This window comes from Embiotoca jacksoni, unplaced genomic scaffold (genome assembly GCF_022577435.1).
Source record: "Embiotoca jacksoni isolate LCO1_2020_lvr unplaced genomic scaffold, fEmbJac1.0.p SCAF_16, whole genome shotgun sequence".
Classification (NCBI taxonomy): Eukaryota; Metazoa; Chordata; class Actinopteri; family Embiotocidae; genus Embiotoca; species Embiotoca jacksoni.
Window position 1 is genome coordinate 12,982,201 of NW_027185296.1, and position 71,186 is coordinate 13,053,386.

Here is a 71,186-nt window from a genome sequence, read left to right on the forward strand (position 1 = left end):
AGAGCCGATCAAACCGTGGAAGATTTGAAAGAACAACGTGAATTTGAGTTGTCACCTGAAAAATATAAGCACAAAGAAACTCCCTTAAAATTACAAACCAAATCCAGATTGATTTCCTCCCCAGCTGCAATGCATTGTGTTGTATGCACCCCCCCCCCCTTTCATCACGTTGGATCTTCTCCCCACTTCTCTGACTGGCCACTCCTTCCAGCCGTGTCTTCTCTCAACAGAGTCCCACATCACCTTCTGTGACCACAACAAGGTTTGATCCTGCTGCTCAGCTCCTCTTCAGGGCTTTTATTTCTGTGGCTGTGGGTCCAGATCATCTTCATCTTTCATTTGTTTTCTCCGGGTGCTCCGGTTTCTTAAGAAAAACAACCAGTGATTCAAAATGTAAAAAAAAATTAAATATTATCTGTAAATATTATTCTTGTTTGTTTGTTTGTTTGTTTAAATCCTTACACTATTGTTTAGTTAGTTTTAATTTAATATTATTCTATTTCATTGTATATATATTGTGCATTTTTACTCTTGTTTTATATCTTTTCCTGTACCTACATGCCTATAAAAAGTATTCACCCCCTTGGATGTTTCACCCTTTTGTTGCTTTTATACATGAAATCATGGTCGATATAATTTGGCTTTTTTGACAAGAATTTGCAAAAAAACCTCTAATATCAAAGAGAAAACAGATTTTTACAAAATAATGTCAATTAATTAAAAATATATAAGGTAAAGTAAATGATATCATAAATATCCCCCCTTCAGTCAGTATTTAGTAGATGCACCTTTGGCTGCGGTCACAGCAACTGAGTCTGTGTGGATGTGTCTCAATCAGGCCGCCACATCTGGACTCTGACATTTTCCTCCATTCTTCCTTGTAAAACAGCTGAAGCTCCGTCAGGTTGCTCGGGGATCGGCCGTGAACAGCTCTTTTTAAGTCCAGACACAAATTCTTGACTGGATATATTTTTAATTAATTGACATTATTTTGTAAAAATCTGTTTTCACTTTGACATGAAAGAAGCAGAAAAGCCAAATTATATTGACCATGATTTCATGTATACAAGCAACAAAAAGGTGAAACATCTGAGGGAGTGAATACTTTTTATGGGCATGTATAATGCTGCTGTAGTGAAAGAATTTCTCCTTGGGGGATTAATAAACTAACTATCTATCTATCTATCTATCGATCTATCGATCTATCTATTATCTATCTATCTATCTATTATCTATCTATCTATCTATTTATTTATTATCTATCTATCTATCTATCTATCTATCTATTTATTATCTATCTATCTATCTATCTATCTATCTATCTATCTGTCTGTCTGTCTGTCTGTCTGTCTGTCTGTCTATCTATCTATCTATCTATCTATCTATATCCAGATATTTCACAGTACTGTTCCTATACTCTGTGGCATTTCCATAACTTTTTTTTATTTATTTCCCCTCGGGGATTAATAAAGTAACTACCTAACCTAACCTAACTATATACAGTGGTGTGAAAAAGTGTTTTCCCCCTTCCAGGGCCATGTGGGTTTGGATTGTTTTTCTCCCTTAATAATAAAAACCTTCATTTAAAAACTGCATTTTGTGTTTACTTGTGTTATCTTTGACTAATATTTAAATTTGTTTGATGATCTGAAACATTTAAGTGTGACAAACGTGCAAAAAAATAAGAAATCAGGAAGGAGGCAAACACTTTTTCACACCACTGTATATATATAGCTAAACAAAAATAAAAGGAACACTTAAACAAGGAAAGAAATTATATATATATATATATATATATATATACACACACACATACATATATATATTTTTTTCTTTTTGTGTGAGAGTATTTTTTCCAACAACACATAGACTTATGTTCCACTGCTTTTGTAAATCCAAACCAAGGCTTATTTAAACCAGGATATGTGGAAAATCCCGGTTTAATACTTTGAGTCACACAGTTCATATCAATGATCACATGGTTCAACAAAGACTCCTTCAACATAAAGTAACAAACTGTTTATTTAAAAAAATAACACAGTATGGATACAGTCATACCACATCTTCTCCGTCACCAACAGGAAGTTGAAATGTTCTGACAGGAAGTGCAGGATTTAAACCTAAAGGTACACCGTGACGGGAGGATCCAGGAACAGCTGTTACAATGCTGGAGGTGACGTTGTGTTCACGGCTGTTGAAGGCACAGATTCAGGCTGTAGGGGGGGTCGTCAGTACGGGTCGTTGAAGGGGTAATGAGGATGTCCTGCATCCCGGGGAACGCGCTCTCCTCCCACCTGAAACAACCAACACAAACCTCAACACACCAGAACAAGAGCTCATCCAGTGGGACTCCCAATATATTTTTGTTATCACTTCCAATATCTGAGGTTTTGTGATATTTAAATGTGATCTTACTCTTGTTAAGATAAAGGAAACCCACCTGTATTAAAATCATGCTTCATCATACAGTGTAATGATCCCAGGCTCCCATATATAGAAGATTAGATTATTAAAGTAGAGCCTGTGAAGCACCAGAGAACATGAAGCCCACTTACGTCCATCATCGGCACGATGTAGCGCCAGCCTCTGTTCAGAGCTGTGATGCTTTTCATCTCCTCCGCTTCCAGGCTGAAGTCAAAAACCTTGACAACAACACAACAACACAACACGACACATTGTCAGCTGCAACTCCAGCACACACTGTAGAACATGTTCACAGCTTCTCCACCACGACGAGCTGTTCACACCCAGCCTGACTGAGACAGAAACACCCGTCTGTCTGAAAACTGTCCTGATGTGGACATGATTGTAGTGAGACTGAATATCTCCACCTGAAGGTTCTCTCTGATGCGAGACTCCGTCACACTCTTGGGGATCGTTACCACTCCTCGTTGTGCCTGCCACCTGCAATACAAACAATTTGTGTTGGAAAGATTTAGGCAGAGTTTCTTGAACACACCATTTTTTTTTGAGTCTCAATTATAAATAGAAGCAGACTGAAATGAGATTTTTGCAGGACTTGTAACAATATTAAAGATTTCTATTTTCTAAAATAAGTCAGTCACATCAGTCCTTTCTTTTGTTTTTATTTAACACACACTGTACCTTTTGTTTAACAAAAAATAAATTGTCACCAAACTACACAGAGGAGGACATTTCACAGTTTGCAGTACACTGCTAGTGCTCGCTCAATCAATCAATCAATCAATCAATCTGGAGCGAGAGAATTGATAAAACACACGATAGTCCTGAAATATCGTCCAGCTGTGCTGCTGTGGAGAATCCGTTTCTATTTCCTGGTTCGAGGCCTTTGGTGCTAAACAGAGCAGACGCTGGAGGGAACCAGCAGAAGTCCAATGACATGATAACATCGTGATATTTCAGTTATAAGTGCAGAACTTCTACATCTAAATCAACATGTGATGCATTCAAGTCAAACAATCCTGAATAAACCATCACTACAAATAAATCTCTCTGGATTTGACAGTATTTAGAGGTTTTAAATCTGCTTGTCTGCTGAGACATTCCTGTGCTGGCTGGATGAGTGCAGACTGAGCATGCTCTGTGGGACCCCCCAGCCTGGATATAAAAGAGGACATAGCCTCCGTGATGTCGTCCAGTCGCCCTCAGGACGCCCGAATGAAGCTCGTTTACTGAAACCGGGCAGAATCTCAAAGACTTCACATAAAATATACCAGCCAGATCCAGAATTTCACATCAATCTAAAGCTTCATAAAAAAATAATCAGGTGAGTTTTATATTGCTACACCCCCCCCCAAAAAAAAACCAAATAAAATAAAAGCGTGTCAGCATCTGTTTTCTTTCATTCCATTTTTCAGTTGTTCCTGCTGCAGAATGAAACCGTCCAGCAGACAGTGACCCACGCTGTCATCTTCACCTGTCCTCAGTGCACCTGAAACATTCTTTTAACTCCACAATATAATATTGATAGTTTGTCTGCATCCACGTTGATACGATGCTAAAATGTACCAATCTGTAAATGTCTGCTGAGAACGGGTCAGGAGTGAACTCTCACCTCAGGATGATCTGAGCCGGGGACTTCTGGTATTTCTCTGCGAGGGAGGCGACTACAGGCTCCTGAAGCAGGACGGGCTCATCCGGATGTTTCCAGGCCCGGTCCGGAGACCCCAGAGGACTGTAGGCCGTCATCACCAGGCCCCGATCCCGACAGTGGGTCAGAAGCTCCACCTGGGCCAGGTAGGGGTGGCCTTCTACCTGCCCGTCCCCCCACACACACAGATATCAGGGTCACTACAGGTGCTTTATAACCATCATCATCATCATCATCATCATCATCATCACAAACGTACTGCACCTGGAGGACAGTGGGTTTGATGCTGGCGACCGACAGGACGTCATCGATCTGCCTGCTGTTGAAGTTGGACAGGCCGATGGACCGGACCAGGCCCTTCCCCACCAGCTTCTCCATGGCGGCCCAGGTCAGCTTGTAGTCGGTGTCATCGTACAACAAGGTGCCGTCCTCCTTTTTAGGGAAGGGGACGTCTCCTCGTCTGGAAACACGAAGAAGGAGGTTTACTGATTTAGAAGTGTCAGCTGAAGGCCGACAAAGACAGAAAACAACCTGGAAGATGAATGTAGGAACTTTTTTGGACAACTTTTCTTTGTCCGAATCATTTTCAAAACGTCTCGTTACCTCCAGAAAACAAAGCTCATGTTTTCTGGAGGTAAGGAGTTGATTCCTCTGGTTATGAGACCTGGTGGAGGCTGAGCTCACTGGAAGGCGTAGGGCCAGTGGATGAGGTAAAGGTCCAGGTACTCCAGCTTCAGGTCCTTCAGCGTCTTCAACAGGGCCAGCTCCACGTCCTCCGCGTGGTGCTGCGTGTTCCACAGCTTGGACGTGACGAACACGTCCTCTCGTCTCAGGGGCTGGTGGACGGACGGTGTGGCGGACACGGCGTGAAATGATTCAGCAGGAAAAATATCAGGACAGTTGAGACAAAGACAAAATCCAGAGATCTGTCAGAGATATTAACATACAGCTGACATAATTACTGAGGCTGGTGTCCGTCCTCCTTAGAGGACAGAACTGATGAAGCGTGATGAAGCAGTTCTACCTTGTCGGGACCGAGCGTCTCCTGCAGGGCTTCTCCGACCTCGACCTCGTTGCCGTAAATGGGTGCGCAGTCGATGTGGCGATACCCCGCCTCCAGCGCCCAGATCACGGCCTGCTTCACCTGGGATGGAGGGAACAAGAGGACACCTGAGGTTGCATTGGGGCACAACCATCAACTGGAAAAAACTAGTTTCACTGAGTAAAAGTTCATCTTTAAGTTTTTGACCTGAAAATTTAGAGGAAACATTCAAATTTCAGTCATTTAACTACAAATGTTACAACCTGACTTTCATTTACACACTCGCACACGGATGCAGGCAGAAATGATCTGACATGTTGTCAGATGGATTTAAATGAGCAGTGGGTTTTTTGTCCACTGGGGGGTGCAAGGGAGCAGATGAACACAACATTGACACGTTCCAGCTTCTAAAGCTAATATTTACAGCTGTTAGCAAACACACTACTAAACACATGCTGCCAAGACGCACACACATTGTGTGTTTGTGTGTGTGTGTGTGTGTGTGTGTGTGTGTGTGTGTGTGTGTGTGTGTGTGTGTGTGTGTGTGTCCTCCTGAATCATACAGATCCAACATTTCCTCTCCTCTGACTCTGTTTTGGTCTCCTGAGGAAATATCTGCCTCTCAGCTGCTGTTCACCTGCTGACTGTGCAGTTTATTTTTAGAGTTTATTTTTAAGAGCAGTTATGCTGATGACAGACTAAATGAAAACGGTAAAAGCTGCATAATTGTAAAACCCCAAAATAATGTGCTGTAAGAAGCGAAAACACAGCAGAGCTGAGGGGACTGCTGGAGTCCAGTGATAATGCTTCTGGGTTTTGACACTACTACGTTAAGATTACTTCAATTTATTATAAAAAATATTGATCAGTGCAGCTTTAGCGTGATATTACTGATATATTTCTGTATCTAGATGGACAAGAGGAGGGGGAGTGGGCAAGGCCGAGAGGCTGAATATTGTTCAGAGTTTCATGTTATTACAAAATAAATCAAATAAAGAGATGACATGGAAGAAGCAGGATGATTAAAGTGCAGCGTTCACCTTCCCCGGCTCACTCTTCCAGGTTCCCAGACCGATGAGGGGCATCTTGCGCCCCGTGTTGAGAACCGCAAACTCATTCATGCTTCTGTGAAACACCTTAAAGGAGGACAAGCAGAGTGCGAGTCAGTCAGTGAGGGGAGCTGCTCCGTTTCTGTAGGAAAGAAGTGGAGGCAATTGCAACAAGCAAACATATGACGAACTGTGGTTAGAGGAGGAACTGACTGCACATAATTATTACTTATTTTATATTTCAACTCTATGTTTTATTTTATCCGTTTCTTTTTCATTTGATCTGTTCTTATGCATCTCATTTCTTTATTATATTTTCAAATGTTCCTTTATACTTGTTTTTATGTAACACACTGCATGTAATTCTCTTGCTGTGAAGCACTTTGAGCTGCATCTTTTGTTTACGTTTATTATTATTATTATTATTAAATACATCAGTAGGCTGAGAAAGTTCAGCTGGACTGAGTAAATACAATGTGGAGGATTGTGTGAAGGTCCTGAGGAACAGAGGGATCCTAAACACACCTCACAGTGTGATGCCTCCCTCCACCTTACACATGACCAGGGTTAAAGGTCACACAGGGAGAACCCCCCCCCCCCCCTTCCCCAAGACAAAACTGGTCTCTTATTTGAAACAGCTGATGTAATCAAGAACAAAAACTAAGTCTATACGAGTGAATTTATTAAATATAATGATTTAATATGATATTAGGGTGCATATGTTTAGCACAGTTTGCCCCAGCCTGTCGGATGGAAAAGTTCTGCAGGCTGATCTGTGACGCTGGCGGAGGGAATTCATTATTATCTCCACTTAAAGAAATACATGACAAAAATCACTATATTTGCAAACAAGAACAAAACACCCTGTTGGTACGTCCCGGAGAGCTGAAAAGGAAACCCGGTATTTCCACAGCCCTGTTTTTAGGCCCAGCTGCCAAACCAATTCCTCAACGTGCCTCAAACAGGGATTTCAGCTGTCCGATCCAAACAGGACTCGGAGGGATTCGTGCACGCCCTCATCCCGAACAAGAGGGAAACATATTTATTGTCTGATCTTTACAAAATCAGCATTACACATGCAATCTACACATTATAAAAAAAATACATGACACTGCAGATGTTTATGTATCGTCAGCAGGAGGACCGTGGATGTGTACAGACGGGTTCCTGAACAGGGCCTGGTACCACGTCTTCATTCGCTTCATAAATTGTTGTTTTAGTCCAAAAGCAGCAACGTTTCTTCAGTCATTTACAGAAGAGAGTAAAGTTCACAGCGAGCCTAAAGAAGTCAAAACCCTGTGACATGAGAACCTGCTTCTTCATTTTCTAAATCAACTTGCAGCCCCTCAGATTTATTCTATGACACCTTGTGGGGCCACGACCTTCAGTTTGAGAACCTAAAATGTGACACCCATGTTAAAAACGGTCCGATTTGATCGGTTGATTCCTACCTGCAGCAATTTGTTCAATTCACCCAGCAGGACGAGGTCATGGAGCTGCACGTGTCCCGCTCCTTTATTTCACTGCCTCCTGATGTGTTCACTGAGATGTTGTTTTTATGCAGCACTCATCTTGCCAGTAAAAACACAACAGACATGTTCCTGATCTCGACATCCAGTCAGCTGATGTCCTGGAGTCACGCGCACAGCCCCGCCCCAACGTGACTGAGCTCGCGCCTCGGGAACAAAACCTTTTCAACAACTTGCACAAAAAGTGACGTTTCAACAGCGCAGCGGATATTAACCAAACCACGTGATTCACCACGGAGACACGAGGCTTTCACTCGGGGGCTCGATAACAGTGACGTCACCGTTCAGCTCTTCTTCAGCACGTGACCGTCACAGCTAGCCAGCTTCAGCTCTCACCTGATGACGTCACTTTCCGCCTTTATTCCATGTTCAGTGATTTATCCCGAGGACATCCCGTTACAGACCGACTCACCGTCAACCAGCGTGCACCGGCCGCTTCACGACTCCTCTCGGTGCGGACATTACACAACGTTAACCGGCACGACCGGCGATTCAACGGTCACACAACTCACCACGTCTCCTCTGACTTCCGGCAGGGACATCTTCGTGTTGTCCTCCAGCTCCTCCACGAGAATGCAGGACTGCTCTTTGCTGACAAATGTTCAAAACCACCACCTCATCTTGTTGACGTTTCTTCTTCCGGTTTGATGATGCCGGTATTTCCGCTGAAAGTCCGGGTGGAATAAAAGTCACGAAAATATGTCGAAATTAGGAATTTAATAAAATAAATAAGTGAACATGTTGTTTATTTTGGGTGAACAGAATATTCATAAATTGCAATTTGTGTATATTAAATATTAACAGCGGTTTTCAGTTTTACTTTTTTAAAGGCCTGAAAGGATTCAGATTATCTGGCTATAAAAATTAACTTTTTTACTCGGCTATCTATTTTAATGTAATCTTATTCATTTGATTTCATAATTTGATTATCTTTATATTATCAACAATTTTATTTTGAAAGGTTTTAACTGAAACTGAAGTTACTTTTGGTTTTAATAAAGCGTTCCACGTTTAAATAAAGATGTGTTTTGTTAGGATAGTGACGTTATAGCAGTCTACAAAAAGCGGGAAGTATGAGTCTAAACGTACATTTAATCTGAGGATCATTTACATGCAATATTTCATAATACATACAGCTTTTACAATATATATGTAACTGGCAGATTCTTTGTTCTCTATTGAGGCACACATGTCCTCACCAAGCACCAAGCAGGGCTTGAAGTGACATCATTATTATTATTACATTTTATATACTGAATAAAAACAATGGATTTTTAACCTACAGATTTTTGTTTAAGAAAAACAAATGACTCAGCAGGAGAAAACATTTCCCTTTTCCCTTGTGATTTTAAATAATTTGGTAAATATTGCCTTGTCAACATTGGGATTAGGCTAAGATAATAATTCCATTGCCAACTGTGTCCACACAGGCAAGCTATCCCGACATCGTTCATAATGTGTTACTTTTGAAAGCAGACCACTGTAGGAACACACAAAAGCGCCCTGTTTATGATATCAAGCACGCAGCAGAGGGAGCTGAAAGACATCCGGATGTACAACAGGATGAATGTCTGCAGTCTGCTGCTTCCTCAAGGCCAGCGAGGAGACACGTTGAAGAGCCTCAGACGCACAAGGACACAACACAGAAGCATTCACTCGCTAATTATCACGGTGCAGTTTTCATTTCTTGATGACTTCTTTTTCTCTTCTATTGTTTGAGGTAATAATGTTGAAGAACTGGCAAAAAAAACCGTCAAAAATGCCCAGCATTAGTTCAGTTAATACTTTTAAAAGAAAGCTCAAAACATATCTCTTTACATTAGTCTTTAACTAGTAACTCTTGAAGCTCTCTTGCACTTTAAAATGCATGTTGCTTATTGCTCTATTTGTGTTTAATTTTATTGATTTGATCTGTTTCCTTTGCATTTGATCAGTTCTTATGAATTTGATCTGTTTTTATGCATCTCATTTCTTTTCTATATCTTCAAATGTTCCTTTATATCTGTTTGTATGTGAAACACTGCATGTAATTATCTTGCTGTGAAGCACTTTGAGCTGCATTCCTTGTATGAAAGGGGCTATATAAATAAAATGTATTATTATTAATATTATTATTATGGGTGCAGCGTCATATGACACTACTGACGTTTATAGGGAGGAGAGGATAGTGCAGGTGCACTCCTCACCGGCAGGGGGCAGACTGCAAGAAGATATGAAGCACAAACCTGCAAGAAGAAACGGAAGTAAGATTAATATCAACAACCTGAGTTTACAACTCAGGCACAACTTCAACTGCAGCCTCGGTGGATCTTTCTGGACTCCATATTCACTTCTTACGGTTTTAATATTATCCGCCGTGTTATGGGGGAAGCGTTCTCCCGTAAAGTGGTTGTTTTAGAGCTGCTCGAGTCTTTGGAGGAGCGAAGTTAAACTGTGGTCAGCTGACCGGTGAGCTGCTGTTGACGGAGCGGGCTCACCTCCGCTCACCTCCGGCCTCCGCTCACCTCCGCTCACCTCCGGTCTCCGGTGAATCCGGTGGTGGGTGAAGCCAGAGAGAGTAGCGGCTCACCGTCCCGGTGGTTTGGAGGAGGTGCTGATAACTGTCCGGTCTGCGATGCCGCTGCAGCTGCTCTCTCCTGTCGACTAGCTGCTCCTCTCCGTCCTCCGGCCTCCCTCCTCCTCCGTCCTCCGTCCTCCTCCGGCCCGATGGCTCACTGCGGCTCCTCCGAGCCGAGCGCGAAGCGCCCGAACAGCATCCCGCCGCCGCCGCCGCCGCAGGGCGGTGTGGACCAGAGCATGAAGCCGGTGCTCTTCGAGATATTCGGAGAGATATGGACCGTCCAGTCGAGGCTCGGCCAGGGAGTGTCGGCCTCGGTGTACCGGGTCAGCTCCGGTAGAGCCACCACCGCCGCCGTCAAGGAGTTTCAGGCCGACACTCAGGGGGGAGACTACGGGTTTCACAAGGAGAGGTCGGTGCTGGAGGACATCCAGGGACACAAAAACATCGGTAACAAGCAGCTTCACACGGAGAGCCGCAGACACGTTTTCACTCTGCCGCTCTTTTTCTTTTTTTAATAGAGATGATGTCATCAGAAACATGTTAGATTTCCATCTGCCATCTAAAGACGTGATATGATAACGAGCTGGTGTCTAATGTACCGACAACATCCACCTGACTGTAGTCTCTGTAGGACCTTTGAAACCTGGACTCAGAATGAAGATGCATCAGATTATTATCCTGATTCATTTCATGACTAAACATATTGTGAAAGTCTTAAAGATGTGGTGTGAAGCTGTTCCTGGTCCTCGGTGGTGCTGTCACATCGTGTCTCCACCAGGAGACCCTGAAAGAAGTTCTTTGTCTGCATTGATAGGAGTGTGAGGCGTGTTGTATGCGTGTTAACAGACGTGTTGTATGCGTGTTAACAGGCGTGTTGTATGCGTGTTAACAGGCGTGTTGTGTTGCTCCTCAGTGACGCTGTACGGGGTGTTCACCAACCACAGCTGTATGGGTGTCACCACCCGCTGTCTTCTGCTGGAGCTGCTGGATGTCAGCGTGTCTGAGCTGCTTGTGAGAGGAAACAGCAGCACTCAGGGTGACAGGTGAGTGAGTGATGTCACTCCTTCTCTTCTGATTGAAGTGCTCATGGTGCATTTCAGCCAGTATAGGGTCTTTTTTTTTCATTTCCTTGTCTGAAAATATTGATATTTCTTTGGTGTATGTCACACCACTACGAGCAGTAACGTGATAACGGGTCCCCACACGCAATCAAGACATAAACACACACAAGAGTGAAGTTTTATTGTGTTTGGAAAGCAGGAGATGTCGAGGTCTTACTGCAAAACACGGTTTAATACACACTTCCACAATTAAATGACACAAAACTATTGACTGTTTTCAAAATACAGCAGAAGTACTGGAACACTAAAGAAATCTACAACTGCAGCAGGACAGAAGGAGCAAGCGATGCAAGACAAACTAAAGATATGCACATTTCATCCACCTGCGCGTCTGTCGGTCACAACATGCACAGTTTGTACTGATACCAGCAGAACGTCCCGCCTCAGTCCGTCCGTCCCTCTTAAAACTGGACAACTGTTAAAGTCTGAGCATTGTATTCAACCCAAACTAGGCTGTTTCTGTCTGAAGTTTTCTACCATCATTCTTTGAGGCTTTTGTTATAATACTCTTGATGTTAATGTCATTTTCTTTTTGCCTTTCAAAGTTAAACGTTACTCAGTAAAGATGGTGAAATGAAGCGCTGACATGTTGAAACTTCCTTCAGACCAGCGCACACTGCCATCTACTGGTTGAACACGTGTGCTGCACGTGAAGTAACAAACACAAAGGAGGTCATTATGAATCTGAGTGAGAAGTAGAATCTGTGAATGCAATTTATTAAAATGAGTTTGAAGATGAAAATTTGTCACATTTTAGACCCTGCTGTATACAAAGAATAAATATCTTGAGTATAAACTGGGTCCAATCTATTGTATGTATATTGTATGTTGGTATTCGTACTGTAGTGTGAGCTCACGGTGTCTGATGCTCTGCTCAGACCCCAGCAGGGCCACTCCATGTGGCTCGTCCAGCACTGTGCCAGAGACATCCTGGAGGCTCTGGCCTTCCTGCACAGGGAGGGCTACGTCCACGCAGACCTCAAACCACGCAACATCCTCTGGAGCGCCGATGACCAGTGTTTCAAGCTCATCGACTTCGGCCTCAGCTTCAAGCAGGGAAACCAGGTCTGTGTGTGTGTGTGTGTGTGTGTGTCTGTGTCTGTGTGTGTGTTATTACAGTGGTGTCCCTTCTTCCAGGATGTGAAGTACATCCAGACAGATGGGTACCGTGCTCCGGAGGCGGAGCTACAGAACAGCCTGGCTCAGGCCGGGGTGGAGATGGAGGGAGACTCAGGCTGCACGGCTGCTGTGGACTCCTGGAGCCTCGGCATCATCCTGCTGGAGATGTTCTCGGGAGTTAAACTCAAAGACACGCTCCGCTCGCAGGAGTGGAAGGTAGGACGGACACCTCGTCAATGATGCTCTTTTAATGGAATCAGAAGGCCTTCCAAAAATCACAGAAAGTTTTGAGCATTAGTTCCAGTCAGATTATGATATCCTGTCTTGCAGGATAACAGCGCTGCCATCGTAGACACCATCTTCACCAGCAGCAGTGTGGTGAGCCCCGCCATCCCCGTCTACCACCTCAGAGACCTCATCAAGAGGTAAACTTCATCTCCCTGACTACATGATGACATCATCAGTCGTATTATAATGTTAACGACGTGTCCCTGTGTATCTGCAGCATGCTGCTCAACGACCCTAAACAGAGATGCTCAGCTGAAACTGCCCTGTTCAGCCCCTTCTTCAGCATCCCCTTCGGTACGTGTCTACATCTGAGACGTACACCAGGATAAACACAACTCTGTGTGTTATACTCACCTGTGTGTGTGTGTGTGTGTGTGTGTGTGTGTGTGTGTGTGTGTGTGTGTGTGTGTGTGTGTGTGCGTGCGCGTGTGTGTGTGTGTACCAGCGCCTCACATTGAGGACCTGGTCCTGCTGCCCTCTCCTGTTCTGCGTCTGCTCAACCTGATTGACGACAGCCACCTGCATAATGAAGAAGAGTACGAAGGTACAAGAACCAAATGTCGTTCTTTTTTCCAGACAGTTTATGTCGTATATATTTTGTTTGGATAGATTTCCTGCAGACAGTTTGTTCTAGAGCTCCATGCCTTTGCAGAAATATAAAACTAACCACACGTTGCTCCCAGATATTCTGGATGACATGAAAGAGGAGTGTCAGAAGTACGGCTCGGTGGTGTCTCTGCTCATCCCCAAGGAGAACCCTGGGAAAGGACAGGTAAACATTTAAAGGTGCTATTATTCATCTCCAGACACTAACTGAGGAGAATAAAACTGCACATCAGACACACGAACCGAACACTTCATCAGGAAACTGCTGGTCGTGGGTCTCAAACAGATTTACTTCTTCCTGGTCTGGACTCCAAACATGTCGGAAACCTTGATCTGAGATTGTGCTGCATGTCGACATGTTTCATCACTTCAATTGTACCGATCTGTCAGCTGCACGTTGACGCTGCTGACCTGCTGTTCTACCAGATAGAAATGCTTACGAGGAGACGGTAAGCTTTCCTGCTGCTACTAAACACACTGCAGCTAAGAGGGAACAGGGAAGCGTGGTGGTCAATCATTGATAAGACAAATTGCAGCCACTTAATGTTTCATCTAAATGAGGTGCAAACATGTCGTCAAAGTGCTCGTAAAATAGATGAATGTCAAGCAGAGCTTAATAGATGCTGGAAAATGTGTTTGTGCAAAGAAGAGACGGCTTGCAGGGACTCAGCCAATGAAACTCTTCAGTGACATCAGAACTGTGATGAAGGATCACACACACACACACACACACACACACACACACACACACACACACACACTCTCTCTCTCGCACACACACACACACACTCCCTCTAACTCCTCGTTTCACATGTCCTCCAGGTGTTTGTGGAGTACGCCAACTCCAGCGACTCCAAAGAGGCCCAGAGGCTGCTGACAGGCCGAACCTTCGATGGGAAGTTCGTGGTCGCCACCTTCTACCCTCTGAGCGCCTACAAGAGAGGTTACCTGTACCAGACTGTTCAGTGAAGCTCCCGCTACACCTCTGCATGATTTAAAGACAGCTGCACTGGGCTCCACGTCCTCTCACGGTCACGAGTGTTCGTCCCCGCAGCTGAAACCGTCTCAGTTCTAAAGTAGTTGTCAGTCCTGCATGTTATCATGGTGGTGTTCTGCAGTCAGTGCTGTGAGGAGCTTCTGCCTGCAGTCTCTTATCAGTTTCACGACAGCGGTCAGAGGACAGCAGGTCCTCCTCTAGCTTCCCTTTCACTCATTCCTTCATTAGGACCTCTGTTACATGAGAAACCCTTTATCTGATGGTAGAGCACAGTCTGACGGTCTGTGCTCTACATTAAACGGCTCTAGAGCTTCTCTCTGGATGAATGAACAGCGAGACACGTCGTCCGTGTCGGGATGTGATTAGAAACATGTCGCAGGCTGACACTGATGTGTTGGAGTTTTAGGACTCCAAAAACCTCCTGTAAAAATCACATCCCTCTGAAGTGAAGATTTAGTCTTCGTTCTGTCAGCTAACAATAATTATCATGATATAATTACTGCTCATTTCTATTTGTAATGTGAGGCTCTTAGAGGAGTTGGTCCCAGGGATGTCCTGATGTCCTCTGGCTGTTTTCAAGGAGACATGTTTTTAAACAGACCGTCCTCCAGCTGGTAGTCTTGGTTCTCTGCGTCTATCTGAGCACGCTCAGGGCTCCCAGCGCCCCCCGTCCTGTAGCCCTAATGGTTCGTAGCTTTTACAGTGCGTGAACGTGGTCCGAGGATAATTTCGTTGTCATTTGCTTCCTCTAGTAAAGACGTGCAGCTTTCACAGCAACGCTGAACAAGTCAAAATGATCCGATTCATCCAGGAACAGGTGTGTGAAGGCAATCTGAAGCAGAGGTTGAAGATGTTCTGAATCAAGAGCGTCAGGCTGGTCATGAGATGCAGATGGTACATTAGCACCCGTCGTGTAAAGTGGGTCGGGCATTGTTGTAATTTTCAGGTTTTGTTAGAAGTGGGAGCGGTCTGTGTTTCTGTCCCCACTGTGGTTAAATCCCTGCTGATGTACGGGGGAGGAACACTAGTAGTCCAACTACACAGATAAGAGATAAGGGAGCAGCGCTGTTGTCCTGTGGCGTCTGTTAGGACACAGCAGTGTCTCGTACAGTTTGAAGAAAAGCTGCTCGTTGCCTGACCAGATGTAAAATTGTGCAGCTTTAAAACAAAGATTTTAACCAGCCAGAAAAAAGATGGTTTGGTTGTTTTGTTGTCAGATTATTAATGGTAGCAGCCAGCTCGGTGAAATGTGTTTGTTGTTTGTAGAAGCAGCAGTTCTGATGTTCCCTCCTCTCCACTTTCTAACACTGGATGTTGTCGTACACGTTCAGCCCACTCTGTAAGTTCTGTCTAATGATGTTTTACACAAGTGCCCTGAGACCATCACAAGCTGCTACACCACCTGGCGGCGCTTCAGCTACGGGATGTTTATTTCTCACGTAGCTGCAGCCGCTGCAGAGGCCTTAAAACGCAACTCTCTTCCTGCAGACTCGGTCTGCACACTAACACAACCCGACTGTTACAGACGAGACGGAGCACACATTTGGTTTAGTTTCTTCGTGAAGCTGCTCGTTGCTGTTTCTTCCCTGTATTCTTGTTAAAGCAGCTACAGGAGATGGTGCTGCTGTTGCTCAAACTAAACAAAGCTAAAGTAACTGCCACCCTGTCACCATCATGTCAGGCTGCAGCTACACAACAGTGTCGCGTGTATTAAAGTGGAAAATGGTGTGCTTTATTGCTTATGCAGGCAATTTTTTGGGGTCATTTATTCAAGGTAGAATGTGTCAGCTCTTCTCTAATAGTTCTACAGCTTTGCTTTAAAGTGAGGTGTGTGAGGAGCTGCATGTTGGAGAGCTCTGCTTCTGTTTCACTGGACAAGTCATTAAGTGTGACACAAACCAGAAACTGATAGAAAACAGGAACAAGTTTGAAGCCTGCGGACGTATAAATCAACCTATTTTGACTAAGTTATGTGTTTCTTCCCATGTTAAGATTTTTATTTGAATTATATGTGACATAAAAAAAAAGAGGAAAAGGAAAAATTGCTGGTTGATCCTGTGTAAAGTTCTATAAATTATATATCTATGTATTTTTCTACATGCTTTATTTCTGTGTGCCTGAAAAGACGATTCCAAAGTTTCCACGAGAAAAATAACTTGAATTCGACTCCAACCACTTTCCCAAACAGCAGTTTTTCTATCAAGTGGTATAAAAAGAAAGATGATCCGTGTTATGAGCGACGTCTAAACAGTCCTCAAATAATAAGAAGTCTAAGAGCACAGTTTCTGTCCCAGGCTGTTCCTCATTAGTCCCAGAGTTTGTAAAGGACCTGGTGCAGAACATGAATCTGTGATGATGTCATCAAAATCCCTGAAGACATTTGAAATTTGTCTGATTTTATATTCCTGTTTTGTGGAGCTCCACAGCTTCTGTATGATCATGTGTTCCAGGTCCTCTGAAAAGGAAGAAACTCACCACAGGTCTGCTGAATCAAATCAAAGGAGAAGTATGGTCCTTAGATTCAGCAGCGTGGGGACAGGGTGGACATTGCGAAGTGAACTTTTCTTCTGTGCAGATTCTGTGTTGTTTTCAGGTGTAATAGTTTGAGTCTGAGGCCTGCTGGGCGGCCGTGTGACCCAGCGGTTGTTGCTGATTGAAGCCTTCAGTCCAAATGATTCAGAGCACGAGTTCATTCACCGGACTGAGTCCACTTTGCAGCGTGAACGGTGTGTAGCTGTACGTCTTCCTGTCCTGGAGGACGGACTCTGACTCTGTTCAGTGTCCGGTTGTTGATGAATATGAGCAGCAGGTCACCAGCTGTGGATCCAGATGTGGTTTTTACTGCTAGTTTACATGGTGAAGAGCAGAGCAGGTGTTTTCTGTGGCTGCCTCTTGAAAAGGATCACGTGATCTCATGGCCTTTCATGAGCGGATGAAAATCTGGATGAATTGATGCGGCGTTTGAAAATGTTTGTTCTCTGCAGGTCTGAATGTGCTGCTGATGTTTCATTCAGTTTTGGCAGAGCTGAGAGTCGGCAGTGAAACAGCCTTCAAATGTTGGAGTCAAATATTTCTGCAGGCTTCAGGTGACCTGAGTGTTTGCTTCAAGTCCATCCTCAACGTGGTGTGAGCTCGAATATGTAAAATCAGCTTTATTTTGTTTGTTTACACAGTTGTTGTAGTTAAGTTCTCTTAATGTTATGAAAAGATAGTTTTTTATTTTATATATTTGTATTTTTTTTCTCTGTCTGTAGATCTAATTTAACTTTGAATGGTACCAATCTGATAAAATGGTCTCAGTCCCGTCTGAGAGGATTTAAGTGTCAGACTTTTTTTTAAAATACCCTCAAAGAAAGCAGACAAAAGCAGAAAACATGACATTTAAGAAGCTGAAACCAGACAATATTTGTCTTGATAGATAGTTGACCATAAACTCTGTAGATTCAGACTCTTACTAATTGTTACAGCACTAATTTATACTTGTTTAAGTGCAGAGCAATGTGAGTCAGATTAAATGAAGGTAAAACCAATATCAGCACGTTTTTCCACTACTGATCTTGTTAACGTATGTGCCGTTTTGAAAAGATGCTGTTTGAACTCCCATGTCCTCCATGCACATAGCTGTCTTTAGAGATGCCTGTTTCTGTGTGAATCTTGCTCACTTGGCACTCGAGAGGACAGAGTGAAAGAATCCGTAAGAGCTGTGTGACCCGTGTTGGTGTTGAGCTGACAAGTTATTTCCCAGAGCTGGGAATGTATCCAAAGCTCTGTAAATCAGTGTGTATGCATGGACTTTGTTGCTTTGTTTACCTGCACACTTTTTACCTGTCTCTCCTGCCAGACCTCGGGGTCCTCCATCCTTGGACATCTTCCATCTCTGTGGCTCTGATTTAAACTTTCAGCCTTTTACGTTGTAAAAAGAGAGTTCCATCTATTTTTGACTTCAATGTTGTTATTTTTGATTGTGGTTTTTTTTTTGTCTTTGAGGCTGCATTACATAACTCCTCCGTGTTTAACCCTTTAAATGTCAAACACCTTCTCACTACCAAGGAGGTTGGAAAATGAGCTGAAGTGCTATTTTAAGCCAGTTTTTAGTCATCAAAGATGTATTTTTTTTCCAGGGTTGTTCATGGCTTTATACGTTGGAAAAGCTATTTTGCTGTGTGTGTGTGTGTGTGTGTGTGTGTGTGTGTGTGTGTGTGTGTGTGTGTGTGTGTGTGTGTGTGTGTGTGTGTTGTAAAAGGAAATGTAAAAATCAGTGAGGAAGTGAAGAGTGCTGCCGGTTGTTTGTACACTGATATCTGCAGAACCCAGTCCAGTCCTAAAGCACATCAGGTGAGGATAATCTTAAAAACTCTTTATAGCACAGCAGATAAAAGCAGAAGCGGCTTCATTCTGCTTCATCAGAAACTGACACAACCATCAGCACTAGTTTTCATTGTTTTACCTCTGTGATTGTTGATGTAACCAGTCAGCTGAAGGCGAATACAATCGTCACACTACAGCATGGGGTCCACCTGCTGCTTAGTTTTAAACTGACCTTGTATTTAATATCATGCAGGTGTTAACTGGTGGAAGAACGAACTACTATTAATGTTGAATTCTCATTTACATCTGCAACAATCATTTCACCTCCTCTCTGACCTACTGTTGTCCAGTTGGGTTTAAAGAATACATGTCAGGCAGCACAAACTCTTGAGGGCTGAGAAATTTAAATCCTGACACAACTATTAGCCAACTGAAACCAAATGATGTGGGAGGAGGGAGAAGCTGCACAGCTTTTGTTTCATTTTGAGTCTGGAAAACGCCAAAAAGTCCAATTGTCAGTGTAATCATTTAAAATATCAAAAGACAATCCTGAAAACAACTGTTGCCTTTTTTTTTCTGAGGTCTTCCTTTGGTTTCTTTTGAAGCAGTTTGGTTGAGAAGCAGTTTGTTGAATGTTAGGTAAAACTTGGATGATGTTCCAGAGAACAGGGGGATAGGTGTGGCCAAATAAATGGTCTCTTTTTTTTCCTCAATGAAACATTGTTCATCGCCATCCTGAGTGAGTTGTCCTGTTCAAAATGTCCCACAGATCAAACTGAAAGCTGCTTTTTCTTTTTGAATCTGTTTTTAAATGAAGCACAATGTGAGAAGGTCACTGTATGCAAGATATGCATGCAACACGTGAAACTGCGAGTTAATCATGCTTTACAGGCTTCCAGTTGAAAGTGAATCATGAAACTCAGGCTGCTGTGTTTGAGTACATCATAATAAAAACTAAGCTTGACTTGAACTGCTGTTTGTCTGCTGTTTTGGGGGCACAGGGAGTCATTCATGCAGGTAATGATGGACAGGACGATACAGATGCTCTTTTACATTTATGTGTAGAGGTAGAGATCTGTTAGAAATGTTAAGCTTCCTATATTGGACCAAAATGCACCACACTTTGTGTAAAAAGTTCCTCAATGTAAAACAAGAACTTATCATTATATCATTATTTATCATCTATGGTTCATAATCTGGAGAAATCTCTGAACACAAGGGACAAGGCTGGAAACCAGTATTGGACGGACATGATTTTCAAGCCTTCAGGCAGCACTGCATTAAAAACAGACACAATTCTGAAGTGGAAATCACTGCATGGGCTCAGGAACAGTTGTGAAAACCATTGTCTGTGAACACAGTGCATCGCTGCGTCCACAAATGCAGGTTAAAACTCTCCAAAGAAGAAACCCAGATGGACTGAGCCGGCGTGGAAAGCTGTCCTGTGGTCCAAAGAATCAAAATTTGAAAATCTTTTTGAAAATCATCAATCCTGCATCATTCAGGCTGAAGAGGAGAGGGACCATCCAGCTTGTTATCAGCGCTCAGTTGAAAAGCCAGCATCTGTGATGGTACAGGGATGCATTAGTGCCTTACTTATTTCAGGACAAAAAAAAACACTTCCCACACACATTACAACAGCTTGGCTCCGTAGTAGAAGAGTCCGCTGATAAACTGGCCTCCTGCAGTCCAGACTTGTCAATCATTGAAAACATCTGGAGCATCAGGACATGAACAATACAACAAAGGAGACCCTGAACTGTTGAGCAGCTGAAATCCTATATCAGGCAAGAATGGGACCACATTTCACTTTAATGACTCCAGAAACTGGTCTCCTCAGTTCCCAAAGGTTTACAGAGTGTTGTTAAAAGAAGAGGTGATGCAGCTCAGTGGTGAACATGCCCGTCCCAACTTTTTTGAAACGTATTGCTGCCATAAAATTCTAAAACACATTTTTTATAAACATAAAAATTTCAACATTTGATATATTGTCTTTAGTCAATTCAAGTTCAATTCAATATGGGTTTACATGATTTCTAAATCATTGCATTCTGTTTTTCTGTACATTTTACACAGCATCCCAACTTTTTTGGAAACTGGGTTGTACTATACAGAACTGCAAAGACAACACAGTTCATCTCGATGTCTAAGAAGAAAGTAACATTGAAACCCAGGAGTCTAAATTTTGTCAAATTGTGATTCTCTTGGTGGCCCCTTATGATGGTGTAGTTGTAAGTTTAAAATGAAAATGTGCTAATTCTATTCACTGATGCAGACTCACTTAATTTGGAAATATCATGAAATGAATTCTCCTTTCAGGTCACCCTAAACATTTTAGGACAAGTCCTCAGGAAGTCCTTTTTTTTTTTCTTTCTTTTTTTCTCATTTCACTGTTAATTCAAGTTGTTTTTTCTATAAAAGCAGTCTCAGTGTGGGACTAAGCTCTTCAACGCTAAAGTAAACTGGGTCAAAAAGTTACTGAGAAGAAGGTTGCAGAATGTTTGTGAAGATGACTTTCACAGCCATTAATAAGCATTCTGCTTAAATACCCCCAAACCCACCAGCTTCCACATGGTTAATGATCCTGGTAAAGAACCACATCACTGGCTGGTGATGAAGTTGGAATTTAAGGAACAAAGGATTTGAAGACATATTCTGTCGGAAATGTTTATTTCTTACACCTACAGTCCAGCTTGCAGTCAGTGACCATCTGACTAAATAGTTGTGGAAATCATTAAAGCTCTACAAGTGTCTCTGTGCTCTGGTCATTGTTGAGTTTTCCTTTAATTGGCCATCAGGCAGTAGAGAAAGGAGATGGTAGGTCTTTGGTTGGGGGCTCCTGCAATGAAAGAGAGACATTAACTTCTGATTCTTGTCTTGTTATTCTTTAGAATCATTCGTAAGCCGTGTTCAGACCAAATGCAAAGCAAATTACTCTCGCAGAGCGATTACATACCAAGTCAATGCAAAAGCGTGAAAGGACGCAAATACGCATCCGCCTAAGTTGAAAATATTTAACTTCAGCGGCCGTATTCGGGCGAGTAACGCGAGGCGAACATTCGCTTCGCATTTGGTCTGAACACAACAGTACAGAAGAACACGGCTAATTATTTACAGTCACTCCAGATATGTCCTGTATGATCACCACCTCGGCTCTCTCCTGCATTCTCCTCCTCTTCCTGACCCTCCAGGCTTTCCCCACAGTCAGCATGGAAACCACCAACATGGCTGCTGCCACACATGCTGCCACAGCTGTGACTGCTGTGGAGTTGTTAGCAGCTCCCTGTGGAGCCGGTTGGTCTGCCCCCTTCATCAGACTGGCAACAGGATGGACTGCAGAGTGGGGCAGAGGCTGGGGACCCAGCAGGTCCCCGTTATCTGAGGAGAGACAGAAAATCACAGAAACATTCCAGAGACAGGATGATCTTTGATATACACAAATGAGCGAAAACGTTTTGACCTCCTAAATGGCAAGATTGAGCGGTGGCCCCCCTTCAGCCGTGGTAAGTACCTACTTACGGTGGTCCGAAGAGGAACACACCATGAACCTTTGAGTACCGATTGACTCGGTCCGAAGAAGAGCGAACCATTTACCGATGACAGGGTGTTAGGGAATTCACTGGAACAAGTCCAATCTGTGGCAGCTCCAAATCAGGATCTACTGCTAATGTCTTACCTGTCTTACCTGTCTGCTAAAGTCCACATAACACAACACCCCCGACAGACCTCGGCGGTTCTGAGCACATTTATTGGCATGCAAAGGACTTACTGCAAATTAAGCACAGGTGGTCACAATGTTTTGGTTCATCGGCGTAAGCAGACGTATGAGTAATATCCTGGTTGCCTCTAATTGTCTGGTGTCTGAAAGACTTCCTACCTTCCAGACTGAAGAGGAAGTAGGCATCGTCTCCTTTGATGAAGTTTCTGCTCTTCAGTCTGCTGTTGGTGATGAAGGTACTTGTTCCGTAGCCCGAGCCTCGATAGTAATAGCTGCCATCAGACGCTGTGACTTTGGAGCCCACCTTCCTGGGATTATCCCAGTAGTACTCAGTGCCTGAGAGAAAACAGGTGAACAACTCAATGTAAATCCATTCAGGCTATAAAAGCAGGGGTTCAGGAAGCTGGCGGATAAATGGGCAGTCAAGCTTTCAACACTACACTCTCCACCCATCTCTTACCATCAGAGGACATCTTATCGGGGTCAGTTGTGACCATTCGGTGCATGTTCATTTGCTGTCTGATGTCAGACTGCTGATCCATTAACGTCATGGTTACCTGCTGCCATGGACACGGCCACTTGAGGCTGTGGTCGTTGGGGCCTGATGTTAGGTGGAAGTAGGTGGCCATGTACCCTGGACGGTCGCTTCGTCCATTCAGGTACACACCTACCTAAAGAGCACAGAGCAGTGTCAGCACATCCTGCTTTGCTTTGGATTATTTACAAAATTGTTTCCACAGAGCTCAGTCAAAAACAACTCCTGGGTCAAATCTGTGCAAACACGTGGTGGTGAGTACGTTCACGATTTCCCAAACAGCAGTTCTCCATTCAGGCTGGCAGCCGCATAACTTTTTCCAAAATCAAAAACAGGAGAGCAAATCTGCCACGCTTCTGACCAACACATCCACAGTCTAGTGTGAGCAGTGTTAAAGTAGGTGCTGGATTCTATCAGTGTTTAGGGTTTTGCCTGCAACGTCCAGTGTTTGTTTGTTATCACAATATTTAACCATTAAATGGAAATGGGTGGGGGGTTGTTTAGTCAATTATGAAATCCACATTTGCATATATATCAGGTGTAATATCATCAATATAGAAATGGGCATCAATTTAAAAATTCCTGACCAAGTACACTGGAGACTTTACAGGCCAAGTCCCGGTACGGAGGTGTTGTGGTTACTACAGGTATTACACCTTCCACATTCATCACATGATAAGATCATGTTTATAATCAAATAAAATAATCATAAAAAAATCTACACTTTTAAGCATCACAGGCTCACTCATTTAAAACTGAGTTAAATAAAGAAAAATAAACAGCTGAAGGCTGAGGAATGGTGCTCCCATTCGTCCCACCATGTCTGAACAGAGGATCCACTTCTCTTCCATACATTAAAACTTTAAAGGCACCCTGTGGTGTTTTTGACCTTCCACTGCTGTGGAACAGTTTCCTGTGACTAAATCCCCGTTTGCTTTGTTTTCACGCACACGTTGCTTCACTTTGATGAGTTCTGGTTGGTTGTATCAAGAAATAACACCACTGCAACAGATTCTATGAAATGATACAGTTGAAGTTGTTTGATTTAGTTTATATGCATATGTAAGTTACAGACCTTGATGATTGAATGTCCTGCTTTTCTTTTTATTTATCAAGAATGAGAGAATGAGTTGTTTAAAAAGGCATTTACCTGAAAGGAGTAACCTGCAGGTGACAGGAAGCGAGGGCTGTACAGTTTCCTTCCTGCCGGTGTGGAGGCCAGCAGACCGGTGATTTGGTGGATATGCCAGATGTGCTGAGGACACTTTGCGGAGGACAGGTTAATGTCGTCCACAGAGAAACCTCCCTTTGATGGACTCTTTCCCTTCACCCCCTCAAACACCACACGGGCCTTCTGGGTCACATTCAGGTTGACATTGTAAAGTTCCCAGGAGCCCATGTTACCTCCTGTGAAGAGCAGAACGAATTTTCAACAAATAACAACCTTCATTTATTTACTATGTTTAAAGTTGTACAGCAGATTTAAAGCATCTGTGTGCAGTGTTTGATTATAACTTGATGGTATTTATTTGTTTAAAACTTTTAGAATTTTTTTTAAATCCATGAGTCAAGAAGTCAGACACTTCCAAATCTTACACATTTAATTAGGATTTAATTATAACTTACACAATCGTTCAAATATTTCACTCATTACCTGAAATGCTCTTGAAAAGCTTCAGTTTACCGCTGGAGTTGACCTCGTCGTACTCTCTAACCCAGATATTGAGAACATCATCAGGGGCCCCGGTGTTATGGAGGAAGAACTGCAGACATTGGGCTCCGGGTTGCGGGTAAAGCCAACGACTCTCCAGGGAAGCCCGGTCCCCGGGATCAGCAGAGGCTGTGCTGAAGTGCATGAAGTAGCCTTTCCCTGGAACAACAGCCAAGAAGCAGCTGATGTTGCAAAAACTCCTCCACAGTGAAGAACCTCCCAGGTCTGTTCATGTTAAGACCTACAACAATTCTTGAGTATTTTCTTGATGTAACAGAAGCACACATGAAGCCTTTGGGGGCTCTTCGCAGACATTGATGTGTTTGCTTTCTAGCTATATCCCTGGTTCAATTATTGTGAGATTAAAACTAAAATAATTGTTATTAACATTGTTCACATGCAGTTTGTAGTGTTTTTGCCAGCAGAGGAGTTTAGCTTTATGGAAAGAAAATAAAAAAAATCATGAGCAAGCTTTATAGAGATCAGTGAAACAACACGTTATCCGACTCATTACATCATATCAATGATTGACAAAGTTAATCAGCAGTCATTTTTCTAACAGACAGATTTTAAATCCCTTTTATCTGCACTTCAATAAATCACTTTATCTAGAAACATCCAACGATATGTTCATGGGCCTAAAGTCAGGTACTTTGTACACAATGCTGCTGTAAATCACAGCTCTTTGTTTTTCAGATACACAACAGCAAAGCAGCACCTGAGGTCAGACAGGAGAACGTGTGTTTTTCTTTTAAACCCTGGTATCTACTTTATATTCCTGCTTCATCTTCACTCCTTGGATGACGCTTTTTGGGACCGCACCAAAATATTTGTGTGTTATATAGTTTACTTCTGAAAGCGCAGCACCACAACACACACGTGTAATGACTGACCGTTGCATTGTCCCATGTTGGTGAAGTCGGTCTGAGGCCCTCCTGTCACAGAACTGAGCTGCTCCCACTGGCCCTCACCGGCCTGTTGAACCATCCCGCACATGTTGTCCTCCTCAAACATGCAGCTGTCCACGAAAGTAGAAGACGTGGCTGTGGAGAGGAAACAGTCACAGCTTCATTCAGTGCAGTAGAAATAAATGACCAAGACTTTGATCTCATCTCATTATTCTGACAGGAAATTTCTTTCACATTCTTATCATAATCCTGAAATGCTCTATTACTATACGATAATATAAAGCACATCTATTCAACTGTTTGAAAGCCTCTGAGAGAAATAAGCAGGAGGAGGGTCAGCCTTTTGACCCGATCAGGTCAATTATGTTCACCTGTGTTATTATGTCAATAATCAATAAATATTTGATGGAAACTTTTTATGTAAGCGCTTTGGATTAGGAAACCTTTGATCCACTGTCTTATCACATATCCACCTCTTTTTATGGCCTGCATGGAGGGTGTGATGAAGAACCTGATATGATGCTGGGGCTCAATAACTAGGGGATAGTACTGCAGACATCAGTGTGTACATGTTACACTGTTAACATTACACTGCCTTTGGGCTACTAAACATGTCACATGCACGAGTACATGCTAATGTGCAGCAGCAAAGTCAACTGCTGACTTGCTGCAAAAAGATTTTCTCTCTTGGATGGATGGATGGGTAATTATTGCATAAATATATTTGTGTCTCCATCCATCCATCCATCCAACCTAACATCCATCCATCCATCTATCTATCTATCTATCTATCTATCTATCTATCTATCTATCTATCTATCTATCTATCTATCTATCTATCTATCTATCTATCTATCTATCTATCTATCTATCTATCTATCTATCTATCTATCTACAGTATATTAGCATCATGGTATGTGAGGTAGACTGTGTAACTTTATTATGAAACAAAGTAATTCCTTTTTAATTATGTGCTTTGGTTTATTGATTGTTCAAACTGTAAACTTCCAGTGCAGGTTCCTCGATCCCTTCTACAAATCATGCATACATATATATATATATATATATATATATATATATATATATATATATATATATATATATATATATTGTGTGCTACTGTCTTATAATTTTCTGCATTTTTCCTATGTTTTTAATCAGTGTTTTAAACAGTTCACGAAAACTGCAGTAATTACAATATAGATATCATGTGGTAGGTGTTCCCTCCTTCAGACTTGCTTATGGTATGTACAATGAAGGTAGGCTGTGTCATTTAGAGATTACAGGTTACAACGACTCACTGCAGTTGTAGAGGCGGTTGAGCTTGGTCAGGTCACTCGCACTGAAGCCCATCCTCTGACCAATCACATCCATGAAGTGGGGGATCTTGGTGATGATGCTGGGCTCCGAGCCGATGTTGAAGGACGTCTTACTGTAGTGCATCAGAGAGCCGTAGTCGTAGGGAAGCCCCAAAGCGCTGGACACCGTGTCATCATATGGTTTAAAGTTGTGCTCTTTACCTGAGGAGGAAAAAAAAGAATACCAGGAAGACTTTTATAAGGATTGAACAGCATTGCAAACTACTGTACATCATCCTGCGTCCTTTAGCTAAAAAGAGCTTTTCTTCTGTACGTCTTGTCATTGGTTGAGTTACTATGTGAAAACATTAATTAATTAACTGAGCTGTAATTCAGTGTTTTTCTTTGTTGATTGTTACCAGGTTCAATGTGGTCCCAAATGATGTTGACATAGTCGTCACGGTCAGCTCTGGACTGCTCGTGCCAGAAGCCCAGAGCGTGCAGGAACTCGTGCACAACGGTTCCTAGACGATCACAGTTTTTACCAATGGACAGCCGCTGCTTCCCCACACGCCGGTTTCCTACAGAGGAGTAGCATCTGAAGAAAAAAACCAAGATGCACTCAGGCAAACAGTACATGAACACAACCTGGTCTGGACCTGAACAGTAAAGCTTGACTCACCCACTGCCTTTGAACACAGAGATGTAGTTCTCCTCCCCTTTCCATGGTGTGAAGTCGATGCAGCTCTTCAGTCTGTACTGGTCAAAAGCCTTCAGGACCACTCCCTTGGCATTCATGTCTACATGTTTCACAGTGCAGTACAAAGAAACATATGAAGCATCCTGGTGCATTTACAGAGATGTGAAGGTGAGTTTCTATACTGTCTCACCCAGACTGTCCTCCAGGTAGTAGGGGATGGTTGTTGGCCAGCGATACTCTTCTCCAATGATGGAGTTTCTGTTGAGAGTCTGATGGGAAGAAGGAATACAGGTGTGTTGTAGAGTCATCATCATTGTGATGTATTAAAAATGACAAATGTATGTTATCTCATTATAATATTTTTCAGTTTTAATAACACAACCTTGAAAATATACAGCTGTTCTTTAGGTTAGGTTAGGTTAGGTTAGGTAGTTTCTTTATTAATCCCCGAGGGGAAATTTTTTTCTCGCTACAGCAGCATACAGGAAGCAATAAGATATTAATAGAATAATAGAAAGCAATAAAATAGCAGTAAAATTTATTATCAACATCATTTGCCATTATTTGCAAGAAAAATGAATCACTTTTGTAGCATTGAAGGACTTATGTACTAAATTCAAGTTGTAAAGTGCTTAAAGCCTTGCAAATTTCTTTATTATTAAAATTTAAAGGTAAATTTAATTATTTAATTGTTTTTTTTTTTTTTTTAAAAAAACAAAAATATAATAATGATGTAGAAGCGAAAACGTTTTTTTTCAGGTTCATAATTCTAAAGTGGTGAAAGTTTAATGATGCTTGACACTATTTAAATAAACACCAAATCCATGTAATATGGTGTGAAATATTACACAGTATTCCCCCTCCTCCCCCCTCCTTTCCTTCTCTGTGTTTCTCTGATTGTCTGCAGGTGTGTTGGAGTTGGGGGCAGAGCCACCAGCTGCACACAGAATCACATGTCCAGAATCACATGTGGTCATGGAGTTCCATGTGTTTTTACACATTGGAAACTATTGTGTTTTTTCTGTACGGGAGGTTACAGGATTCACTTATTTTCAAAGTTTGAAAATGCACATAAAACCAAGTAATTGAAAACGCACATATAATGAATGGGACAAAAAAACTATATTTGCATAAATTTGACTTAAAAAAAACAACAACAACAACATTAATTTTGTCCCATAAGCACACACACACACACACACACACACACACACACACACACACGCACGCACACACACACACACACACACACACACACACACACACACACACACACACACAAATGACATTTCTGGTTGGTAATTTGCATGCACAAACACTAGTGTATTTGCAATTTTTTGTTCTCACCTCAAAATGTCCCGCTGGAGACTCAGAATTTAATCACAAATGTAATTCCACAACCAAATAAGCCTTAATATACAGGCTCCAAATAATATCAGGAATATGGCTGGTGTCTCGGCTCAATAACTTACATCGTCCTGTTCAATATCTCCTTCCAGCAGGTCCAGCTCTGCAGCTGCAGAGGAAAACATAATTTATTAATGAAAATCCTCAGAGACAGACACAGCACAACGAAACAAAAATAATGAGTCAGCATACCTTCATTGATGTCAAGGATGTCCCAGTCATGGCTGTCATCAACATCAGTTTCTGCAGATGAAGATTCAATGATACTGACATTACATTACCATAACCTGTAACAACCTGAACACTGTGTCAGCATCTGAGGTAGAAATGATCTTTGTAAGAAGTTTCTGTTTCTGCATGGCAGCCCTGTTCAAACTGAACAAACTTACAGCTTCTGCTTTCTTGTTTGTACAATTGAAGGTGCATGAAGAGTGCAACAGGGAAACTAATATTCAGTCCAGTAAAATATAAAAAATGTTTCTTTGAAACCTTAAGGAAGACAGGGCCTTCGACTAAACAATAGAATCTGAAAGATGTTTACATTGACTTGACAGTAATTTAACATCCAAATTAGAACACTTTGTCCCACTTTTGAGCATAGATGTAACACCAGCCACAAAAGTCATCATGTGATTCGACTGACTCACCTGTTTCACCTGTTAGCTTGGCTGCTGCCTGTAAAGTAAATCAAGAAGCACAAATTAATCAATTGTTTTTTAATTTCCATATAAAACTCAGTGGACTATAATCCTGTCCAGTCCTGGAGCATCACACGGTATTAAAGCCTTTTGCTCTGGACATATAATGTAGATGGTTCTGTTATGTCCACATGGGGTTACCCTCACCAGTCCCAGGCCCAACAGCAGAACGATCCACCTGAGAGTCATGACTCCAGCTGCAGACCAATGCTCCCTGCAGCCCTGCTGTGGCTCAAGTACAGCTGCTGCTTTGGTTTAGTACAGAAATTCATTTTTATGACTCTGACTGGGAGGTTTAATTATAAATGCGCTGTTAATGATTAGCTTATCTAAGTTTTGTAACCACACTAATAAACATAAACTTTTGCAAAGGGGTTTATACAGGAAGGTTCAACTTTACAAACTCACAGATACAGCTGTGACCTCATCTGAAGGAGCTTGTGGCACAGGTTTAATCAGGGAATTCAATTTAAATTAAATTGTATTAATGCAGTGAAAAATCACAACATTAAAATGTTTCTGTTGTTGTTTCTCAAGAGCAAAAAAACCTCCATATTCTGTCTTTTTGTGCAATACAGGTGTAAATATAACACCTTTTACCCCGCTCAAGTTCAATACAGTTTAATTCAGTTCAATTACGTTTTATGTGTATCGCACCAAATCACAACAAAAGTAATCTCAGGACATTTTACATAGTTCGGTCGAGACCATCCAACATTACATCAACATTCCCCGCAGTGACAGTGAGGAGGAAAAACTCCCTTTTAACTCCCTTTTATTTACATACAATGGTTGTTCCTGAGCCACTGCAGTGATTTCCACTACAGAACCATGGCTGCTTTTAATGTAGCGTCATTCTAGGGCCAGAAGATCACGACCATTCAATTTTGATATTCAACATTGTCCCTTGCCTACGGCCATTTTTTTAGATCGTGACTCTTTTGATGATATTAAAATCCTTTTCAATTTTACGTTCAGGAACATTACTCTTAAATTGTTGCACTATTTCCCCACACTTTCTTTTTTTTATTACCCTATGAAGTTACTGATTGGTTGCCGATTAAATTAATTACTTGAGATGTTCCACCAGGTGTTTTTTCTGACTCATTGCACAACTTTTCCAGTCTTTTTTTTGGCCCTGTCCCAACCCCTTTGAGACATGTTGCTGGCATCAAATTTAACATGAGCAAATATTTTTCATAAAACAACATTTCTCAGTTTCAACATTCTATATGTTGTCTTTGGTCTATCTTAAATCAAATATGGGTTACATGATATGCAAATCATCACATTCTGTTTTTATTTACATTTTACAAAATGCCACAACTTTTTTAGAAACAGGATTGTAGAAAAAAACATTCATTGGTTTTCCTTGTAGGAGGCCATTTTTTTCCCTCTCCATGCGGCAATCATGTGCAGAATATCAACTGGTCTGCAGCCTCAGCATGACAAGATAAAACATAACAACATAACCATCTTCTGTTAGATAATATCACTTGCAAAAGCAAAGATTACATTATAATCTTTTTTACACAGTACTTTCCTATTACAGTTATTGTTAGACTCAACCTGCCTCTCTTTTAAACTCACCCACAGCCTGTTAGAAAAACAATAACATGTTTTATGCAGATGTCCGGTCAGTGTTGATATTTTAACATAAGCTATTGAAGCAATAAATAGCTCAATAAACACATAGTGAGAAAAGTCATAAAAAATGAAACTGTCACAGTCAAGTTAACAGAATAATATCAGTGTCATAAAAATGACCCTGTTAGACTTAAATTTGCACTTGTGACATTCTGGGTAACAATCCCAACTGATAGTGTTATATCCAAACTTTCTAACATCTGAGAACAGATCAATAAACCAAACAGCCAGTTAAACAATAGCAGCCCTTGTTCGGACAGCTTTATAAAAAATTCACTTTTTGGTAAAGAGCTATCAAAGAACTAGCTTTACACTTAGGGGAAATACACAGATTTCCTTACAGGTGTTACAGAAATATACAGTGCATCCAGAAAGTATTCACAGCGCTTCACTTTTTACACATTTTATGTTACAGCCTTATTCCAAAATTTTCCCCTCAAAATTCTACACGCAATATCCCATAATGACAACGTGAAATAGATTTTTTTGAAATTTTTGCAAATCTATTAAAAATCAAAAACGAAAAAATCACACGTCCATAAGTATTCACAGCCTTTGCTCAATACTTTGTTGAAGCACCTTTGGCAGAAATTACAGCCTCAAGTCTTTTTGAGTATGATGCTATAAGCTTGGCTCCTATTCTTGGGCAGTTTCTCCCGTTCTTCTTTACAGGACCTCTCAAGCTCCATCAGGTTGGATGGGGAGCGTCGGTGCACAGACATCTTCAGATCTCTCCAGAGATGTTCAATCTGGTTCAAGTCTGGGCTCTGCCTGGGCCTCTCAAAGACATTCACAGAGTTGTCCCGAAGACACTCCTTTGTTATTTTGGCTGTGTGCTTTGGGTCATTGTCCTGTTGGAAGATGAACCTTCGCCCCAGTCTGAGGTCCAGAGCGCTCTGGAGAAGGTTTTCATCAAGGATGTCTCTGTACATTGCTGCATTCATCTTTCCCTCCATCCTGACTAGTCTCCCAGTTCCTGCTGCTGAAAAACATCCCCACAGCATGATGCTGCCACCACCATGCTTCACCGTAGAGATGGTATTGGCCAGGTGATGAGCGGTGCCTGGTTTCCTCCAAACATGACGCTTGGCATTCAGGCCAAAGAGTTCAATCTTTGTTTCATCAGACCAGAGAATTTAGTTTCTCATGGTCTGACAGTCCTTCAGGTGCCTTTTGGTAAACTCCAGGTGGGCTGTCATGAGCCTTTTACTGAGGAGTGTCTTCTGTCTGGCCACTCTACCATACAGGCCTGCTTGGTGGAGTGCTGCAGAGATGGTTGTCCTTCTGGAAGGTTCTCCTCTCTTCACAGAGCAACGTTGGAGCTCTGTCAGAGTGACCATCAGGTTCTTGGTCACCTCCCTGACTAAGGCCCTTCTCCCCCGATCGCTCAGTTTGGCCGGGCGGCCGACTCTAGGAAGAGTCCTGGTGGTTCCAAACTTCTTCCATTTACAGATGATGGAGGCCACTGTGCTCATTGGGACCTTCAATGCTGCATAAATGTTTCTGTACCCTTCCCCAGATCTGTACCTCGATACAATCCTGTCTCGGAGGTCTACAGATGATTCTTTGGACTTCATGTCTTGGTTTGTGCTCTGACATGCACTGTCAACTGTGGGACCTTATATAGACGGTGTGTGTCTTTCCAAATCATGTCCAATCAACTGAATTTACCAGGTGGACTCCAATCAAGTTGTAGAAACATCTCAAGGATGATCAGTGGAAACAGGATGTACTTGAGCTCAATTTTGAGTGTAATGGCAAAGACTGTGAATACTTATGTACGTGATTTTTTTCATTTTTGATTTTTAATAGACTTGCAAAAATTTCTAAAAAAAATATTTCACGTCATTATGGGATATTGTGTGTAGAATTTTGAGGGAAAAATGAATTTAATCCATTTTGGAATAAGGCTGTAATATAACAAAATGTGGAAAAAGTGAAGCGCTGTGAATACTTTCCGGATGCACTGTACCAATGCAACTTCCCTCATGTTTGTACACTAAATCTAAAATGACAGGATGGCGCTCTTATGTTAGCTTAGCATAAAAACTGAGAAGAGGTGAAATCCGCTAGCGTGAATTAAGAAAATAAAAAGAATACATATATGTGTTAACTGGTGAGCTTTGTAGCTCTTGGGTAGGTTTTATTACTTCAGACAGACCCAGGGTAGCTAGCAATGCTAAACTAAGCTCTCTGCAGGCTGTAGCTTTTTGTTTACCATGCAGATGCGAGAGTGGCATAAATCCATCACATCCAGAAGTATGTCCTCAAACAACTTACTGTCAAATTATAGAAAGCAGAATAAGGTACTCAAATACTGTGTGATATTTGTACTAGTCTTACAAAATTACCATCTGGCCAACAAAAAGGATAATTTCAATGATTGTTAGTCTGACTGTTCGTGAGCTTCAATCTCCAGCAGGTGAAGCTGCATAAAGACTTTGAATTATCTTTAAATCTGAGTTCGACCCTGGGTCAGAACTGCATGCTTCTCTTCGTAGCTGCTTTGTGATTGTCAGAATGTCTCTGAGTGCCGGGCAATGTTCAGGCTGTCACAGACAGACCACATCTCAGCTTTCATGCCTCCTCTTGGGTCTTTCAGTCTTAGACCCTTGGAACGGCTTCAGTTGTGCCCTTGTTCATTAAAGGGGAGTCCCATCCGACAACGTGGCCTTCCAGTCCTTCACCTCTTCATGCTGCTCAGTCTCTCACACATGATGGACAGGTACTGGGTCAGCTTCACCATGGCAATGATAATGGTTCCTACAATCAAGGTGCAGGTCGGCCAGAACATGGAGTGGAAAACGGCGACCCGACCGTAGATCTGGGTCAGGATGGCGCTGTCCATTCTGTCTGCAGGATCCACAAAACACTGAACTCTGTGCTGAGACCTGAGACGCTCCGAAATGTTCTCAACTACGGCATGCGTGGCTGCGTAGTCTTTATGGCACTTTGGGATGTAGAAGCACTGAAGGAGAGGATAGAAAAAAAGAAAAGTGTCTTTTAAAACTGCACTTTCAATTTCAAAAGTTGAATCCTCTACAGTCAAGCCAGAGATGCCAGTAAAAAAAAAAAAACTTGCAGGACGCAACAGCAGTGAGTACCTCGGGATTGCTGTCCTGGGTCTCCTCGTTATGAAACAGTCGGACCGTCTTCACTGAGGAGTTGAGGCTGACGTAGACCTGTAGACAGGGGTAACGGGAACTCTTCCAGCACTCTGCTCCACAGCTGTATGAACAGTTCACATCCCACACTATGGTGGAGTTCACGATCGTGCAGCTGGCTTCGTCTGTCCACACACTGCACAGAAAGATCATTTCGCCTTGATTTCACAACACAAGAAGCTGCATGGGATGATCTCATGGTCTTCTCACTGGATGTTACCTGTCTGAGTAGGAGCGCAGTACGGTGATTCCCAGGACGAAGTACATCATGACAGAGAAGAAGACCATGCTGAGGCCCAGCAGTATGGCTCGGTCTTCTCCCGCCCGCAGAGCCGTCACCGTCTTCCTCTTGTCCAGGACATCATACTCTCGAATCTTCTGGTAGATGGATCTGAAGGAGGTTAACAGCTGTAGCTGAAGACTAAAGGGGATTGTGGCCCTGATCTTTGGACATCAATCCAAACACAAGCAAGACGAGATAAACTCTCACCTGCGGTCACTTCGTCCATCTGCTGCTTTACTTCCTGCCCACAGAAACATACTTTCTGAGGAATCTGGAAACTGAAGAACACTGTTGCTACCAGAGCAGCTGACCCACCTGCAAAATATACAAAGACTATCGTTAAAAAAACAACAGACTCTGCACTGCATCTGTTTTCTGTTGTCCTGAAGGTCCTGGGGCCAGTTTAAGATGATATTGACCTCGGGCAATACATTATCACCATCTACTTTTGGGTTAAAGAGTCCTTATCCTCGAGGTGTGCGTCATTGAAAAGATCCTGCCCTTGCATGTGAGCATAGGTTTAAGAGTACTTTAAAGATGCTGAGGATACACCTGAAGTATTACTAACTTCTGACCAACAATTATTTGGATGCAATCAGGAATTTATGTCCAAAATTCCAAAACTACTCCATTAACAGTGCATTATCAACTGGTACCTTTTTTAGTGAACCAATCAATTTCAAAGCTGCTTGACCACAGTAGCACCACATAGATAAGGCCTATATGGTCACAAAGCAACAGAACAAAGGACACCAGATCAGAGCCACCATCTCCATTAACCTGCAAGTCTCACAATACAGAATGATGGAGCCCGATCCAAGGTAACATGAACAAATATTAAACTTCAAGGAAGGTGACTGGAGGGGAAAAACCAGAGTAGATACACAATCACGAGCCTCAGATTATGGTATGAATTTCTGGCATACAGCAGCAACCGAATCCACTAGGACAAATATACTGTCTTACTGCAATTACAGTTGCATCTTGGTACTACTCCGATACTCTGATGTCAAAAACTAAATGACCTCCAGGATCATGACAAAATAATTGCAAACATGTTCTGCACATTTCTAACCTCAGCACCTGTCAGTTGATGGTTATATACTGTAGTTAGATAGATAGATAGATAGATAGATAGATAGATAGATAGATAGATAGATAGATAGATAGATAGATAGATAGATAGATACTAGAGGTAGAAAAGGTATAAATATGAAAATGTCAAAATGCATAGTATATACAAATAAAATAGAATAAGTGCAACGGTGTTAATGATGATGCAGGATGGATTTGGTAAAAGCGAAAGTGTGTTTGTTGGCATTCATGAGCAAAGTGAATGGACTTTTAGCCACTGGTGAACCAACCCAGCCACTACTGGAGGCTTTAGTTCACCGTTTTCAATGTGGGAGCGCTGAAGGTTTTCCAGGCAGCACTACAAGCTGCCAAGGCCACGCTCAAGGTGCCCAAGGCCACGCTCAAGGTGCCAAGGACACGCTGAAAGGTGTCCAAGGCCACGCTCAAGGACACGCTCAAAGGTGTCCAAGGCCACGCTCAAGGTGTCCAAGGCCACGCTCAAGGACACGCTCAAAGGTGTCCAAGGCCACGCTCAAGGTGCCAAGGACACGCTGAAAGGTGTCCAAGGCCACGCTCAAGGACACGCTCAAGGTGCCCAAGGCCACGCTCAAGCTGCCAAGGACACGCTCAAGGTGCCCAAGGCCACGCTCAAGGTACCAAGGCCATGCTCAAGGTGCCCAAGGCCACGCTCAAGGTGCCAAAGATACGCTCAAGTTGCCCAAGGCCACGCTCAAGGTGCCAAGTCCACGCTCAAGGTGGCGAAGGACACGCTCAATGTGCCAAGGCCATGTTCAAGGTGCCAATGCCACGCTCAAGGTGCCCAAGGCCACGCTCAAGGTGGCCAAGGACACGCTCAAGGTGCCAAGGCCATGTTCAAGGTGCCAATGCCACGCTCAAGGTGCCCAAGGCCACGCTCAAGGACACGCTCAAAGGTGTCCAAGGCCACGCTCAAGGTGCCAAGGACACGCTCAAGGTGCCCAAGGCCACGCTCAAGGTGCCAAGGCCACGCTCAAGGTGCCCAAGGCCACGCTCAACGTGCCAAGGACACACTCAAGGTGCCCAAGGCCACGCTCAAGGTGGCGAAGGACACGCTCAATGTGCCAAGGCCACGCTTAAGGTACCCAAAGCCACGCTCAAGCTGCCCAAGGCCATCTGCTGACGTGGGACCGACCACACCAGCTCGGACCCCTGCTTGCCACCGCGTTCTTCACCAGGTAACCAGAGACTCAAACTCTGAACTAAGGTACCACACTTTTATTTTTCTCGCTGGTTTGAGTGCACCGACCAATAGTTTTGGGTCTCATCGACTCAAGCCTGCAACAGTGTGGGTTTATTTTTTGTTTCGGCCGGCTTATGTGACAAAGTTTTGAGATTAATTTAGAATCTGAGTTTAAGCCTTATTTCATTTTTGAATTGTTTTGTTTGCCAATTGAACAAGACGGAATTTTCTGTTTTGTATGTTTATTTTTTACATTTTATAAAAGTAAATCAACCAATTATTGTTTCTTACAGATTTGAGTGTGAAGTTGATTATACCTTTTTCTTAAAGTATTTAAACACAAGGTGGTTTAATGTAATAGAAGCTATTGGACATAAATTAAGATGTGTGGATTCATCCAGTCTTTTTTAATTCTTTGGGGACTGACCTGCTCCTTTTGCTTTTTGATTGATTACTCTCCCACAATGAAATATGTTTTGGGAGTTCAGTGTGACAGCTTCTCAATCTGCCCACGTCTTCTGTTTAGTGTGGAAAAACATGTAACCTAAACTAAGTGTGGGGCTGACACATGTCTCTTCTGAGAAGATGTGTCAGTTTGATTGATGTGTGGTGAGTGTGCTGACGAGCTGCATGCCTTACACAGGTCTACATCTGTGTCTTCCAGTGCTATATTTGTCTAAAGACCGTTATCTTTTTAAACTGATGGAAGAGGTCCAGCACACACACACATGAAGTGGTATGTGCACAGGCTGTCTGCAACACATACTTTCATTCCTTTACAGCTTAAGACCTCCAGCACAAATGGAAACCACCCTCCCTCATGACGCTGATGTCATGAAGGTCAGTCAACACTCACTGGAACCACAGAGAAACATTCAATAATGAATGCTTCACTGTTGTGATTTACTGTTACAGCAATGTTTTCATTCTTTATAGCAGACATTTAAAAAAATAAACAGTATACCTACCTCTCCGTATAGCTTCAAGCAAGAGAGGAGGACCAAAGGTCAGCCTAACCTTAACCCTAACCTTAACCTTAACCCTAACCTTAACCTTAACCCTAACCTTAACCCTAACCTTAACCCTAACATTAACCCTAACCCTAACCTTAACCTTAACCTTAACCCTCACCTTAACCCTAACCTTAAACTTAACCCTAACCTTAACCCTAACCCTAACCTTTACCCTAACCCTAACCTTAACCTTAACCCTGACCCTGACCCTAACCTTAACCCTAACCCTAACCTTAACCTTAACCCTAACCCTAACCTTAACCCTAACCCTAACCTTAACCCTAACCTTCACCTTAACAGGAGCAAAAGGTCTTTAAGATGAGTAGATAATCAGGTCATGTCAGACTGCAGTTCACAGAAACCTGATACATTTCTGGAACAAAGCTCTGAGGACTGATGAGATGATAACCAACCAATCAGCTGAAGGTGGCTGCAGTGAATATCTGCGGGAGCTTTGCCAGAGAAGATACAACACACCTGCTGTGGGCTGTGGATCAAACACTTTTCCACCAAATACTAAAAATTATGATTTTGGGCCTAATTTTGTACCCAGAGCAAGTGCAGCGCCAGCAAGTTGCGCACCACAACATCAGTGAGGTTTGGAGCACATGTATCAATGTTGTTTGTAAATTAACGTGAGCTTTCTAAAGTGAATTTAAGATCATCAGCCCGTGGAGGCCGACTCGTAGTGCTATAAATCTAGTTGTTAGAGCCTGAAGACGAGTATGTTGATTGATTTGATTGGTGACACAACTTCTAATTATCTATTCCTCCTATTTTCACCACTGTGCCGTGCCGAGTTGGACCTGCCCTTGTGTTCACCAACATACATGTTTGCCACACATACTTGGCCCTCCGGCGCACCTGAGCTTGAGCTGCACCTGTTCTGGCACATGAAAATAGGCCCCTATGTGTTAAGACATCTCCCTCTGTCTCTCCATCTGTCTTTCTGTCTCTGTTCGTCCCACTGAAGAACAGAGAAGATGTAACTGTCCATATACAGACAGTCTGAAGTCAGATGAGGCGTTTAAATGAAAAAGAACAAAACAGAAGACCAAAACATTCGGAAGCTGTTTGCACCTGTTGACTAAAGCAGGACTAGTCAACACGAGAGTGCTGAATGTTGACTGAAGCATGGTTCACTACACACTAACAAACACAGACACACACAAACACACACACACACACACACACACACACGCACACACACACACACACACACTCGGTATATTAAGTAACAGGGCCGTGAACGATAGACCATCTGACGTGTGCCTGAATACATATTTGTTTTTCCTTATTGTGTATTCTGTCTGGTTAGTTGATGACAGTGTTTCAGAGCAGGTTTTTAGGACAGTGGAGGTCTTAACTGCAGCTCATTCATGGTCATTGGTGGGAAGCAAAGAATTGCATTTTAGTAAAATAGAGCTCATTTTGTCAAGAAACTACAAATAACCAGGAATCCTTTGCTTTGATTGCCGGCCAGCTAAACTGGAGGAGGGTGCTGCATACAAAATATATCATACATTTATTTATGGATTATATATTATTCATCTTTAAGACAAGAGTAATGTGGTGGAATTACCTGTGCTATAAATATTTTCAGTTCAATGTTTCAGTATATTTATGAAGACTGTTCTCACTGAAAAATATTGATATCAGCAAAAAAACAAAAAAAGGGTGTATTTTTTTTGCAATTTAAAAAAAAAAATGAATTATTTCTTTTACAAAGCTAAATAAGGTTATTAGTCCCCCTCATACTTTTGTCATTTTTTAATAAGAAAATGTTTAAAAAAAAAAAAAAAAAAAAAAAAAAAAATTTCACTAGTCAAAAACTCAAACACTTCAAGTTGTATATTGTTTAGTTGTAAATGCACCATTCCACAATTTCAATGCTTCATAAAATTATTCGTGGGCTGCACCATCTTTTTCCTTTTCAAAGAAGACCAAAAGGCATTTCACACCATGACTGGCTAACTCTGCAGCTATTTTAGATATAAGATGTTTTTTCACTAATGTTATGAGTAAATATTACTGAGTATTGTCAAGTATGCAACTCAAGTCTTAATGCAAAAAGCTACTGTATCATTTCATGTGATTCAATTGATAATACAGAACATTGGAAAAATCTCTTGTTAATATTACCACAGAAGGTTATCTCAGTTTAAATCACCTGACCTCATCAAATAATAAGTAACAACACTATTAGATTAGACTGTACTAGTGAAAATAAACACAAACTAAAAGATAAAAGAAGAAGACTGCAAGACGATTCAAACTAAAACACAAGAACTGAACAGAATCATCATGTGTGCACTGTAAATTATTGAAATTATCGGTGTCACCAAATGATAACCAAGGAATGGCTCACATTTTATAGTTCCCACACAACTAGTGAAGATGTAACCGAGCTCACCTGAGTTGTGATGGTGGAGTCAGACAGAAGTCAATGTTGGAGCAGTTGTCCCCTAACATGGCACCTTCACTGCAGTCACACATCAGCTCATTTGAACCTTTATCCAAATGATTGCTGCCATTCAATGCATTCAATGTTAGTGACTGCTGCCTGAGAGAAAGGCTCAGTACTCCTCAATTTATCTGCTGAAGCCCAACAACAAGAATGAAGTTAGGTATCAAAGACTATGAAATCCCTTTAGCCCATACAAACACTCTAGGTAAAACAAAATTAACTTTTGTTAGTTTTGCTAGTTTTAAAATCTGTTCATATATTCTACTCAGCAGAAAACTGAGAAAATAAAGATCCATCCTCCAAACTGTGAGCTACAGGTCTGCATGGCGGAGGTCTGCTGTTCAGTCTGAGGTCTCAGTTTACATCAGCCTCATCTGCATTTGGCAGTGTGGATGTGGGTGGTGGCTGCTGGGCTGTGTGGACTGAGCTTAACAGTCAGGAAGGAATTGATTCTATTTGATTTTTTTGGGGTTAGGGTTGTCAATGTCAATGTTTAAAAAAAAAACATAAAGTCAGAAACCCTTTTGGATAGTTACATGGAGGTGGAGAGAACTTTTCTGTCATCTCATATGTGGTCAGGTTTGGAGAGATTGACTGTTTAAATTGAGCACTACAAACCAACCATACTGTAGCAGGTCTGAGCTACCGTGGGGGTTCCTTGGAGACAGATGACGCGCTCAGTCAGACGTTCGGGTGTAACATGCCTTTATTTGCCCGGCCCACACAACAATGTCTCTGTGCAACCTCTTCTCCTCGCCTCCTTCTCTCTGCTCCCTTTATTAGGGGAGAGCTCATCAGCCCCCATCCAGCTCAGCTGTGCTCATCAGTTCGTATTCGGTCAGCTGTGCTCAACACATCTTCCCGGCATCGTTCCCTGAACCACTCCTCCCACTCTCTACCTCCTGCAGCTGAGCTAACCACACCCCGCCATCACACATACAGTCTGTTGAACAACTGACTAACTTGTCTCTAAGCAGAGGAAGAACAACAGCTGAATTAGACACCAAACTGAGCCAGGCTGCACCGTCTGTGGGTCACAGCTTCAGTTTTCTTCACTGTGAATAACAGTCTGGGTACTTGGCCCATATTAGCATCTGCACAGCCACTCTGAAGGGTGGACCAATCCAGGACCAGTATCGGTGGTTCATCACTGTAATTGGATGGCTGGTGACGATGTTGGACTATTGAAAAAATCTGGTTTCATCACCAGCATTTTTCCATGACAGGATCTGTATATACCAACAACTAGATCATGGTTAAGTTTAGCGAAACTTGTGGAAAATAAGCTATGGTTACGCAGCAAAAGTGAAATGCCATATAAACCCATCCACTTTTTGACCTCAATGCCTCCACCCTAAGGGTACACTAGTTCCTGTAGTGTCACTAAACATTGCTACTAAATATAAAATGTGAAGGGCAGAACTTTTCAATATTCTACTACGGTAAATGGAGAGATGTTGGTGAAACGCACCAATCTCCAATGACCCAAAAAACGTTCAGGGGCCACCGAGTTTTAATCATTTTATTTTATTTTGAATGTTTAATAAATTCTAGTCAGTTTTACTTTTTACTTTCAAATTTTTTATTTTGAAATTCTAAGTTAGCCCGCCTCTGGCTGAGTAATGCTTCGGTCTTTGTTGTGATTATAGTCTGGATGTCATAGTTTTGGACTTTTGTCTGCCCCATTTGTTGTTTGGTTTGTGCCTTGTGTTGCTCCTTCCAACCACCAGAGGTCCTCAGTCCCTGTTACTCTTCATGCCCAGTTTCCACCTCATCTGCTCCGAATTCCCCAATCTGCCCCAGCTGCAGCCACTGCATCATCAGCCCGTTTTGATACGTTACCACCACTTGTTTGCCAGATGGTCCTCAAGTTTTTTCAAGTCATCACCAGCCCTCAGCTTTTTGTTCCACCTTCATTTGTACTTGGTCGTGCACTCATTAGGATGCAACGACTGGAAAGATTTACCAACGGACCGCGGCCATATGCCTATAATCACACAGTGACTCTGGGTACAAGGTAAAATGAAAAAGTTCAGAGACTGTAGAGCATTAACGGAGCGCTGCACGGTCATGTACATGCACGAGGAAAGCAATTACCTTTTCTAAGTTACGTCTCTTGATCAACATCAGCACCTGAGTTCCACACATTTTTGTGACCGCTGGTACGTGAACTTTTGTGATTTCACCATGGACCTAAAACCGAGCACAGAAACATCCGATTTTCTGTCAAACTCTGGAAATTGTCAACAGAGACCCTTGAGATGCTTCAGAAAGTCTACGGCAATCAATCAATGAGCCGGGCGAGGTGTTCTGAGTGACATTCACGTTTCAAGGGGGGCAGAACGTCACTGTCCAGGACTGAAAGAGGTGAAAATTTGGGAAATGAGACCAGTTTCTGGAGTTTTGAACATTATTGCCTGATATTTAGGCTGCTCAACAGTTCAGGGTCTCCTTAGTTGCATTGTTCATGTCCTGATACTCTAGATGTTTTCAATGATTGACAGGTCAGGACTGCAGGAGGCCAGTTTATCAGCGGACTCTTCTACTAGAGAACCATGCTGTTGGAATACGTGCAGAATGTGGTTGGACGTTGTTCTGCTGAAATAAACAAGACCTTCCCTGAAAGAGACGTTGTCTGGATGGCAGCATATGTTGCTCCAAAACCTGAATATCTCATTCAGCATTAATGCTTCCTTCCAGATGTTCAAGCTACCCATGCCATGTGCACTAATGCATCCTGTACCATCACAGATGCTGGTTTCAGAACTGAGCTGATAACATGAGGTCCCTCTCCTCTTTAACCTGGAGGATGCAGCGTCCATGATTTCCAAACAGAATCTCAGATTGTGATCCATCAGACCTCAGGACAGTTTTCCACTTCACCTCAGTCCATCTTCAATGATCTCGGTCCAGAGAAGGCGGCGGTGTTTCTGGATCATGTTTCTATCTGGTTTCTTCTTTGGAGAGTTTTAACCTGCATTTGTGGACGCAGCGATGAACTGTGTTCACAGACGATGGTTTTCACAAGTGTTCCTGAGCCCATGCAGTGATTTCCACTCCAGAATAGTGTGTTTTTAATGCAGTGCTGCCTGAGGGCCCGAAGATCACCACCATCCAATATTGGTTTCCAGCCTTGTCCCTTGTGTTCAGAGATTTCTCCAGATTCTCTGAATCTTTTAATGATATTATGAACCGTAGACGATGAAATCCACTAATTCTTTGTAGTTTTACGTTGAGGAACATTAGTATTATTAGAAGTAAGATGGCGCCGTGCTAGTGGCAGCCTGTTACAGCAGCTCCCCCCCTTGAGTGTGTTTTAAATATTTTTCTTTCTTTCTCCTCTTCTGAGTTGTTTTTGTTTCTTTAACATTTTGTTAAGTGACGGTCAGACAATGGACCGTAGCTTTTCCTCTTTTCTGGTGGCTCTTCTTCTACTTTTTTCCCTCTTCGTAACGGAGAGCTACGCACAGTGGACCGGGGCCTTTGTTTACTCTCGTGATCAGCTGATCGCGCTGAGTAGACCTCTACTGCTGCTGCCCGGAGCGAGGCCTGAAATCCCAGACAAACTTTGGAGAAGACGTCGGGGTTGCAGAGCTGGAGCTAAGATGAAGGTGAAGAGGAGGAAATATAAACCATTGGTACCGGCGATCTTAATGGGGAACGTGAGGTCGTTGGCCAACAAGACGGACGAGCTCAGCGCGCTGGTAAAAACCCAGTGGGAATACCGGGAGTGCAGCATCATGTGTTTCACCGAGACATGGCTGCACTCACATCTCCCGGACCACAGCGCGGCCGTACCCGGCTTCAGGACTGTTCGGGGGGACGGAGACGTTGTTCAGAGTGGCAAGAAGAAAGGTGGAGGGATTGCAGTCTATGTGAACGAGAGGTGGTGTAATCCCGACCACGTGTGTGTGAAGGAACGTTTCTGTAGCCCGGACATTGAACTTCTAGCCGTGGGGATGCATCCGTATTATTTACCAAGGGAGTTCTCGTCCGCCATTGTTATCGCTGTGTACGTTCCTCCATCAGCTGACGTAGAGGCAGCAGTGGACACCATCCACTCCACTGTGTCCAAACTTCAGACGAAGCATCCCGGTGCATTTTTGTTAGTTACTGGAGACTTTAACCAGTCTGGATAAAGTACTGCCAACTTTTCACCAGTATGTTAACTGCTCCACCCGGAACAATAAAACTCTGGACCTACTGTATGCTAATGCCATGGATGCATACAGTACTACTGCCCCCCCCCCTTGGTAGGTCTGATCACAACCTGGTCCTGCTGACTCCCAAGTATGTTCCCCTGGTGCAGAGGCAACCTGTGACCACCAGGACTGTGAGGAGGTGGACACAGGAGGCTAAAGACACCCTGCAGGACTGCTTTGAGTCCACGGACTGGGATGTGCTGTGTGGACCACATGGGGAGGACATTAACAGCATGACGGACTGTATCACAGATCTGATCCAGATGCAGGAGATCATTCCAGATGCAGGAGATCGTTCCAGATACAGGAGATCATTCCAGATACAGGAGATCGTTCCAGATACAGGAGATCATTCCAGATACAGGAGATCATTCCTGATACAGGAGATCATTCCTGATACAGGAGATCATTCCAGATGCAGGAGATCGTTCCAGATACAGGAGATCATTCCAGATACAGGGGATCATTCCTGATACAGGAGATCATTCCAGATACAGGAGATCATTCCAGATACAGGAGATGGTTCCTGATACAGGAGATCATTCCTGATACAGGAGATCATTTATGTCCACTACAATAAGACTGTACAATAACTCCTCTCTGGCAAAATCCATCATGCAACAATAATACTGTTGGTTGTCTGTTTTTTTGTATGTTTAAATATTTGCACTATTGTTTAGTTAGTTTTAATTTAATTTAATTATTCTATTTTATTTCATTCTATTTATTGTATATACTGTGCATTTTTATATTTAATATTTTACTGTTGTTTTATTTCTTTCCTGTATCTATAATGCTGCTGTAGCAAAAAAATGCCCCCTTGGGGATTAATAAAGTATCTATCTATCTATCTATCTATCTATCTATCTATCTATCTATCTATCTATCTATCTATCTATCTATCTATCTATCTATCTATCTATCTATCTATCTATCTATCTATCTATCTATCTATTATTCTTAGATTTTTGCAGCTCTTTTTTATACCAAATCATGTTACTGCTCTGTTGCCAATTAACAATTAAATTGTTGTGTGATGTTCCACCAGGTATTTTTTTTTTCGTCTTTACACAACTTTTCCTTTTCTTGATCCCGTCCCAACTTTTTTGAGACGTGTTGCTGCCATCAAATTCAAAATGAGCAAATATTTTTCATAAAACAATTGCATTACATTTCTCAGTTTCAACATTTAATATGTTGTCTTTGGTTTATTTTCAATTAAATATGGGTTTAAATGATTTGCAAATCATTGCATTCTGTTTGTAATCACATTTTACACAGCGTCCCAAATATTTTGGAAACAGAGTTGGAAAAGAAGAGGAAGAAAGAAGAGCCGATGTGGATCCACAAACCCTCAGACGCAAGTCTTCAACTGTGACTAACATGTCTATTAAAGCCAACATGTACAATAGATTACAAAAAGCATGTTCCATTATGAGGGAACTAAAAGGTTTCCACATGTCTTGCTATTTTATGTGGATAAAAACACCGAGCTATTTATTATCCTTTATTATATCTGCTGAAAAGGTCATGGACAGCAAATTATTGTGCTGTTGAAACCACATGGAGAATGTTCTCTGATGTGGTCAAATGTTCTGACATATACACGTTCACACAATCTGTAAGATATCCCCAACAGCATCCTTAGACGTCTGCACACACACACACACACACACACACACACACACACACACACACACACACACACACACACACACACACACACACACATGCGCTGGCTTCATTTCAAACAGGTCATGAGCCAAGCCACTTGTCTCTCTGACACGTAATCCTCAGCGTTCCTGGAAGGCAGGACAGTCAGGTGGCAGGGTGACGGCACAGGTGCTGCTGTTCTCGGTGACACGGTTGGACTCACAGACACACGGCCATGCCTGTACACACACACACACACACACACACACACACACACACACGCACTCATGTCTTTACCCTGAAACATTATGAATTAAGGGGACTTTAGTTTTGTCCCCACAAGGACGGCAGTTCCCCACAGTGTCACTGTGAAAACAGAGTTATGTCCCTACAACAGGACTAATACAAACAGGCACACAGAAGGTGCGTCTCAGCAGTGATGTCATGGTTCTTTTTCTGGAAGGTTATGTGGATGGCATGTGTTCAGTGTGCGTCGTCTGCAGTTGTCTTTTTCTGGCTGACTGTGGAACGGACAGTGAGAGTCTGACACAGCTGTTCATCTTTGTTAAGAGTCAAGTCCCCGCAGTGCAGCTGATAAAATACGGCTGAAGTAAAATGTCGTGAGTGTCAACTGATCAGTGGAGATGCAGATGTGGGGTAAAGCGACGTGGACGACACAGCTGTCAGCCTGGGCATCCTGGACATCTGTTCAGTGTGTTCAAACTTCATGAGATCATGCTATCTTGAATCTCATCACCTTGGTACTGAAAAGGTTACATGGAAAATACCCGCTGGTATTAGAGGTCAAGAGTTCACAGCTAAATTTTTTCTTAGGATGCCCCTAGTGGTTGAAATGTCACAGCACACACAAAGGCATCCCCCCTTGGAGCACCTGTAGCATCCTTTGTCTGTTTCTCTTTATGAGCTAAAAAGTAACATTAAATAATTTATTCATAGATGGAAGCAGGTAACAATCAAAACAACAAACCACACGATAAAGTGACGAATATTGTTTCCTCAACTTGTAGCATCATGTGAAAGTGATAGAGGAGCACAGGAAGAGAAAGACACCGAGCAGGATGGTGTGATGTACCGTAGATTAAAGTTGGCCTGTCTGCCACATATTTTGTTGTGATTGTTAGAATGGGTGTTAATGGCAGAGCGGTAGAGACAGCTGCTGTTAATGGTTCAGTCCAAACTCAGCGGCTCCTCAGCGAGGTAACATTGATGGAATGAGCCACTCTGCTTGGAAGTCAGTTTAGTACATGTCATTAAATTATCAGCTGAGCTGCAGTTTACGGTAGCTGGTGGAGGGTTCACTCCATCCAAATATGAAGGAAACATATTTCCTTCACCAAAAATGTTTCCTTCATATTTGGATGGAGTGAACCCTCTATATATATATATATATATATATATATATATATATATATATATTTTCCTGTCAAACTGAAAATAACATGCAAAAATACACTTTCACAAAATGTCTAACAAGCGGTTGTCAACCTGACTACACATTCAATTCTCAATGTCTCTTGAAATATTTAATAAAATCTGGTTTATTTGGCTCCTTTGTTACTGTGTTTTGAAATTATACAGAATTGCCAGCTGCATTTAATTATTACCACATATACAGTATGGGTTCTCTCTTTTCTTCCCACCCAATGGGTAGCTGCTTTTCACACACAAACTACAAACACACACATTTATGGCTTTGAAAGGCCGACACAGTGGAGCAGTAATACCAAGAAGAGAGACAGGAGAGTGTTTAAATATACAACAAATTAAACCAAATGAAACTCAGGACATTAAAAAGATGAACAAATATATAAATGTAATTTCAACACTGACATACAGTACCTTTAATTGAAATTGTGAACATTTTACACATCAGGCCAACAAAAACATTTGCATTAATTCAACGTTATGTTTTTTTCCACTCAATATAACGTATATAGATAAAAAGGTTTCCTTTAGCTTTAAAATACTCCACTATGTTCACCATTGTTTCTCACTTTTGTCTGTTTTTCTTGCAGTGGACTTTCAGGGGTTTTGCTGGTGAGAGCAGTGACAGTGAAACAAAACATTCAAGTTTTGGATCTTTAAGAAAAACAAGATGCTAAAAGATGCTAAAAGCCTCCTCAGAGAGTCTTGTTATAATTCTCTGAGGTTTTGTCACTACCAACAACAATGTTCACTTTGAACATAGCATTTAATACATTGTACAATATAAAAATCTTTAACATATCCAATAATGAATTTTGACGAGAGCACCTTTAACATCAGAAGTCTTCTACATCTCTGCAGCAGCATCGTTTAGCTGCAGTCAGTATGTCACATTTTCACCACTGATGAAAACATCCTGCGAGGAAAAACTTTGACACATTTTGCTCAGCGTCCGGTTAAAACATGGCTGAGAGCAAGTTCTGTACAAAACACTGCTGAAACTTCTCCAGCACAATGAAGGTCAAGTTATCAGACATCAGAATCTACCACCACTATAAAACACTCCGCACTGATTTAGTTTCCATGTCGGAGACTGACAAAGGCAGCTATTATACAGACAGACCTCACATATTGAGGGAACGTCTCTGATGCCATGGCTGCACCCTTATCACATCCAGTAACCCTGAAAACTTTTCAGCAGTGTAATCAAACACCTTCTCGAACGGCATCAGAAGGTTTTCCAAGTTTTCTCATTTTGTCAAATTTGCATGAACTCACCTACAACTGCAGCAGAAGTTCAGGAGGTTTTCTGGCTGCAGGTGTTCATTTTGTGTTTTAAATCCATTGCTCAGTGAAGAAGTGTCTGCTGGGCTGAATCAACATGTGATACTATCAGGACTGAAGCAGCTCCAGCCCCCAGCATGCCGATCATACTGCAGACTGAGCAGCAGCCATAGTAACACACTGCCCCTCACTGCTCTCACTGTAATTACAATGTGATGGTGATTGTCTGTGGGATGTGAGAGAGAGAGACCAATCCAGTATAACAGCAAGGCGTGAAATAGACACGCCTGTCCACTACAGCAAAATCGAGAAAGCTAGGCTTAAGGCTGTCGAGGCGTTAGTAAATCACATGGTTGAATTTATGCAGTACATTTCATTTTCCTATAAATTGATCCAGGCAAAAGCATGTAATAGACACGCCAGTCGACTATAGCAACTGTCACGCCTAGACATCTCAGAGTGTAGCTATCTCACGTTTTGCTGTAGTAGATGGGCTTGGCCATTACACGCTTTGCCGTGATACTGGGTTGGATAGGTCTATGTCGAGAAAAGTACACGGGGCTATTGAAAAAAAAAAAGGAGGAGCCGTGGGAGGTGGTCTCAGAATTTCCTAAATTAAAGCAGTAGAAATCTCCCATTTATCTGAGATTATATAGTCTCACATGTCTAACTCACAGCAAAGTCATCAACATGTGGATACTTATGATAACATGATGATTCTGGTTTAAAATTACAATGGTACAAGTAATTTCTATAACTGACTACAATGTAGTATGAAAAGGCTCATAATTTGCTCAGGTCATACTGCAGGCATAATACACAGATTCATCCAACCTAGCAAAGTCAAGTGATGTAGTTCCTTAACAAAATAAATATACTTTTTTCAGAGTTTTTTTCATGCAAGTATGTGACTATAATTTTTGAGAGTTTTTCTTGTAAATTTACAAATTTAATCGAGGAAATTTAGAGTTTTTTTTTTTTACTAAAATTACTTTTGGGATTATCAATCTAGGTCCATTATCATTAATATTATTTTTCAATTGCCTACAATGGCCTCAATAGTCGTAACAAGAGAACAAGAGAGAGAGAAAGGTATAAAAGACTGCGAGAAGAAAAAGAACAACAAAGGTGATGGACAAAAAATATTTTCTCATCAAAGTAGTAATGAATAAGGTTAAAATGTCTGAGGTGTCTGACCAATACGTTTATAATGCACTTCATCAATAAGGCAATAAAGAGTCCTCATAACCCCTAAAATGACTCCTATGGCTGGTCAAAACCAACTCATACACTATGATTTATGGGACATCTTGTTAGGAAACTGAAACCTGTGAAAAATATTCTGTTCTCCTAAAAACAAAACTCTGACATGTCCGCGTCTTATTAAGTCTAATAATAACGCTCCTTTGAGCTCTGTTTTTGCCTCCATCAACAGGAGAAAATACGTGGCTCTGCCACATGCTTCACGATGTTCACAGTCACTAACATTATTGTTTGTTACTGAGAAGGGTTGTGGGTTTTCACACAGTTCAAATTTAAAACAAAGTTAATGTTGCAAGCTGTAAAACCAAAACAATGACCTTAAAGATGCTAAAAGGCTCTGCAGACTGCACCCAGACTGCAGCTTGGTGATATTTTTTTGTGTGTGCATCCCTAAAAGTAATTAGTGTCATAATTCACAAAGTTATTTAATCCATTAATTATTAGTGCAGCTTTGAGGTTATGGAAATGTTGACAGCCACTAGCAAACTGTAGGAACAGATTACTGCCACGTTTAAAGAAAATATGTAAAAAGAAGCAAGATTCAAATGGACACTCATGACAGACACTTTGTGCACCTGCTCACAATTTAAACATCATTTCACTGCACTGTCTGCTCTCTACGATGCACTGAATATTTACTGTTGGCCTACATAACAGGAGAAACTCTGACCTCAGTACACACAGTCACAAATGAAAAATGAATGTATCAGGATCCTTAAGATGTGGCACTGCTACAGTAAGCACCTTACAAAACAACAGGGAGGGGTTTTAAACCTATTGAGCAGATGTATTATCTTTAGCTATCTTAGCTTTAACGTTTAATCTCACATTTTGTGACTTAGTTGTACTCTCAGAAGACTGTTTCAACAACAGATAACCAGGAGGCACCTTCGTGGTCACGAATAGTCCACTCACACATGAAAGAGGAAACATTTTATTCGTTTTTAATTTGTTTGGTTTAAACTACAGAAATTATATTTGTAGTTTCCACAAAAAACATAAAGTGGAATTTAGGACACTAAAGATCTACATGTGGATCTTTACGTACATTAATAACAGTTATCAGTTTGTGACATAAGCATTCTAAACCCGAAGGCTCAATATGGCTGACTAAGCTCCTCCTGCTGTCTTTCTGTCATACAAAACAAAATCAAACAGGGTGTCACATGTTGAAGAGTTAAAAACCAGGAGGTGAAACATACATTAGAGCTGCAGATGGAAAAAGAGATCGGGGGCTCACCCTGAGGTGCAGCAGGAACCGGACCCTCTGAAGCTCCTCTGCTGCAGCATGCTGTGTTACTGTCTGACTGTATGACTGGGAGGACTGCACACACACACACACACACACACACACACACACACACACAGGTCCACAGGATGGAGTGGAATCCAATAAGCAAACAGAAAGAGAATTGGAGGAAGTGGAGGCTTTGCTCACTTTCTGATTGGAGGAAGAGAATGAAAACGACTACACACTCATATCAACTCCGTTTAATGAAGGTGGGGCTTCAACGTTCATATTGAAATCATTGAAAACGAGCAGCAGGGTTGGCATTTTTGGGGATACTTATTATATAGTAAGTTTAGGGTTGTAACGAGAGTCTGTTACTGCGGTGGGTTCAATCGGTTTTATTTTCAGTTCAATCCACCCCGCCACCGTGTCTGCGCTCTCCTGCCGCCACGTCCATTTCCACGTCCGTCTGTGCCTCCACGCACACCTCCTGCCCGGTGTCTCACTGCTCGTTTTATGGGGAGAGAGAGAGACAATCAGTCAATCAGGCTCAGCTGGGCTAATTACGCCTCTTCCCGGCACCGTTCCCTGAACCACTCCCCCACTCTGCCCCCCCTGCAGCCAAGCCAAACCACACACCCCCGAGAGCATGAGAGGAAGTCGGCCACAGTCATCTGCGCCCCCGGCCTATGGATCACCTTGAAGTTAAAAGGCTGTAACGCCAGATACCACCGAGTGATCCGGGCGTTGGTATCCTTCATGCGGTGGAGCCACTGGAGCGGAGCGTGTCCGAACAGAGGGTGGATGAGCGTCCCAGCAGGTAGTACCGCAGGGAGTCGACCACCCACCGGATGGCCAGGCACTCCTTCTCCACTGTGCTGTACCTGGCCTCCCTCTCCGATAACTTCCGGCTGATGTACACAACAGGGCGATCCGCCCCCCGCACCTCCTGGGACAAAACAGCCCCCAGCCCTCTGTTCGACGCATCAGTCTGCAGAGTAAAGGGGAGAGAGAAGTTAGGGGTGTGGAGAAGTGGTTCCCCACAGAGAGCCTGTTTTACCTTCTCAATCGCCCGCTGGCACTGCTCTGTCCACTGGACCGGATCTGAGGCACCTTTCCGGGTCAGGTCGGTCAAGGGGCTGGTCAGATCCGCGAAGTTCGGGATAAACCGTCTGTAATACCCCGCCAGCCCCAAAAACCGCCTCACCTCTTTTTAGCAGCAGTCTGTCCACCTGAGGGTGCACCTGCCCACCGCCCAAGTGGTACCCCAGACACCGTACCTCCCTCTGAACCTACTGCACATTTCCCTGGGTTGGCGGTGAGCCCAGCCTGCCTCAGGGACTCCAGCACCGCCCCCACCCGCTCCACATGCTTCGCCCAGGTGGTGCTGTATATGGCGCTGCATATGCAGCGTGCGGACGCAGCACCCGGTCCATGAGGCGTTGGAAAGTGGCCGGGGCACCGAACAACCCAAAGGGAAGTGTGGTGAATTGGTATAATCCAAACAGAGTGGAGAAGGCCGTTTTTTCCTTAGACTCTGGCGAGAGAGGAATCTGCCAGTAGCTCTCGGTTAAATCCAGTGTTGTGAAGAAACGTACAGTGCTCAGCTGGTCCAGGAGTTCGTCGACCCGGGGAATTGGGTACGCATCAAATCGTGACACATCATTCACCCTGTGATAGTCCACACAGAACCGTATAGATCCATCCTTCTTGACAACAAGAACAATGCACCAGGCACTGTTGGACTCTTCTATTACTCCCATCTCCAGCATAGCAGCCAATTCTCTCTGAACAATTTTCCTCTTGTGTTCAGGTAACCTGTAGGGTCACGACCGCACCGTCACGCCTGGAGACGTCTCAATGTTGTGCACTATGAGGTTCCTGGCAGGAGGGAGAACACATCAGCAAACTGCTTCTGCAACTGGGCAACGTCTGTTCTCTGGGTCCCGGAGAGATGGACGTTGAAAGGGAGCGAGGCAGGATTAGTGGACTTTGGAACCTCTGGCCCCAGCTCCTCTCAGATACCGCAGACACCAGAGAAACAGACTCCGCCTCTCTCCATGCTTTTAAGAGGTTGAGGTGGTAGAGCTGTGTAGCTCCGCCCCTGTCAGACCGCACCACCTCATAGTCGACGTCCCCTACTCGCCGTGTGACCACAAAGGGCCCTTGCCACTTGGCGAGGAGTTTTGAGCTGGAAGAAGGAAGCAATACAAGTACCTTTTCTCCCGGTGTGAATTGCCTCAGCTTGGCCCCTCTGTTGTACAGCCGTTGTTGACGTTCCTGGGCCTGGAGCAAATTCTCCCGTGACATCTGACCTGGTGTGTGGAGTTTTGCTCACAGGTCCAGGACGTATTGAATTTCACTTTTGCTGGAGCTCGGACCTTCCTCCCAGTTTTCCTTAAGCAGGTCGAGCACCCCTCGTGGTTTCCTGCCAAACAGCAGTTCAAAGGGAGAAAATTCCATCGAGACCTGGGGGACCTCCCGCACTGCAAACAACAGAGGATCAAGCCATTTATCCCAATTACATACATCTTCGTGAGTAAATTTAATAAATGTATTTTAAAGTCTCCTTAAGTCTTATTTAAAGTCTTATTTTAAAGCTGCAAGCCCGTCAGTCTGTGGGTGGTAAACACTGGTCCGAATAGACTTAATGCCCAGTAATCCATAAAGTTCTCTCAGTGTTCGTGACATGAACTGGGTGCCCTGGTCAGTCAGAATCTCTTTCGGGATTCCAACTCGGGAGATGACCTGAAACAGAGCCTGTGCGACACTCTTTGCAGAAATGTTTTGCGCAACGGCACTGCCTCGGGATATCGTGTTGCGTAATCCACCAGAACTAACACAAAGCGATATCCGCGAGCGCTCCGGTGGAATAGCCTAATGAGGTCCATGCCAATACGGTCAAATGGGACCTCCATCAAGGGTAGAGGATGTAAAGGCACACATATCACATGACCCGGTCTGTCGTGAACACACCTCCGCACACTGCCCCATTAACTGCTGAAACCGGGCCAATCTGTTCCCAATATTAGGGGGTGCGGAAGGCGGGAGCTAACCGCAACCTTCACACTATACTTTTTCCCCAAGTATCTAATTTCCACTGACGCTATGGGATACTCGTGAACATCCCCATGCACACATCTAATCTTCACCCACAATGCCTCCACCAATGCCCCGGGCTGAACCAGGCTCTGGTGAATCATAGACTGCGTACAGCCCGAATCCACCATCGCCTGATGTGTACCCCCCTGGATCCTTACCAGAACACAGTACGTCGCTCCTGGACCGGGGGAGGGTGTTGGAGGGCCGGCAACCCGGACCGTCAGTCCCACCTCCATCAACCACCTGCTGCCCATCAACTGGCTTCTGGCACAGTTGAACCTCATCCCACTAATCCCCTCCTGCAGTATATCAACCCCTGGTCTTCCCTCCATTGTCAGATCATTCTGTCAGACACACGTGTTGAAGCCTTGCCAGCTCTCCACTCCCCTCCACCCCTCACCTCCTACACCTCACACCTCCTAAAGGTTGTAAAATGCACAAAAAGAAATGGAAAAACACCATATTAGGATACAAAATGAGCACAAACTGGTGCAAAACATATACAGAGATGCAAAATGGCTTCAAAGAGAAACCAAACAACTGTAAAGTTTGACACACCAAAAGCACCTGGAGAGGTCGCTGCTCAGGAGCTTAATAATAATTCATTAATCATAATCCGTCCATGACAGGCTGAAATATCATGATTTCCAGTCCATAATATTAGTCCGCTGTATTAGTTTATGACACATTGATAGATAAAGTCAGTCAGGAGGACAAAATTCAGCCTCACTGCAGTTCTTCAAAGTATTTAATACTGATGTAATGAACCAGGTGCAGTTCATTGGATTTGCATAATTTGCTGCTAAATTAGTTTTTTTCGGACTGGAAACAATGCAGAGCAAATTCAATACTTTTTCCACTGATGAACTTCGAGAATTTTTCCTGAAGAGACGGGTTCACATTTGTGCGATAGGGGGAACACAAAGGAAATATGATTTGTCTCTAACATAGTTTCTCCTTTTGTTTCCCCCTCAAGTAGCTTTTAGGTTTTCAGAATTACAACCCTGTTTCCAAAAAAGTTGGGATGCTGTGTAAAATGTAAATAGAAACAGAATGCAATGATTTGCAAATCATGTAAACCTATATTTTATGGCAGATAGACTAAAGACAACATATCAAATGTGGAAATGGAACAGTTTTATTGTTTTATAAAATTATAAGCTTATTCTGAATATGATGCCAGCAACACATCTCAAAAAAGTTGGGACAGCGTCATGTTAACACTGTGCTGCACCACTTCATCTTTCTACAACTCTCCATTAACGTTTGGGAACTGAGGAGACCAGTTGCAGGAGTTTTGGAAGTAAAAAGTTGTCCTATTATTGCCTATATAATTTTGGCTGCTTAACAGTTCAGGGTCTCCTTTGTCATATTTTTCAGTGTAATAGTGCACAAAGTGTTTTAAACTGATGACATGTCTGGACTGCAGGAGGTCAGTTTAACACCTGGACTTTTCTAGAGATTCATGCTGTTGGAATACGTGCAGAATGTGGTTGGACGTTGTTCTGCTAAAATAAACAAGACCTTCCCTGAAAGAGACGTTGTCTGGATGGCAGCATATGTTGCTCCAAAACCTGAATATATCATTCAGCATTAATGCTTCCTTCCAGATGTTCAAGCTACCCATGCCATGTGCACTAATGCATCCTGTGCCATCACAGATGCTGGCTTTAGAACTGAGCTGATAACAAGCTGGATGGTCCCTCTCCTCTTTAACCTGGAGGATGCAGCGTCCATGATTTCCAAACAGAATCTCAGATTGTGATCCATCAGACCTCAGGACAGTTTTCCACTTCACCTCAGTCCATCTTCAATGATATCGGTCCAGAGAAGGCGGCGGTGTTTCAGGATCATGTTTCTATCTGGTTTCTTCTTTGGAGAGTTTTAACCTGAATTTGTGGACGCGGCGATGAACTGTGTTCACAGACGATGGTTTCCACAAGTGTTCCTGAGCCCATGCAGTGATTTCCACTCCAGAATAGTGTGTTTTTAATGCAGTGCTGCCTGAGGGCCCGAAGATCACCACCATCCAATATTGGTTTCCAGCCTTGTCCCTTGTGTTCAGAGATTTCTCCAGATTCTCTGAATCTTTTAATGATATTATGAACCGTAGACGATGAAATCCACTAATTCTTTGTAGTTTTACATTGAGGAATATGATTCTTACATTTTTGTAATAATTTCCCATGCTGTCTTTCAAAAAGTGGTGAACCTTCTCCCCATCGTCGCTGCTGAGAAGCTCCGCCTCTCTGAAATGCTCTTTTTATACTCAATAATGTTACTGATCTTTTGCCATGGTAACATTATTAGTTGTCAGATGTTCCACCAGGTGTTTCTTTTTAGCTTTACACAACTTTTCCAGTCTTTTATTGAAAACGGTGTTGTATTACTGTAACAGATATTATTAGTTTGTATGATGTTTAAGACAGAAATAATCAAACATAAGCTTTTATGGATGGCCAACTTTGTCTCCTTTGATACCTGTTATATGTTTTACATTTGAGCCCAACTTTCTCCATCCAGAGCGCACACTGTCTCTTTCAGAGAAAAATCCATGATAATGTTTTTTTTTACAAACCTAATAGAACATTTTTTTATGTCTTGAACATTCATGACCTATATTTAAAACTTGTTACTCTTGTTTTATGGTTTTGATCGAGGTTTTTGGAAGAAAAAAAAACTATGCACATTTTACAATTATTTTTCTGTAAATCTATAAGAAACTATAATATCAAACAGCCATTTATTTGATATATGATTTTCCCATGCATTATGTTTCAGACGCACTTCTGCTGCAGGGATCACTTCAACTGCTTGACACCTAAATAGAGCTAAAAACAATCCTTTGTAAATTATAGCACATACACACAGAGATATTTTCAATTATATCAGATTCGTTTCTTTAATGTGAAAATGTTTAAACACTTAAGACAGAATCATGAAGTAGATTCTGAGAACTGCTCTCTCACCACTTGGTGGCAGCAGAGAGGCCGTCCAACAGTGCTGTAAGAGATGAAACATGGTTGTGGTCATTAACGAGGCCCAGCAGGGGACAGTGTGGAGTCACACATGTAAACAGGTGCAGGATGCTGTGGGTCCATAGGAGGCGCTATAAGCACACCTTTCCTCCTGTCTCAGACACAAACAGTGTTTTCACACAGGGTTCACTCAGGGCTTAGCTCGCCTTTCTATTTTAAAACTCCACCCTTAACAGCTCTAAATGGACTTAGTGACTCCACCCCACCCCCACCCTACTGCGGGACTGTGTGTCCCTGAGTGTGTGTCAGATAATACATGTGTGTCTTTTTTAATGTATTCCGGAGGGGAGGGAAGAAAAGACGGGGAGGAACCAAAAGGCCAAGGCTTCAGGAGGAAATGTAGGTCATGTTGGAGAGGAGTGAGGAAGAGGAGGAGAGAGTGAAGATAGAAGAGGGAGAAAGGAGGAGGAGGACACTCAGCCTCCCAGCGGTCCTGATGTGGTCGGTGGCAGACGAACAGCAGGAGCAGAGAGACGGAGAATCACAGAGGGACGGAGGGAGAATGTGAATCAATCACCAGTGTATTGTGTGTGTGTGTGTGTGTGTGTGTGTGTGTGTGTGTGTGTGTGTGTGTGTGTGTGTGTGTGAGTGTTTGTGTGTGAGTGTTTGTGTGTGTGTGTGTGTGTTCTGACCAATCAACAGCAGCCATTACAGTGGGATGCTCCCCCCGCCCCCCATCTCCTCCTCCTTCCACAAAGAGGTGACCTAAATACAAAATCTGACAAAGTATTGGAGAAAAACTCAAAGAAACTGTGTGCATGTGTGTGTGTGCATTGGTATGTGTTTGTGTTTGTGCCTGAGCGTGTGTGTTGGTATTGATGTGTAGTTATGGGTGTGTGTCAGCGTGTGTGTGTGTGAGACGAGGGTGTTGGAGTTATGGTAAATGTTGCATTAGCAATGAAAGCCATAGTACTGCAGCTCAGAGCTTTATTCTCCCTGTTGGCATAGCAACCACTGAGTCAAACCAGGATGATCATAGAGGGCCTGATTACTCAGTGAGTGGGTGTGTAATTGTGTGTGTGTTTCTATATTTTCTGACTTAATACACTGTAGGAAATACAGAATATTATTTAATGCATCAGTGGTACAAAAACTGTAGAAAAGGAGAAGCAGTGATGTCATTGCTGCAGCAGTTCAAATTCCTGAAATATTTGGATGGAAGCTGTTGGTTTAATAAAAGTGATTCAGTGGCTGCAGCTGAAATCACTTCAGATGTCTTTACGTAAGTATATGACAGTTATGGCATGTCACAAATCTCTATTTACTGCTGACCGTAATGCAAAGTAGTGGTGTTCTTCTTAGAGTATGCTCAGTGAGTGATTTTGGACACAGTCATTGTTTTATGATCTGCTAAATATCTGATTAATTGCAGTGTTCAAATGCGGTCGTATTTACTGAGAAGAGTTCATGAGCTGCGCCCTCTTGTGGTATCACGACGTCAGAACTTTCTAGAAGCCTCAAGTCGTGACATGTTTGCTGACGTTTATAGAAATGTCAGAGGTCATGGAAGTTCATGTTTGGTTGGATGTTAAGCTAATATATTGTCATTTTAGTCATGTAGAGTTTGTTTTCATTGGTAATAGATAATAGTCTGAAGAAAATGTTGATCTTCCCAACTTTTCCTTCAGTGACTTTGTATTTCCTGTATTAAGTTACCCCCCTGTTAGCTTGATAAACTGTTAGCCTCTGTGGCTTCTAGACACCATCCATGTTGCGGTTGCCTAGCAACGTTGTTTTGATGATTTAGCCACTTGAAGGTACAGACATACGCTGCACACGACTTCACATGTTGTAACTACAAACTCACAAGCTCCATTTGAACGCAATAAAAATCCGGTTCAGTTCAGGCAGACGGTCATCGCTACCTCTGTGAAAGATTATGTTCGTGGTTACTGGAGGCTGACATTTAACTGTTGGAAAGAGAAGGGACACTAACTGCGGTCTCCAGTGTTGATATACCCAACATTCATCCTGTCCTTTACTGCCAGACTTTGTGAAGGCAGGATAACAACATCACATAGCTGTTAGAACCACAACAGGCTGTTTGTCTGGACATTTCAAATAGTTTCAAGTTTTGGAAATCCTGCACATATTTCCTAATGTGGTTAATCAGAGCATGGAGGATGTTTGTCAGACTGTCAGTCCAGACAGGTTCAAATACAGGTACGTCCTTCGTTTGAAGCATACTTACACCTACAGCTTGGTAGCCAAACTGATACCGGTCAGATAGTCATTTTAATGACTTGAAAGCAAATGCAGCCGCTGTTATATTGTGTGTATGTGTGGGAGATTAATAAAGCTTAAATTCTACCCATCATGTCTCTATGCTTTCCTGTAGGTGGATGTGGAACAGTGTATGGCAATATTAAAGAAAAGGAAATCCAAAAACTATAAACTGAAATCAAAATCAGGCATGAATGAAACACAGGAACATAAATGATGGAAAAAAATTGACAGTTTGACAACCAGAGTGTGGAGACTGGAAGAATACAAACTGACGGAGTCCACGATATACCACTCTATGGACAAGTGGACAATTCAAACACAGCAATAGACTGGATATAAAAGTGTTCGTAGCTTCTGGACTGAAAAATGGTTCCAATGTAGAAGTGCCTTAAAATGCAATACCAGCGAGTGCCACTAGAGGTCAGCTCCAAAAAGCCTCCGGCTCCATAGACTCCCATTCAACTTCTCTCATCAAATCCAAAGTGAATAAAATGTGTCCATCAGTTATCTTGGTGTTGTTAGCTAAAGTCACTCCTTCTTATTAGTTTTCTGGAGGTCCATCTGAAAATAATCCCTCATTCATTAGAAAATAAGATTCAAGAAGACCTGTTTTTTGGGGGGGCGTGTCTGTTTGATTGACAGGCCTGTGGTGCAGTCAGGTTACAGCTATCGGTGGGCGGGACATAGTATCGTCAGGTTTCCAATCAGATCAGTCAGATCCACCGCTGGCTCCTCCCCCAGCTCGTCCAAATATGGTCACTTCCTGCTCCAAACCGCTCCGAACTATCAAGATGGTGACGGACAGAATCTGAACTGGAGGTTTCATAACGTTCACAAACCAACGATGACATCACTGATGGTTGCTGACATCACTGATGGATGCCTCTTGGTTTCCGCAGGAGTGACAGGGGAAAAACAGGGAGACAGAATGTCCATAGCACCATATAGCCGTAGTAAAGTCAATTTTATTGAGCCTTTACATCATGATCTCTGCAGTCAGTTTAGCCTGATGACATAATGCTTGCTGTTTATCACCGTCTGTTCCCTAAACTGAGAATCAGTAATGTGGCTCTAAAAAAATGGGATTTAGTGCAGCCAGTTTGAGCAGGTTTATTTCTTTTGTCAACTGAGAGGAATTGAGCTGCTTTTGTTTTTCAGTAGGAGCAGAAGAAGAAATGTGTGTTTTAAAATGTGTGTGAAGTAAAGAGTCGGTGTGGGGGTGACCCTGCTGGTACAGAGTTATAAAACAAAAAAACGCCATCATTTCTCAGAAACCACGGAGCTGGTTGCCATGGGAATGCTGCAGGGAGCTCCTTATCCTCCCACCAATGGGCATCGATGATTCGTTACCGCGGGAAACCTGGCTTGTTGCCTAGGAGACTAGAGGCTGTGTGCTCCAGCTCAGATGAAGAGCTGTTTCTGGTGGAAAAAGGTTTACAGAGATATCTGGGGTTCCTGCTGTGTCGGCAGTATTGATCTGTTAATTAAAAAAATTGGATATCAGACGGTGAATGCAGTTGTTATGAATTATCCCATGTGGCTGTATTGATTCTGGTTTTATTGTACAATTTGTCACCACTCAAACATACGGTTTAAAAGCAAAAAATGTGGGTCAAATACAGTAATAATATTGTCCCTAGTTGACAACAATGCAAACCGGCCTTAAGACATATTGTTTTTATAACGGGTATGGCCATGACTCATGGACACACACCATATGCTGCAGAACTGGCTTCCTCTCTGTAAAAACCTACCTTCAACTGAAGCCAATTAAAAGATCAATCAGGACATTAACATGCTGCACTGACATGTAGATTTCTATCAGTTGCTGTTATCAGCTGTTAGAGGGGAAAGTATCCGTCACACTGACATTCAACACGACTGAGTTTAGTTTTACAGTCAGTTGTTTTCAATGAATGTGTTTTCATCAGACGAATCACTCTCAGGAAGCAGGAAGAGATCACAACAGGTGAGCACAAAGAGGACAAGCTGCTGACCGTACTGTTCACCTGTTGAATAAACTACGTGAACACGTCGCCCCATCAGTGATGGAGAAGATATGGCAGCCACAGTAGCTGCAAGCGCTCACTGCATCAACACGCTGCTAAAACAAAACTCTTCCCAGGGATTAACTAACAGTGAGTGCAGTGCTGTATGGGCCACAATTATAACTATTTAAAGCCTTGTCTTTTTCTTTTATTAATGAAACCTTTTCCAGATTATCAGAAATATAATGCAGCAGACATAGTCATAGTGCACCGGGCAGTCTCTTTATTTAATGTGGCACATTTGACAACCTTTGTGTCTGGTTCTGTTTTAATAAAAGATAGAGGCCTCATCCTGGTGCAGAGACATCCAGGGTGGAAAGGGTTAAAGGATAAGCCTGAACTTAATTTAAGTTATTTTCATTAAGAGGCCAAAGCTTAGCTTCATCTCTATTTTATCCAAAGATAGAAATTTTGCAAATAGTTCATAAATGTAAAAATATTTTTTTTAAATGGATTCTTAACTTCATGAAACAGAGCAGATCAAATATTATTTTATGGGGATTATTTTTAGCTTAATAATGACACATTTGGAGCTCTAGTATGTGTCCACAGAAGGTGTTTGTGCGACTGAGTCAAAATCAACTGTAGTGTACCTTCATGGTAATAAAGAAACATGACACCCAGTGCAACTGCGCGACTCACTCATGTTATAGTTTTTAAACAGTAATGAGGACACATACTGATATTGTTTATTTCAATATTACACAGGATTTTCCCAGTTTCTCTGTGTAGATACGTTTGAAGACACACTGTCTGTGAGTTTGTGTGTCTTCAAGATTTGTGTGACAGAGGATCCAGAGGAACATTTTATGTAAAATCTTCTAGAGCAAAGAATGAAGAGAGGCAAAGTATTCAAAACATGATGAATTATTGATAAGTGTGCCATCTGGAGATGCAAATAACCTCCTACTAATTCACCAAGGGCATCACCTGAGTGCACGACAGCACTGCAATGCAGAGGGGAGATATCATAGAGTGTGACAGTTTACTGTAAAAACACAGAGTGCAGACTAAATCTTATTTCCTTTTCCATTTTTGACCTTTTTAAGAGTCACTGAACAGCTACGGAGGAGTTGTTTGTCTGGCTGGTTTAAAGTTTGAACTCTGTTGTGCTCCTTTCGACTCGTTGAACGCAGCCCAGAGAGATTCTGCCACGTCGAGCAGAGCGGACTCACGAAGCCGAGTTGGTGACTGTCTTCAGAGGAGAGTAGCTACCGTCTGTCTGTGGACTCCAGGCGAATAAAATAACTAGTTAACTGTTTTTATGTTTAATTATTTATTTAATAATTCATAGTCGTTATGTGCTCCAACGTCAGGTCAGCCGTTACAGTCTACCTTGTATTTAAAAGACAATTCATGATGAAGCGTCACTTCCTTTTCTCCCATTTAGGACTGACATTTATATATTTCCAGGAAGAAATCTGTTTGTCTTGATTTGATTTGATACACCTGGATGTTGATGCTCACACCTGATCTCCCGTCTGTGATGGGAATTGGGCCTGAGGACGTGATGTGGTCCTGATTTGGTCTCCCATGTCTGATATGGCACTGATATGTTATTGATCAGTATTTTCAGACTGATATGAATCAGTATGCATGATAACTTTGTTTTATAATATCTCTGTCAGATAATTTTTTTGTAGTGTAAAAATAGACTCAGGTACACGATGGACCCGTATTTGCACCACATTGTACATATATACTGCAGTTAAGTGTCACTGTGGTTGTTGTCTGTTTTACTGTTTTTATTGCTATATATTTATACATTTCTCATTTTACCTTTTTATTTTGCACACCGTGGGACTGTGAGAAACAATCTCTCTGTATGTCTTGTACATATGATGGACTGACAATAAAGTTGCCTTTGACTTTTTGACTAAATTCTCAATTGAAAATTGTTTGAGCCAAGATTACAGAAGGAGTCAGAGGATTCAGAGATTTTGATTCAAGCAAAAAGCTTTTTCAATTTGTCGCCAAAACTTAAAATGAAAGAGAGAACGATGCTGCAGGATCTTATTTCATCTTTCAAACAAACAGGCAAAAAGCTTCATGAATAATTTTCTTTTTTTTTAAGTACACTTTATATTTTATATTTTTCCTCAACACAACATTTTGTGTTTGTAGTTTCTTTCAGTGTCTTCAGGCTTTTTTTGTGTGTGTTTTGGTCATGTTACTCACGTCTGTGTAAACCTCCTCATCATAAAAGCTTCACAGCAGAACTCCCACTGCTGTGAGTCCTCAGAGCACCCAGAGTTTCTACTGTCAGCATGACAGCAGGTAAACTTCACACCAAACGCACAACTTTCCTCCGAGCTTCACTTAGTTTTTCTAAATGCACTCTTTTATAACCGGCTGTCTGTGATGAGTGTTTAATGCATGAATATGGAACTGAAAGAAAGAAATACTGAGTGTGTTACATGAAGTTCAGTCACACGATGACTCATTGTGATGCACAGGGTTAGCAAACTGCTGGTATTTGGAGTGCTCATGGTTTTTGTCCATTAAAGCTGGAAAGCTTTGTGGCTGCAAAGAGAACTGAGAGCATTTGTACCAATTTAAATAAAGAAAACCACTTATCCACATTGAAGAAACAGTTTTAGTCCAGCAGAAATATGCAGAGCATTATTTTACATTATTATTTTACATTATACTGAAATGAACTTGAAGAACAGTCTGTGCTGTGTACAGCCGTGCCTGAGTGTCCTGAGTGTCCTGAGTGTCCTGAGTGTCATTGGACAGCACAGATTCAGATGTCCGTGCTTCTGCAGTGCTGCTGTTTTTATCTTGACAACAGAAAGAGGTCGTTCTGCTCCCCTGAGTGTTTCCTCTGAAACACACTGAGAAGGACGGAGGAAATGGAAGACGCTCTGCTACAACATGTACTGACAAACATGTCACATGTGGTCATGTGATCAAATGTGTTTTTGCACATGGGAAACTCAACACAAACCATTTGTGAGCAGGTAAACTCTCATATGTTGCCGAAGACTGAGCCTGTTTTTCAGATTCTTCAGGATCAAAGTTATTGATTGACAGCTGTCAGTACATCCAGTGGTACGTAGAAAATAACAGAACTGACATTCATGACTTTCAGTTTTTGCTGCTCCCAGTTCACATCAGTTTAACCAGCTTACAGAATACAATCACAGCGAGCCTCGGACACGTTAACGCTGTGTGGAAATTCACTTGGAAACAGCAATGATCACAATGTAAACGTGCCAGAGAGAAGAATGTATATATTCTTGTCACCGACATATACATCAATATTAATCTGTTTTCTTCATTCAGAAATATTTATACTAACATTTCACAGTATAGGTCAAAGTTGTTGTTTTTTGTTTTCTTTATATATAGCTTTTGTGTTTTTTTTTACAGTGGTCTTTATTTTTTTTAAATTTTCTAAAAAGTTTTTTTATTCTATTATAATCTTTCCTACCTACAGTCTTAAACTGCTGTGATGACCAAATTTCAAATTTCTCTATATCTTTTCTTATCTGAACATTATCCCTGTTCTAAATGTAATTTTAGGTCCCTGCTACATTTTGGAGCATTATGTAGGGATGAACTTCTCATGGTAATATTCAGTTGGATATCTGCTGCCGTTTTCACATGGGACACACGTGATCACATGTAGGACACGTGTTTACCACATGTTACAATGTATTCTAACATGGGAAATAATATGTGTAAAAGTTTCCCACATGTTGTAATATGTGGTAGCACGTGGAGCACATGTGGAAAATATGTTATCACACGCAATCACAAATACAGCAAATTTTCACCAACACATTTGAACAGGTGCAGTAACATGATCACCGACCAACACAAAGGTTCAGCAGAGAAGACAGCATGACAACGTGACAGAATTACTGTATGTGTCTAATTAATTAGATTTTTGGGGCATTTTTAAAAAAAATTGCGGAAAGTTTTGTCCAATTATTTTTTTAAGAAAATGAAAACTTGATCTGTGTACGTATTTGTTTTATTTTCTTTTGCTAGATTTGCATGGGCTTCACACATTACAGCATTAAAATGTTCCACGACCCCATTGTTTCCTTTGTGCAAAACATGTTTCACAGGTGCAGCACATGTGCATTATAAACTTCAAAATGTTTTCACATTTTAAGTTTCCGCTGTGCACGATCACGTGTTTTAACACGTGAAACTCAACACAATCCATCTGAGGAGATAAACTCTCAAATGTGGGTACAGTTACAACAATTAAAGGTCACCTGAGATCATCAGTTCACCTCACAGGGACGGTTTCAGTATGATGTGACAGCTGGATGGAAACAGAAAAGTTTAACCAGGATCTTTCTGACACTCCTCTCCCTCCGTCGACCTCCCTCCGGCTCTCCGCCCGCCTCCTGTTGAACATGTCAGGTTAACACTAATGAAAGGAAGCTGTCGGTCTTTCACTGCGGCAGCAGCTTTAAATAGAAGTGGAACATCAGCTGGCCGTTCGCAGTTCCTCAGCGCTGTCTCTCTTTGTTACACAACCTCTCCAACCGGCACCGGCTCCATTCTGACACGCACAAGAAAATGAATTATCGAGGATGTGAGGAAGACGGACAAACATCAGACTGTGATCATTTTAACTGCAGAATCAAAACAAGGCAGAAGAGCAAAGGAAAGATGAAGCTCTGCAGATGAATGAAGAGAAAGTGGCTCCTGATGAATCAGACATGCAGGGCTCACATTAAATCCCCACACAGATGATTTTATTCATCACTTCACCAGGCTTTGTTGTATCCCTCTACTGCTGCCTATAATTCAGCAGATTCATGTTCCTCACAAGGTTGTTTTTTTTTTTTACAGTGTAGTGAAATAGTTTCATGTATGAGGACCAGATGGAGAACTGATCTGAACCTGTCAGTTTGGGTTTCTTTTTGTTTTGTTGTTTTTGTTTAATTTGAAGGAATTTGGATGTAAACACTCATGTGATTTGCAACTCATCCCTCCTGACCACAGATGACAACAACACCATGAGTAGTACATAAAAACCTTCACTTAAAAGTAGGAAAACAAATGGTTGAAACTCCATGCAGAGCAGGACCATGGCTGGTAGGTCAAAGGTCACAGTTAGAGCTGCTCAGGTGACCTGGAGTCATCACTTAGTTACGCTGATGTAGGACCTCGGCTGCTGGATGGCCTCCCATGATGCACTACTCTCTATTCTTTTTTACTCCCTATTCAATTATATGACACCATCACGTCTCCGTTAACTTCATGTCTTTGCTTGCTGTTAGCACAGGTACCAGACTGATCCTGGTTCTGATGATTAAGGCGATATGAAGTTTACCACACTCACCTGAAGCTGCACAAAATCTGCCAAAATATCCTAAAATAAGCCAAAATATTACAACCCCTGCTCAACAATGCTGCTGGTCTTTTTGTGCTCCATCAGCACAGCTTGGACCCGCTGCTGCACGGACTCCACACATCTGACGGTGCCTCGTGGTATCCGGCACCAAGACGTTAACGGTAGAGCTGATGAGTCCAGCACATTCCTCGGAACCCCGTCACCGGGTCACGGTTTAATCTCGGACCGTCGGTAGGTCTCCTCCACTGCTGACTGGGAACAATCACGAGCCTCAACATGTGGGAGATTCTCCAACCAGTCATATGGTCAGAACGAATTGACCTTTGTTAAAGTCCACCAGGTCTTAATATCTCCTGTTTCTCCCTCATTCAACATATGAACTACAAGAACCGACTGTTTTATGCATTTACTTCATCTATGGGTGGTCATGATGTATAAAATTCTTCTTTTGGAGCAGCATATTTAAGTTTATTGATAAGGTGACGTATTGAGGTCTCTGGAGACATAATCTAATGTTTGCATGTGCAAACACAAAGAAATCCAACAGTCTGATCATAAGCAGGATGCTCATGTCCACTTTGGGTCAACCTAGTGTTACAATTCATCCTCGTTAGTTAAGATGGTTTTTCTGTTATTCTCGGTTTTCTTGTTCATTTCCTGTTTTATTTTGAAAATCACCTCGTCTCTCGTTCTAGGACGTCCTCGTGTTTTCCCGCCGTTGTGATTGTCTTCCTTATAAAGTCTGCATCCACCTGACCTCCTGTGCATGACCTGTTTATTGACCTTTGTGACCAAGGCTTTTTGCCCTTTTGGTCTGTCACCGGTTCAGTTCAGTGCTACTGGTATTTGACATTTTTATTTTTTTTGTACTTTGGCTCAGGATTTTCCGACTGTTGTGTTTTTGCCTGTTTTCACTCTTGTCTGGAGTTGTGCTTTTAGGTCCAGACCTTGTCCCTTTATAATAACTGGAAACTCAAGCCAGTGGTGCCAAAACAGATTTTCACAAGGAGACATGCTCTGAGAGGGTCCTTAATACGGCCAACCTGCACAAACCCAAACATAATAAGCAATCAAGTCACAAACGGACATGACTGGTAAAGAGTATCAACAGACAACCATCAGTGAGGTCATCAACCATCAGTGAGGTCATCAACCATCAGTGATGTCATCATTGGTTTGTGAACGTTATGAATCCTCCAGTTCAGATTCTGTCCGTCACCATCTTGTTAGTTCGGAGCGGTTTGGAGCAGGAAGTGACCATATTTGGACGAGCTGAGGGAGGAGCCAGCAGTGGATCTGACCGATCTGATCGGAAACCTGACGATACTACGTCCCGCCCACCGATAGCTGTAACCTGACTGCACCGCAGGCCTGTCAATCAAACAGACACGCCCCCAAAAACAGGTCTTCTTGAATCTTCTTTTCTAATGAATGAGGGATTATTTTCAGATGGACCTCCAGAAAACTAATAAGAAGGAGTGACTTTAGCTAACAACACCGAGATAACTGATGGACACATTTTATTCACTTTGGATTTGATGAGAGAAGTTGAATGGGAGTCTATGGAGCCGGAGGCTTTTTGGAGCCGACCTCTAGTGGCACTCGCTGGTATTGCAGCTGAAGACACTTCTTGATTGACCTCATTTTTCAGACCTGGAAGCTTCGTCCTCCTATATACAGACCATACAGACAACATGTCAGTTTACCTGTTGTGTTGTCTAAAAAACACATTTCTCTTTTTTAACAATTATGACCATGTGGCTAATAGAAAGTCCGCTCTGATCCACTTAGCAATGTACAAACTAACAGACCAAGAGCTGCAGCAATGCACAGGAATCACCCAAACAATTTCACTTTCAGAATATGGATTGAGCTCTGCTCAGGTCCTGGTTGCTTTTTATAGTTACAAGGACCAGAGTGGGCGGTTATGCTTTAATTCAAATGCTAACATGTAAAAACAGTACTGAGAATCACCATGATCATTGTGGGTTTCGATGTGAAGTTTAGAAACCACAAACACTATAATGTAATCACCCCGACATTAGTCAGCGTTCATTTGAAATCCGTCCAGTGTCCCAGACACACTTGAATCGTCTTTGTAAAGTTCCCTCCTCTGCTTCTGTGTTTCTGTCTCCCTCCAGAGAGACGGTGAGTCTTCAGAAGAGCTGCGTATCCAGCTGAGAGTCGAGCTGAAGAGACAGACGGCCAGCCTGCAGAGATAAAGGCAGGCAGAGAAGAAAAGAGGCTGTAGCTCAGTCAGTAGAGTGGGTTGCACACTAATCAGAAGGTTGGTGGCTCAATCCCAGCTTCTCCTGTCCACATGCCTAAGTGTCCTTGAGCAAGACACTCAACCCTAAAAATTGCTCCCGATGGTCTACCTTCGATATGTTGTAAGTTGCTTTGAATAAAAGCATCAGCTAAAATGTAATGTAAAAAGATGGGGAGCCTGCAAAAGACAGATTTTTTTCAGAGGGAGAAAATAGAAAGTGATTAAAAGAGAAGTCTGGCCTCACGCAAGTTCAAGTTAAGATGTCCAAGAAAGATTCAGTGGCACCAGTTGAACTGCGTTTTTCTCCCTTCATAATGTACAATACTGCATATTTTCATCTCTGTTTGACACTGTACAGGAAGTATCTAAATACAATCTAAAGGTTTATATATGAATATACTGTATGTTGATGTACAACCAACGAGTTAATGCAGAATTACTCAGAGGGAAATTAAGCTATTTATCAAAAGTCAAACAGTTCCAGAGAAATCCAATAACAGGTGAAAAATGAAAGCTTCATCATTATCATGCAGGACATATTCTCACTCTGTGTGTGTGTGTGTGTGTGTGTGTGTGTGTGTGTGTGTGTGTGTGTGTGTGTGTGTGTGTGTGTGTGTGTGTGTGTGTGTGTGTGTTGGGATGTGAGCTGTGAGCACTCCAGGCTATGCTGCTATTAATAGCTGACATTGGCAGAGTTGCATGAGGACAGACTGGGGGGAGAGAGAGAGAGAGAGAGAGAGAGAGAGAGAGAGAAAATGTCCACTGAGTGCACAGTGTTAGCAACTTTACTGGTACATCATCTTTTTCTTCTTGTAGTCGCTGTGACTGATGTTTTCCACGTGTTTTAAATGAGAAAATGTGAACATAATGCCATTGCTTCATCCATAAGTGACTGTAGGCAAACCAAAATACAAAACCAGCTTCCCTTTGTTTTACAGGATGTCCGTATTGTACCATTGTACCTTTAAAAAAAGCAAAAAGTCAATTTATTTTTGAAGCTCAAACACATCAAACCTTGTGGAATCTAAATCGACTCCAACAACTGACAACACTACTGATAAAAACAATATTTTTTTTAAAGATGAAACTTGTGATAATAATGCTCTGTTTTTAGCCCCTTTTAGCTCATAGTTTCAGATTTGAAACCCCCATGTTGTATTCGGTTCATTCTTGTTCCTATCATTAACAGTTTCCAGGAGCAGGGAGCCAGTCACCATCTACCTGGAAACTAACACCCAGCAGAAAGCGATTCAAAAAAGAGACTGACGTTCATTCATGATGTAGTAGGAAGCATCATTCTCAAAGAAGTCTAACGTGTGAATTTATAAGCAGGAGAACGGGCAGGTGAAAGTCAGAAAGCTCCCTGACGAGGATCAGGTTCAGGTAAAGGTCGGGATCAGGTTAAACCAGGAGTGAGCAATGCTGAGATTACTTCAGGAACAATCCAAGCAGGCTATACACAAATCACTACGAGAGTAATGAGACACTGAGCAGGACCTGTGCAATCATGCAGCTTTTATAATGGTAGTTCTACAGGGAAAGTAGAAGAGATAAGCATTAAATCATAA

General features: G+C 42.4%; 4 protein-coding genes across 6 annotated transcripts; 1 reads left to right on the forward strand and 3 right to left on the reverse strand.

The window, feature by feature from the left end:
- Nucleotides 1-2,004: 2,004 nt before the first annotated feature.
- akr1a1b (aldo-keto reductase family 1, member A1b (aldehyde reductase)) lies at nt 2,005-8,342 on the reverse strand. Of its 2 annotated transcripts, none has more exons than XM_069150988.1 (9): nt 8,205-8,342; nt 6,155-6,250; nt 5,097-5,216; nt 4,757-4,908; nt 4,337-4,532; nt 4,037-4,236; nt 2,832-2,904; nt 2,556-2,642; nt 2,005-2,294 (listed from the first exon to the last, which is right to left on the reverse strand). In XM_069150988.1, the coding sequence occupies exons 1-9, from the start codon at nt 8,232-8,234 to the stop codon at nt 2,229-2,231; spliced, it is 1,020 nt and encodes a 339-aa protein (XP_069007089.1). In that variant the 5' UTR covers nt 8,235-8,342; the 3' UTR covers nt 2,005-2,228. The 2 variants fall into 2 exon arrangements, with proteins under 2 accessions (XP_069007089.1, XP_069007090.1); XM_069150989.1 differs by lacking the exon at nt 8,205-8,342 and adding an exon at nt 7,615-7,826.
- Nucleotides 8,343-9,934: 1,592 nt separating this feature from the next.
- On the forward strand, nt 9,935-19,661 carry uhmk1 (U2AF homology motif (UHM) kinase 1). Its single transcript, XM_069150987.1, has 9 exons — nt 9,935-10,699; nt 11,166-11,295; nt 12,252-12,438; nt 12,511-12,708; nt 12,823-12,917; nt 12,998-13,074; nt 13,226-13,324; nt 13,464-13,552; nt 14,209-19,661. The coding sequence occupies exons 1-9, from the start codon at nt 10,399-10,401 to the stop codon at nt 14,353-14,355; spliced, it is 1,323 nt and encodes a 440-aa protein (XP_069007088.1). The 5' UTR covers nt 9,935-10,398; the 3' UTR covers nt 14,356-19,661.
- A 1,693-nt stretch (nt 19,662-21,354) lies between these two features.
- Nucleotides 21,355-29,855, reverse strand: mep1ba (meprin A subunit beta a). Its single transcript, XM_069149974.1, has 15 exons — nt 29,814-29,855; nt 29,616-29,643; nt 29,161-29,211; nt 29,034-29,077; nt 27,752-27,830; nt 27,544-27,661; nt 27,281-27,459; nt 26,865-27,083; nt 25,549-25,698; nt 24,599-24,814; nt 24,095-24,351; nt 22,870-23,080; nt 22,569-22,745; nt 21,807-22,069; nt 21,355-21,530 (listed from the first exon to the last, which is right to left on the reverse strand). The coding sequence occupies exons 1-15, from the start codon at nt 29,853-29,855 to the stop codon at nt 21,486-21,488; spliced, it is 2,079 nt and encodes a 692-aa protein (XP_069006075.1). The 3' UTR covers nt 21,355-21,485.
- A 1,094-nt stretch (nt 29,856-30,949) lies between these two features.
- LOC138198534 (calcium-activated potassium channel subunit beta-2-like) lies at nt 30,950-51,698 on the reverse strand. 2 transcript variants are annotated; one of them, XM_069149975.1, is made up of 5 exons: nt 51,622-51,698; nt 34,968-35,075; nt 34,698-34,868; nt 34,418-34,613; nt 30,950-34,281 (listed from the first exon to the last, which is right to left on the reverse strand). In XM_069149975.1, the coding sequence occupies exons 1-5, from the start codon at nt 51,669-51,671 to the stop codon at nt 33,997-33,999; spliced, it is 810 nt and encodes a 269-aa protein (XP_069006076.1). In that variant the 5' UTR covers nt 51,672-51,698; the 3' UTR covers nt 30,950-33,996. The 2 variants fall into 2 exon arrangements, with proteins under 2 accessions (XP_069006076.1, XP_069006077.1); XM_069149976.1 differs by lacking the exon at nt 51,622-51,698 and adding an exon at nt 49,113-49,176.
- Nucleotides 51,699-71,186: the final 19,488 nt, after the last annotated feature.

Excerpts from the sequence above, each read along its gene's own strand:
- akr1a1b (XM_069150988.1), bottom strand. The coding sequence starts at position 8,234 with ATGTCCCTGCCGGAAGTCAGAGGAGACGTG. Across the intron at positions 6,251-8,204 it reads CGGAAGTCAGAGGAGACGTG|GTGTTTCACAGAAGCATGAA; the intron begins GTGAGTTGTGTG and ends TCCTCCTTTAAG. Across the intron at positions 2,643-2,831 it reads GCATCAGAGAGAACCTTCAG|GTTTTTGACTTCAGCCTGGA; the intron begins GTGGAGATATTC and ends GTTGTTGTCAAG.
- uhmk1 (XM_069150987.1), top strand. The coding sequence starts at position 10,399 with ATGGCTCACTGCGGCTCCTCCGAGCCGAGCGCGAAGCGCCCGAACAGC. Across the intron at positions 12,439-12,510 it reads GCTTCAAGCAGGGAAACCAG|GATGTGAAGTACATCCAGAC; the intron begins GTCTGTGTGTGT and ends CCCTTCTTCCAG. Across the intron at positions 12,709-12,822 it reads TCCGCTCGCAGGAGTGGAAG|GATAACAGCGCTGCCATCGT; the intron begins GTAGGACGGACA and ends CCTGTCTTGCAG.
- mep1ba (XM_069149974.1), bottom strand. The coding sequence starts at position 29,855 with ATGACTCTCAGGTGGATCGTTCTGCTGTTGGGCCTGGGACTG. Across the intron at positions 23,081-24,094 it reads CTGCAGGTTACTCCTTTCAG|GTAGGTGTGTACCTGAATGG; the intron begins GTAAATGCCTTT and ends TGTGCTCTTTAG. Across the intron at positions 21,531-21,806 it reads AGGACATATCTGGAGTGACT|GAGCCCCCAACCAAAGACCT; the intron begins GTAAATAATTAG and ends CTTTCATTGCAG.
- LOC138198534 (XM_069149975.1), bottom strand. The coding sequence starts at position 51,671 with ATGCTGCAGCAGAGGAGCTTCAGAGGGTCCGGTTCCTGCTGCACCTCA. Across the intron at positions 34,614-34,697 it reads CTGCGCTCCTACTCAGACAG|TGTGTGGACAGACGAAGCCA; the intron begins GTAACATCCAGT and ends CTTTCTGTGCAG. Across the intron at positions 34,282-34,417 it reads CCCAGGACAGCAATCCCGAG|TGCTTCTACATCCCAAAGTG; the intron begins GTACTCACTGCT and ends CCTCTCCTTCAG.